Source organism: Hemicordylus capensis, chromosome 4 (genome assembly GCF_027244095.1).
Source record: "Hemicordylus capensis ecotype Gifberg chromosome 4, rHemCap1.1.pri, whole genome shotgun sequence".
Classification (NCBI taxonomy): domain Eukaryota; kingdom Metazoa; phylum Chordata; class Lepidosauria; order Squamata; family Cordylidae; genus Hemicordylus; species Hemicordylus capensis.
In genome coordinates, this window is record NC_069660.1 from 196,845,514 (window position 1) to 196,917,602 (window position 72,089).

Here is a 72,089-nt window from a genome sequence, read left to right on the forward strand (position 1 = left end):
CTCCATGCCCTATTGTTTGCATTGGTAGATACCCCATCTTACCTGCAAAGGTCACAGCTACATTCTCAGATTCTGTACCTATACCTTAAAATGTGCAGATCAGGCAGATATTGCTCATATCTATTTTGGAGAGTTAAGCAACCTGATTTTCTTCAGGGTGAAAGTTATTATAATCCAAGCACTACCAGAAAAACAGATGGTACAAGTACAGTGAGTAGTTTTGGAGTCCTGTGATGAAAACCCATTGGCCACAGACAGTGACCTTCATTCTGATTAACGCAGAGTGCGTGTAGCAAAGGAAGTGCACAGTGGCTGCATTCCAGACTAACGCAGTACTGTTGCTTGCATGTGGTGGTGGTGGGGAGTTTTTCACTGATCTCCCCTTCCCTCTGAAGTGCTCTGTGCTACCTAGAACTATATCCCTGAGGGTCATGAAACTCCCAGGGACATATTTTTGTGTTGGCACAGATCACTTCAGAGGGAAGAAGAGCTCAGCAAAAGAAAAAGAAAAGCCCCACCCATGCAAGCATTCACATTACTTTAATCTAGTATGCAGCAGCTGCATGCATGCTTCTTTTCCTGCATGCATGCTCTATTAATCAGGATGTCAGCAAGGTGCTTGAAGATTGCCATGAGTCTTCTGTGTTTAAAACCAGATCTCCATGCCTATCACCCCTATACCATTCCAAAGAATTTATTTTTATCTGTTCCACACAGTGTCTTTCCCATACCCTTGTTAGTAGGTATTTAATCTCTGCTACTGCTAAAGATTAGACTGAAACTCACTCTAGTCCATGGTTTGATTTTTCTGCCCCAGAACACTCTGTCTGCTGCATAAGACTGTGACTTAAGGTACACTGGCCTGCTACTCAGTTCCTCTGCTCTGACACATTTTGTCTACTGCTGCTAAAGATCAGCACCCATCTGCCTACTTGCTGTGCCACTTTGTAGTTCTATACCAAGTTCTATGCTAATTCTATTAGTCTGTGTTTCTGTGCTTTTTAAAATTCTCTATTAAATAGGCACCCTGTATACTATTTGTTTGTTTGTTTGTTTGTTTGTTTGTTTGTTTGTTTGTTTGTTTGATTTATATACCACCCCTCCAAAAATGGCTCATTCGTGTGAAATTTGGAAGATTTTATCATTTTGAAGTGTGTTAGAATGCCTGGAAATTTCATGCCAATGGGATAGAAAAAGGACAGAACAACTGCCAGATCTCCCACTAAAAGCAATGGGAAGCTTGCAGTGATTGGTTTTTATATATAGGGGGTCCTTTTCCCAATCTGTCTGAAATATGGCAAATCTGATGCTTCAAAGTGTAGCAGCATGTTGGGAAAGGTTGTGTCATATGCATGAAAGACACAGATATTATGAGCTGCTAAACGCTGGCTGGGTTTCCCATCGAAATCGATGGCAAATGAAAATAAAAGGTGGTTACAAAAATGAGTGAATTGTTTTTGAATCAGCAATAAAGTGATTAAATACACTAGTGAATGAGTAACAAAATTAATCACACTTTTAAAAATGAAAATGAATGAAAGTAATGAAACAAAAAGTATATCTCTATTGTCCTGCATTTATGCTTGTGCAGGTGGCCCTTGTTATTCATAGGGGTTCCGTTCTCATCTATGGGTGCAAATACGGAAAATATGAATAAATGAAACCTTAACTCTATGTGGACTCACTGTGGATAAAGAAACTGGGTCTGTAAGACCTTTCTGTGGATATGTGAAACTGTGTTTGCCGGAACTGCGGGTGATGAGGGCCACCTGTATTACCTGGCGTGCACTGTTTATTCTCATCTGCCATTGGGATCTACTGTATCTCAGACCTATAATTGTTAATTGATTTCTGCCCACTGCTCTATTCAAGATTCACAATGAGAAACAGTTACCAAGTGCCACCCATGCCATTGGGTGAAACCTACTTCTTTCCATCCTGTTGCTGAGATGAACCAATTTGAAAGCTGTACGTGTGCAGTATAGGTCATATAGCGTCAAATTGACTTTATACTTTTATATATACAAAGCACATATGGTGTATAATAACTTTGAATGTCAGGAAAAAATGTTGCCAGAGGTACATGGCCTTCAGATCTCTCTATTCCTCTGAGAAATGTCACTGGTCTTATTGAAACCCTTTGTTTCCTCTTGAATTTCCTCAGAGGTTTTGCCTGAGGACCCCGAATTCTCTATAAATGTTCCTTTCACTTAACAACTGGCCATACTTGGCTACATGGTTAGTCTGCAAGGTGTACATATTAATTAATTTGTGTTGGGAGATGCAGCTCCTGATTGCATCAACGTTTAGTACCAGCAACCCTAATTACCACCAGGGGCAGTAGAGGTAGAGATAGCCAGTAAGGGCATTCTACTTCCCTTTTGTTAGACTGATAGTCTCAGGTTTCACTTTCTCATCTGAGGGACAGACTTCCTTCTTCTCCCTTCCACCACTTCCTGTATGAAGCTAGCAACCAAGCATCTTGGTCTTATCTATCTCCCTGACGGATTTCCTAAATAACTACCTTATTTGGAACTATAACTCCATGACTCCCGACAATATTAATTAGCAGTGCTCCCTTACCTGTGCACATCCACTGAAGCTGGGGTAGATAAAGAAATCTCCTCCCCCCACCCAAGCTCTCCAACAGGGATGTGAACCCAGATAACTCAGGGAAAGCAGACAATAAGGCATAGTAAGTGAAATCTGGCTTGACTGGAAAGGACTTCCAGAGAAATGGCAGGGAACCTTTTTGCCATGGAGACTGCAGCACAGGAGCAGGCAGCGATCCTGAAGGTGGATGGATTTTATTTTGAGATGTGGTCATTCAGGATGGAGTCCTTTCTCATGGCTCAGGGACTGGAGAGTGTCCTGGAGGAAGACAACCCTGAAGCAGCTGGAGAACAAGCAGCATGGGATGCTAAAAACCAGAGAAGTCTACCTATTCATCTGCTTGCACATGAATGACTCAATTATAGCAGGATGCTTTCCAAATTACATGCTACAACAGTGGTAAAATGCTTTGGCTTGGCAGGATCATATTGAAAACAGCCCCCAGAATCTCAAACTCCTACAATGGGAATACAGCTACTTTTTTTGCGATGCACATGCAATGTTGCAGAACTATAACGCAATGATAACATCTGAAAGAAGGCATCGGAAATGTGAACAGCACCTTGACTGTGCAGGGACTGCGGTGTCACAACACAGGAAGTACGAAAGCACACATTGCAGATCTGTAGTGACACTGTTGTAGGGTTTAATCTGGAAAGTGCCCAGGAGAGCTAAGGGAGTTTGGGAGATTTTTAAATTCCTGTATGCTAGGAAGACAACGGATACTAGGGTTGATTTGATTGTGAGACTGTGCAATATGAGGCTGAAAGGAAGACAGAATTTAACTGAGCATGTTAATCAAATTCTAAATATTTCAATAAGGTGTGAAAGGGAAAATGTAATAATCCCACATCAAGTAATTATTGGATGGACTCTCCAAGTCACTACCAAAAGACCGGTTGATTCTTTGAGAGGAGATGGGAGTTGCAGATCGGTGCACGAGACAATGAGAAGAGGTTTTGGAGATGCAGATCCCGATGGCATCGTATCTTAGCACAAGTAATGGCAGTAGGAGTAGAGATAGCCAGTAAGGGCATTTCCTCTCTCACCATGTTTTCTCTAATCTGATTCCCCTTTGTTAGACTAAGAACATAGGAACATAGGAAGCTGCCATATAATGAGTCAGACCATTGGTCCATCTCGCTCAGTATTGTCTACCCAGACTGGCAACAGCTTCTCCAAGTTTGCAGGCAGAAATCTCTCTCAGCCCTATCTTGGAGAAGCCAGTCTTCAGAAATCTTCTGCTCTTCCCAGAGCGGCTCCATCCCCCCTGAGGGGAATATCTTACAGTGCTCACATGTGGTCTCCCATTTAAATGCAACCAGGGTGGACCCTGCTTAGCTAATGGGACAAATCATGCTTGCTACCAGAAGACCAGCTCTCCTCTCCTGATAGTCTCAGGTTTCATTCTCTCAACTGGAGAGAGAGACTTCCTTTTTCTCCCTTCCCCACTTCCCATATGAAGCTAGCCACCAAGCATATAGGTCTTATCTATCTTCATGATGGATTTCCCAAATAAACTCCATGTCTCCAGGCAATATTAATTAGCAGTTCTCTCCTTTTCCACTGTAGCTGGGGCAGAGAAAGAAATCTTGTTCACCCCACCCCGAACTCTCTAACAATTTCCAGTGCTTAGGAACAGGATTCTTACCCTTAAAAAGGGATCCACATTAAAAAAAAAAAACTGGGTGAGAGCCACTTAACAGGCTTGCATAGTAACAGAGGCTGCTTCTTCAGCTTTATTTTATTTTTCCTCCTGGTAATCCTGCTGTGCCAGTTGTTCTAAACTAATGTGCTCCTGCTGTAATAGCAGATCCAGCCTCCATGCGTGACTGGGCTACTTGAGTAATCATGGTGTTATATTGTTAAATCTTAATGAGCTGTGTAGGGCCCGTGAGGCCTTAAATCAGGGAACCAACTATTTGGTGGGGGAGAATGGGGGGGGGGTACCATTATTCTGACTGGCTATAATTCTACATCCCATCTGTTATTCTTTCAGCCATGTTGTTTACACTGTATTTACATACAAGGTATAGTGTTGCCTAGTGAGATACTGGCTGAAAAGGGATGCAAGTAGCCATGTTATGAAGAGCCCTATCTTAGGAGAATAATGAATGCCTCGGGGCTCTCATGGGATTTGTCAGCTGTTTCAAAATAGAATGGACATTTTAACACCAGAAATGGCCATTATTTTAGAAAATAATGTAATTATTTAGAAAAGTGCAATGGGAAACTTATCCATAATTTCTGCTCTCACTTAACCCTTTTTGTCACATTAACTGTACATTCCAACACAATCAAATTAAGTGAGAGGGTGTTCTTTCATTAGGAAATCCTCACAGGTGAATATTGAACTCTTTAATTTTGGTCCCTGCCTCAGTATGTTTGCAAAAGTCACTTTGTGGCTCGTGTGCGAGCCAGCTCAAAACTGAACTGGCTCATGGTCAAGTGGGACTGGCTTTTCAAAAAATAAGGCTTTGTTTGAACCAAACTGAGCCTGGTTCGAACTGAGCCGACTCAAAAGTGGCTCAAAGGCTTGAGCTGCCATTTTGTACAGGACAAGTGATTGTGGCCATTTTGTGACACTATGTTCAGCGATTGGCTGAGCTGCCACTGCCCTGATTGGACAGATATTTCTGGTGCTTTGGTTGGCTTGACAATTGTGCCACTCAGTGACAACTGTCACCTCATTGGCCAGGGGGATGGATGAGGGGAGTGCAGCAAAGGAGGGGATTCAAATTGTATTTAAAGGCCACCCTCTGGCCTTGCAAAGTCACTCTTTCTTGGATTGATTTATTGGATTGCTGCTGCTACCTTCCTACCTTATTGGATTAACTAATTATTATTATTATGGTGGGATTTTTTGTTCCCTGGGCTGCTGGGCTGTTTCTTGATTGTTTGCTTTTTAAGCAGTGTGCCTGCCTGGCTCCTGTGCCCAGCTCTACCAACCAGCCTTCAGCTAATTTTCTTTCTTTCTTTCTTTCTTTCTTTCTTTCTTTCTTTCTTTCTTTCTTTCTTTCTTTCTTTCTTTCTTTTTAAATTTAATTTGAAAATCAAAGCTGTGCCTTGGTCTGCTGCTGACTGCTGCCAGCCAGCCACCACATCAGACATCCAGGCTCTGAGTCTGTGCCCTGCTGGGCCCATTGCGGCTGCAGTTCTAGGTTGTTGTTTTTGTTTTTGTTTTTTTGAACTGCAGGGGCCTGAAAGTCTGAGAGAGGCGTTTTCCTCTCTCTGATTAAAATTTTCTTTGATCTCTCTCTCTCTCTCTCTCTCCACTTTGGCCTTAAAAAACAATACTTTGGTTTTCTGTTTGAGGCCTAATCCCCTCACAAACATCTGCCCACCTGTGAGCGAGTGGGTGCTGCTCCACTCTGCTGGGCCTGCAGCAGTCCCTGGCTGGCCTCCTGACTTATCCAGCTGAAGACTTCTGGACAATGGAGGGTAAGTAGAAATTTTCCTTTAAACCCTTTCACCCCATAAATTTGGGATTTAAACAGAGCCTTCCTGGTTGGGGCAGAGGGTGCTTTTGTTGTTGATGTTGCAGCTTTTGCCTTGCTTTTCTTTTTAACAGTTGCACAGTGCACTGTTTTGCTGTTGTGTAGTTGTGCTGTAGTTACTGTTGTGTGATATTCATTATTCATTCATTCATTCGATTTCTATACTGCCGTTCCAAAAATGATAGGTGGGCAATCAGTGTACTATGGGTGTGTGCTAGGTTTTTTAAAAAATCTAAAGCCCCAGTGGGAGGTCAGAGGGATGTCTGACACTCGCCATGTCCGAAGCAAGGCTCGGACCTGAGTGGTGGGCAGGGGCGCCCCTGCTGCTGGGAGTAGGGGTGGTGTGGGGCAAGAAGGCTGGAGGAGCAGCCACAGCTGCCCACTCCCCAATCTTTTGCTCCTGGTGAGGTTGTGCCCAGGCTCTCCTATCTGGAGGAGCCTGCTGGCCCTGCTTCACTGCCTGCTGCCTACAGTACCTCCTGGCAGTGCTGGCAGGAAAGCACCCTTCTGCCAGGAAAGCTGATGTTTCCATCGTGGTGGGAGAGGGCTTGGCGGCTGCTAGCTCAGCCAGACAGTCCCTCTCTCTCATTGCCCCTCCAACACTAATCTTACCCCTCAGTGAGAGCCCCACTGCCACTGTTGAGGAGTCTGGGACTAGGTCCTCCTCTGGGACTGAGTCTGAGGAGGAACCTGCTAAGTCACCTCAGCCTGGCTTTTCTCACCCCCATACGGAGGCTGGTGGGATGGGGCTTAGGGGATGGCATGCAGCTCCAGTAGGTCCACCATCACCAAAGCAGTTGAAGACCATCTTGACTGCTGCAAGGAACGTTTGGAAACACTTTGAGATCATTCAAAGTGCCCCAGCATGCACCTCTTGTGCCCACTGCAAGGCACAAATCAGCAGGGAGAAATATGTCAAGTATCTGGGGACATCCTTGATGTGGCAACACATCTTGTGGCATCACCCTGGCATCTGCACCACTGCTGACAATGCTAGTGTGCCTACTTCTGTGCCTTCAGGTATCACTTTCAAGGGGCATGCATCAGCATTGCTGGTGCAGGAGACGTTTCCTGTCAAGCAGTGGGCCAAGGCACTGGGCAGCAAGCACCATCCTGGTCAAACAGATTCACATCTCTTGAACTGAATCTTAGGCGAGGTGATGCTCTGGATGACCAGCCATTTCAGATGGTTGAGAATGCTGGCTTCTGTTGGCTACTCCAGGTGCTTGCTCTCAATTACAGGATCCCCTCAAGGACCACCTTCAGTCATATGGTGGTCCCCTCCTTATACAGGTGGTACAGGGAGCTCATGCCAGGCATGTTGGAGGCAGCAGAGTCCAGCACCATTTCATAACTGATCTATGGGACAGTGTCAGTGGAATGCACGCTGCTTTCCTGTCCCTCACTGCTCAGTGGTGGGGGACAGAGAGAGAGAGGACCTCCAGTGCTGCTGCCGCTGCATCCAGCCCCTCCTGAGCAATTTGGCACAGGTGGGCCATGCTGCATGTGAAGACAATAGGGAATCCCTATGAAGGTTATCTAACATCTGGGAATATAAACCCAGTGTAGATTCTCAGATGTTACATTACATCTTCATAGGGTATCACTACGAAGGAGAAATGTAACATCCAAGAATTTGCACTGTTTAGTTTCTTGCATATTACATAACTTTTTCATAGGGGTTTATTATGAGAAAAAGTTAGTTAACATCAGAGAATCTAAAATGCATTCAAATTCCTTAAAAATAAACAAAGTGCCCCACTGCCTTGTGGGTTGGGTGGTAGCTGACACCCATGGTGCCCTATCTCCCAAACCACTTTGGATCACCTGGGCATTACCTGCAGGGAATAATGGAGCCATTTTGAATCCCCATTATTCCCTATGGCAGAAAAACCCAAACTACTTCAAACTAAGAAATTCCTTTAAAATCACCTGAGTGCCTGATTGCTTTGAGAGTTGGCACCCATCACACCCTACCACCCAACCCATTTTGATGCCCCTATGTGATACCAATGGGGAATAATAGGTGGTTCACCTCCCCATTATTCCCTATGGTGAACCATTTAGAATTGGCTCAAGCACGGTTCAAGTTAAAGCCAAACCATGGGTTGGCATGGCTTAATTGGTGCCCTGGCTCAAGCCTGGTTTGAACCTGAACTGAACTACTCCAGCTGGTTTTGTGCACATCTCTATTCATCACAGCCTCATATGAGGAATATCCTTCTTTGTTTCTCCTCTTAGTGGTTCACATACTACACAGCAAGCCACCAATCTAGATTATGGATGTGCTCACTGCTTCAGAGCCTCTTTAACTCTTCCTGCAAGGCTTGCGAAGGTGGGGAGGCTCCATGGCTCCTAAAGAGTACATGATTGCACTTCTGCTGCTTCTTCCAGCAGCAGTATATTTTTGTGGCAAATACAAGCTACAGCCCACTTGCATATTAATCTGGGAGGAGAGACAGAACTCAGAACAAACACTTCAGCTTCAAGCACCTTTTAGAAAAATAATCAGAAGAATAGTGGTAAATAGAAGCAAAGATCCAGAGCTCTCTTGTACAACAGTTTTCTCCCTCTGATAGGCCAAAAAAGGAATCCTGTTAGTTCTCACCGTATTGTCTGGGTTGGTCAACAAGTTGATGATCCCATGAAGATATTGGTCAGTGTTGCAGGCTGCCAAATCAGCAGCTCCTCACTGCCATTCTGTCCCACAAAGTGTGAGTCCTCTCATCCTTTGTCTCCAGCCTGCCCACTCCTTTCCTCTAATGACAATACACTTGCCAAAGTCTCAATTCCTCAATGTGTTCATTTTCCTTCTCCCCTTTTCTCCCTCTCCCTCTTCAGCTGTCATCTCCTCTTTAACCACTACTCCTCAATGTCCCCGTCTTCCTAGCAATTGCTGCCAGGACCTCCCTCCAGTCTCTTGACCCCTCCCGTTCACTGCCTCCAGGAATATCTGCCATAGCACTTTTCAAGGAAATGGTAAAAGAGCAAGTATTTATGAGTTATGCTTCCTTTCTCCATGGGTCTAGGTTTGTTTTGAAGGGCTGAAAATGTTCACATTCCATACAGAAGATAGAATCCAGCAATAGAATGCATATTTTGCTGCTGTGGATATGCACATATCCCTCCTTCCCTTCTGTCGAGAGCTGGAAACATGGAAGCATAAGTAACTGATGTGCCCTCTATTCCTTGTAAAGTGGCTCTGAGGCCCCTACTTCTGCCTTTCATGTAGAAATTCTCACTCCTTTTTTATTTCTCCTTGACCACTTCAAAAACCTTTCCTTTCTAATTCCTGGCATTCTTGCCAGGGAGAAATTATCAACAAGTACCCTTTGCATGAAATTAAGAGACAAAGGGATTGTTTTTATTCTGTCACTGAAAGGTGTTTTGTTTGTCTTAGCACATAAATGTTCAAAATTCTTTGACTAACAGGCCAGATTCTAAAGTTCACACAAGTATGTACATTATCTAATTGCTGCATCATCATATGACAACTCACATGTGTGAATAAATCATGACAGATTAAAACACCCTGAATGGAGCTTTCATGTCACAACGTCACCTCAAAGGACCATAGTTTTCAACTGATTCATTTCATACATTTGGCTGTGAATAATCAAGTCTTGCGTAAGCCAGGGATATACTTGCAGGTGTACTCTATACTCACTCAGTTCATTTCATCTGATGTTTCAGAGAATAAGCATTTCACATTTAGAATAGGGGTGGACAACTCAAATGCCTCAGTGAGCTGGAACCAACCATGACTAGGTGTGGAGGGAGTGAAGTCCATTTTTGGCAGATTAATTATTATATTAAAATTAATTATTTTTAAAAAATTAATGAATATCAGGGGGCAGAAGTTTGGAGTCGGAGAAAGACAAGTGGGGAGAGAGATGGGGTCAGTTGGCTCCAGACTAGGAAAGAGGAGACTTGAGTTCAAATCCCTATTCAGCCATGAAACTAACTGGGTGACTCTGGGTCAGTCACTTCTCTCTCTGCCTAACCTACTTTACAGACATGTGACGATAAACATAACCATGTACACCCCTTTGGGCTCCTTGGAGGAAAAGCGAGATATACATGTGGGCGGAGCGGGGAGTGACCAACTGCATTGAGCCTCTGCTATTTGTCACGAGGACAGTCCAAGAGCTCTTCATGGCTCCTGCTGTTGCTGCAGGATATTCTGCAGGTCAGCAGAAAAGTCCTCACAGGCTGGATCTGACCCTGGGCTTTTTGTTGTGCAGGCCTGATCTAGAACCATCTGCTTCCAGAATTGCTTATTTCATCTGCCTTTGAAAAGGAAGACTGTGTTATATTTATGCATTGTGAAATTTAAACTCTGTCTTTAAGGAAGGCCAACATTCTGGTTTCACTATTTTCCCATCCCTCAACCTTGCTTCCTTGAGAATCTGGAATCATGCTTCCCCCTCCCTCATCTTTGATCCCTCAAGTCTATAATGCTTGTTAAAATAAAGAGTTAGAGGAAGAGCTCTGGGTTGTTGTTTTTAAATCCTATTTTTGTCTGAATTCTAAAATTATTCTAAAACAATTCTATTAATGTACGAGAACAAGACCTGTTGGGTTTTTTTGCCCTTGCAGCATTTAAAATGGCAGGGACTGTGTCATAATGGAGGGAGAGTGCTACTCCCTTCTCTGCATGGAGTTTATAATCTAGCCTTATAAACTGGGCTTGAGAGCTCTTGCATGATTATTATTTCCTGAGACAATCAAAAACTAAACAATGTTTGCATGTTTCTTGCAAGGCTGTTCTCTGGAATTCCAGTTCTGATCTCAATGCAAAGCCTCGTTTGTCACAAGCTTAATTTTTCTAATTTCCTAGTAATTCATACATTGGTGCTATCATTGCGGATTCTTTGCCTTTGAACTTCACCACACCTTGAAATATGAGTGAAACTCCCTGTGAAGGTCTTTGTTGGAAATACATCTGACCTTAAAAATCACTTTGTAAGTAGACATGTGCTTCTCTCCCTGTTTTCCTTTAAGAAAATAATGATTTCTCTCCTGGGCATGACCAAGGGAACCTGTAACTTTCAAATATTTAGAACAAGAGTGACAGCTGATATTACTGAGCGCTGAGCACTGAGCATATCTTCTACAGCTTTGATTTAATGAAAGATAAAATAGTATCTGTGATCAAAGGCTGTAGCAGAAGATGACACCAATGTCAAAATGAAGAGTTAGAGGAAGAGCTCTGGGTATTTTTTTAAACTACTTTTGTTGGAATTCTAAAAATTATTTTAAAACAATTCTGTCATTGCAGCAAACTTTTAATAGCAGCATTCTTCATTTACAGATTAAAAATAAGCTAATCAGCCTCTCTTGAGCACCCTCTCCCCATGAACTAGTTCCTGAATACACAAATAGAACTTTTTATTACTATTATTATTCTTTAAAATAATACAAGCGTTTGTCTTGGCAATGCAGTAAGTGCACTAATTAAAATAATCAAAACTGTGAGCCATTATTACAGGCCTGAAATGGACAATTTAATGGACTGGATTTTACACAGTTTCTAATGAAAGTTGACCTCTGGTTAATCAGAATTCAGGGTAATTCAGCACTGTCTGAGCACTGCATAAGACTGCAGTTAAGGTGGTGGCAGAGAGAGAGGAAAAGCAATTTTAAAAGTCCTGCATTCTTCAGTCTCATAAAACTCCATCATACACATTTATCCAGGTCAGTTAAGTGGCACAATTTGCAGTGTTAAAAAAAGAAAGCATTTTTTTCAAGAACAAAAAAGACTGCAAGCATTGTCTAGTATTATTGCTATTATATCACATAAGTGCTGCAACCCATTAGCTCCTGGCTTATTAGATCCATTATAGTCCTTCTGCTTAATCTTCAGCTAAACAGTTATCAATTAAGAAAGAGCTCATGAGCAGCAGTTCATGTCAGGAAAATTATTTTGTGCCTCAGGTGAAACTGGCAAGAGAGAAAGATGGAGAAAAGCAGTTAACTTCTTCACGTTTTAATTCTTGTTCTATTTTAGTACTTATTGACAATGGCAGAAGAGCGTTTTCTATTGCACAAAAGAGGGGCAGCAATTTTTATGATTCACCTTTCCTCTACAGCCTCTTGTGCTTCCCAAAAATATGTATATGAGCTGTAGGGTCTTCAGAGACATATTTTCAGGAGGCACAGGAAGCTGCAGGCAAAGGGTGGAAATGCCAAAAACAGTCCCTCCTCCGTATGCAATGGAAAATGCTCTTCCACCAGCACACCATTAGTCTGGTTGCAGCCACTTAAGTGCACTTTTCCAGTATACTGAGTGTTAAATAAGCTAAAGGAACTCCACCACTCATCACTATGTGTTTAAGAAGACATCGCTATGTGTTTAATGGGTCAGAATTAGAGGGGAAAGGACCAGAGTGCTAATTTCTGAAGTTGATCAGCCAACTTGTAATTGTATAGTTCTTTTTTAAATTATCAGCAGTGTGTGCATGGACCGGTTGTGGTAGTTCAGTCTGAATTCAGACCAAACTGTGGGTCCCTGACTGGTTTGGTTGAACCCACCAGCTGGGTTTGTTGGTTCAATAAACTGACTTCAAATGGTTTTATGCGGTTTGTGTTCGAACCACTCAAACCAGTCTGGTTAACAGCAAATTGGTTCGTGGTTGGACCAGTCTGTGCACATCCCTAATCATAAGTAATTTTTTAACAGGTAAAACCTCCACTACAGTTTCTTAATACTGCAGTTGTAGGACTTTCCTCACCTGGTACAGGATGGTCTCTGACATAATGAGGAAAATTACTCAGTGTGGTCAGTTACTCAACAGAACAGTAGGCATGTGTTCTACAAACCCAGTTTGCTCCCCATGGGATCCTTTAAACTGTGGAGCAGACTAGAGTTTCATGGTTTAAGGGGCAGGAACTGTGTTGGTCGATCCCAGTGCACATTCCACTGAAAGTAATACAGTACAGATAGACCATGCACAGGACGACATACATCTAGATGCACACACCTACACAAATTGAAATATTTTTCCACTGGTCTATACTTTATTAATATTGATGGCTGACAACCAGACTAACACTGCACACACCAAATAATTTTTGAAACAAGCAATGGAGGGGTATTTTTTTGCTGATTCTCCCTTTCCTCTGTAGTCCTCTGTGCTTACAAAAAAATGTCACTGAGGGCTTCACAGAACTGCCGAAATGTTATTTGGCACACACAACATTAGTCTGGATGTCAGCCATTGACTTCTATATCACTAACAGAATAACATAAGCAACAAAGTTAGCTCCCTACCTAAGGATCTTAACAACTTACGTTTTGATGGGAGGATGGTCATCTAATTGCTATATCATATTTCACATCTGCGAGAAAGCCTCTGTTTGTACATGCGAGGGAGAGAGTCTCTTATCTTTCATACCAACCATTTAAACCTTTCTTCTCTCACCTTCCTTAAATAATGAAACAGAAAACTTCTCTAACCTCTCCAGACCTCTGTGACTAAGGATTTAAATGTTGCATAATACTTTTTTTGTCACCAGGAATATGTGTTTTTTTAAATGGCTACCAGAAGGAGGTGGCTGCTTGGTGGAGCCCTGGCTGGGAGCTCCTTGTTATAAGTAAGAAATATTGTTTATTTTTATTTGGAAAAAAATTAAAAATGAAAACAAATGACAATGAATTGGAGTTCTGAAAATAGACGCTTCCCAATTTGTTTCATTCATTCCATAGGTCATTTCTTTCAGAACACAAGGAAATGAAGTCAGTCAGTCAGTCTTTATTACAGTCTTTGACCAATAACACAACATCTAAAACAATATAACATTTTAAACATAGCCATATTAATAACATAACTGTACATTGGATCTAACCATTAGCGAGCAGAGTGCTAAGAACCCGTATTGCAAAACAACAGAATTTTGCCACTGTGTGTGTGATAGATGAATTCACATCTATTGGCAGACATTTGGTGTAGAATTCATCTGATCAGCTTGGCAGATAATGTAAAAGAGGATAAATTAACCTTCACCTAAGGTCTACATAAAAGACTGATTCAATCTCATCAGAGTTACAGGGACAGTCTATCTTTTCAGTTGCGATTCTATTGTATCTACCAGCCAATAATTTTGAAGGGAGGGCATTCATACAGGCCCTCGAGCAGTGCCTATCCAATAGTAACAAAGGAAGGAGACCAGAGGGCAATATGTTGATTTTTGCCCAATTTATGAGTATTAAATACCAGGCTCTGGCTTCTATCGAGATAATGCCCGATTCCAATCTCAAAGTTGCATTAGAAATGCATTTGGGAGTCAGATATAATGTTCTTAAGAACCTGGCTTGGACCCGCTCCAGGAGGGAATAGTTAGCATAGGGTCCCAGCTGTGCCCCATATAACATTTGAGCCATTGACTTTGCCTTGAATAAGCTGATGGCATCTGGAATGAACATCCCTCCAATTCATAAGCCAATTCATAATCCATTTCAATTCATTTTTTTTAAAAATGCACATGCCCAAATTTGCCTATTCAAATTGCAGAATGTGGGTCATAAACACTGCTAAACATATTTGTGAATAGGGATGTATTTCATGCTGCCTTGAAGGAGTCCAGTCCCATTTTCAGTTCTTTATATGGGCAGCTTTGACTGATCACTGCAAAGTCCGTTTCCCAGAAAGAATTATTGGGGACATGTTGGGAAGCAGGAATGTGCATTCCCAGGGAGCATCTTGGTGAGCCTGTCAAAGTCCAGTTCCTGAGCCATGCTCCTGACAGTCTACTGACTTGCAATGCCCACTTGAAACAAATATTGAATGTTGGGTGGAGGAAGTCAGTAGAATGTCGGTCAGATGACTTTGGCTGGATTGCATGACATGCCCACCCAGACCATGTGCTCCCAGTCCTCGACATCTCCCCAACATTTTCCAGGGATCCAGACTTTGCCGTGTTCATGCAAAGCCATCATATATGTTCAATATTAAACCAATTAGAGATCACTAGATATAGCCCACAACTGTGGAGGGAGAACTTTGTGTTAAAGCAAACATTAAAGCAAATTCTGTTTATTGGCTCCAAAATTAATGAATCACATCATTGGGTATGTAGACTTCAGCTTGGCTAATCAGAAATAAAATCAGATTCCCAAAGTTACAAACTTAAAAGTTACAAACTTTAAGCTTAAAAAAATATCCAGGCAAGCGTACTGTTTGTATGCAATTACTCATCCAAGAAACGCGCAGAAACTAAAATACCTCAGAAGAGTCGTTGTCAATAGCTGCATTTTCTATTCATAATGATTGTGACCAAGGAGTTAATGCAATTTAATTCTTAAGAACTGGGAGGTAGAAAATAGCACCTAATATGATAATTTTTATCTTAGACTTCAGGTAGCATTCATTTTGTGTATGTCTGTCTAATCAAAGCAGAGAACCCTGCTCATTAATTTAAATTTGAAAATGAAGCCTTTAAAAGAAAGCAAAGGGGATTGAGCATGGATAGGTGGGTGGGCAGATTCTGCTCTCAGATCCAGTGCTAATATGACAGCCCAGAGCAGTGCTTACTTCACTATAACCAATCCATGCTCACTGTGGTGTAACAGGAGGGAAGGCTCTGACCTGCTTTTCCTCCAACTCCAAAGCCACAATAAGTTATGTAACAAAACTCTCTCTCTCTCTTTCTCTATCCAGTTGTGCTGTGACTGCAGAGCGCTTCAATACCTCCACGCAGCTCCTGGAGGCCTATAATTGTCAAGTGACTTACGGTAAATGCTTGTGCTCCCTCTTTTTTCCTTCCATTTCTTGCTTGCTTCCCAAAGAAACTCATAATAGGTGATGGTAAAAGACAAAGGCAAATGCACAGAAGTAGCAGGGGCTGCATTTCAGCTCTGCTATTTGATGTTGGTTTGCTTTAATTTACTCCTAGCAAGCAGACCTTTTAAAATGCTGGCTTTTAATTATTTTTAAGGAGCTTTGTTTGGCAGATGATGCACGATTTCAGGCCACAACTAACTGCTGGTACCCAGGAGGAGCTGAGAGTTCTTATAGTTGCTCTGCTGCCCTTTAGCATCTCCCTTTGGTGCAGTGAAGCCATTAATACTGGAAGCAGCACAAGGGGAGGCGAGAGGAAGAGAGGCTCATTGTAGTAAGCAAGTAATCCCTATAGAACTATCCTATTTCTTCTTATATGGATTGCAGGTGAGGGTGAGGCAGGCGGAGCCATATTAGTGGCCTAAAGAATTGTGTGAAATAACTCTTGTCAAATTTCTCAACTCAGTTCAGAATCTCATTTGGTATATCTACAGGTGAAACTCGGAAAATTAGAATATCGTGCAAAAGTCGATTAATTTCAGTAATGCAAATTAAAAGGTGAAACTGATATATGAGACAGACGCATTACATGCAAAGCGAGATAAGTCAAGCCTTAATTTGTTATAATTGTGATGATCATGGCGTACAGCTCATGAAAACCCCAAATCCACAATCCCAGAAAATTAGAATATTACATGGAACCAAGAAGACAAGGATTGTAGAATAGAACAATATCGGACCTCTGAAAAGTATAAGCATGCATATGTATTCAGTACTTGGTTTGGGCCCCTTTTGAAGCAATTACTGCCTCAATGCGGCGTGGCATGGATGCTATCAGCCTGTGGCACTGATGAGGTGTTATGGAAGACCAGGATGCTTCATTAGCGGCCTTCAGCTCTTCTGCATTGTTTGGTCTCATGTCTCTCATCCTTCTCTTGGCAATGCCCATAGATTCTCTATGGGGTCAGGTCAGGCAAATTTGCTGGCCAATCAAGCACAGTACATTGTATACTTTTCGGAGGTCCGATATTGTTCTATTCTACAATCCTTGTCTTCTTGGTTCCATGTAATATTCTAATTTTCTGGGATTGTGGATTTGGGGTTTCCATGAGCTGTACGCCATGATCATCACAATTATAACAAATTAAGGCTTGACTTATTTCGCTTTGCATGTAATGCGTCTGTCTCATATATCAGTTTCACCTTTTAATTTGCATTACTGAAATTAATCGACTTTTGCATGATATTCTAATTTTCCGAGTTTCACCTGTATATCTATAATCTGTGGGGGAAATATTCCTGCCTCCCACCCCCTTCATAAGCACTGGCTCCAGATGCAAGGAAAGACTCCATGGTTTTCAGGGGCCCTAAGCAAGAGACATGAACTGGGCCTCTTCCTAATGAGCTCCTTCAGTGAGAGAAAAGCTCGTGCTTGGATACAGTGGAGTACTGTGGCCAAGAAGCTGGCTCCTTTCCCTGCCATAGCAAGTCACCAACCCAAGCTTTTGACACACTGCCTGAACCATCTAATCACTGTTTTGGCCATGCAAGTAAGGTGGTGCACTGAATTCCTTCTGGAGGCATCAGTTTATGGGGGAGGTAATCCATAGGTCACCCCTTATTTTTAATAGCATACATATGTTCTAGTTGTAGTACACAGTATATGTATGCTATTAAAATTAGGGCAGACTGTCTCTCCCAACAACTAATGCTTCTGGAAGGAATTCTGGAACTGTCTACTAGAACATTTATATTTGAGTAGGCACTGGGTGTTTGTTTGTTTGTTTGTTTTTTTAAAAAAACATCCAATGCACCCCCTCTTAGTTAGGGAAACGTGCCTACAATTTAAGAGCTGGTAAAATTCTAGCCCTTCCAATGTGATTCTTAGGGTTCATACACTGGGTACAGCAGAATCCTATACACTGTAGAGGGGAGTTCGTCCTCACTTGAAATCTTTTCCTTCCTCTCTATAGGGTCTCGGATTTGAGAGAGAATGGAGTTGGGTCATCCTTGGTCCTTCTGTCCGCGATTCTCCTTCTCTTGCTCTCTCTCTGGCTTCCTAGATAGCTCAGAGGTATATCATCCCCAGCCTGTACATAGCTGGCCATTAAATAATAGCTGGCAAAACAGAGCTCTATAGGAAAAACGCTGGGGAGTATTAGATTTCCCAGCTTTCCTCATATGGCTTCCACTATATAACTGGGGCTTCCTGCAGCTTTGCTCCCTTTAACAGCCCTCTCCAGTGCTGTGCACAGACCCCTCTGCACAGAGGTAAGTGGGGGCAGAGTGGGGAACATATGATTCGGTGCGGGGCCAGGTGCAAATGATTCAGCTTCATTCTTTTGAAGCCAAATCTTTGCACTGGTCTAAAAGAAAGGCTTATCTTAGGGAGGAGGTTTAACAGAGAAGGGGTCATAATCCTTATTGGGTAATGAACTATCCTATAAGGAGACCCCAGAGAGCTTCTCCTGTCCCACTCTGCTGTCCTTCTCCTGTGCCATTCTGCTGTCTCCCCCCCACTCCCCCCCTTTTTTTAAGTGAAGGTGAAGAATGGCAGAGCGGTCAGAGGAGCAATGGAATCAGAATATAATCCCATTGCAAGTCAGGTCCAACTTGAAGGGAGCTTGACCTAACTTGAAATGGAACCAGCTCATTCAAATTGGGAGAATTTCATGTGCCTGCCATTTGAATGTTCCCCCCATCCTTACGTATCCCTAGTATTTGAATTCTAATAGTTCTCTGGAACTTATAGAAATTACTGAATGAACTGATGACTTTCAGTAGTCTTGCTTGTGTCATCAAAAACGTATTTGGTACCTCATGTAACTGTATGAAATATTTACTACATCAGGTTAAAAAGCATTCCAATATGAAATACCAGCTGCATTCAGACATAACACAAAACCACAGTTAAATGGAACAGAAATTGGAACTCCATTATGTCTGAATGAGTGCAACTGCGATTTCACAGCAAAAGTGACCTGCAGTTTGTCTCGCCAAAGTCCAGTTTCAACCTTTGGTTTATAGTGAGTTTTGCCGCTATAACCTGAGGTTTTTCAGCAGCCGTGTTACATCCAAATGCAGATGGTACCATAATGGTGGTTTTGTTCAATTTCTGGAATTATAATCATAGAGACAGCAGTACAGACCCTCCCAGGACTGCGCCTGCTCCATGCCTGCAGCACTTCTCATTGGCTGTCTCTCTGTGCACTTGCCCCACCCCTTGTCTCGGATCCAGCAAAGCAGTTGCCTAGCAAAAGGGACACCGCCATGTCCCATCCCAAGCTTCAAAGCCTGTCAAATGGCAAAGTGATCTTTGATCTTTTCCCACTCTGTCCCTTGCTTCTCCCTCCTGGCAATCAGGAGATAAAGGGGACTGGGATGGCAAGATGGGCATTATGTGTTTTGCTCTCTGAAAATGAAATTACAGAGATGTATGTTCATAAGCACATGCACCCAAGGTGGCAACATAAGCAGGGCAACCAAATTAGAGTTTTGGGACAGCAACATATGGCAGAGAGGGGATGCCCAGGGTTGGATAGCCCCAACCACGAATTCTTGAATTGCTAAGGTCTATTGTTTGTACAATGATGTTGAGGAAGGGGGAAAGGGGGCCCTTCCCCTTGGGGGAACATGTGCAGTCTGTAGGCTTACTCATGAGAAGGGCCAGGCAGCAGGATCAGCACTGAAAACACTGAGAGGGGAGATTCTTCCTCTGAGATGATGATGGATGCTATTCCTGAGTGGACCACTCACTCATGAGAGTATAAGGCCATGAGGATACCCCTTCACAACTCATGAGAAGAAACGTCTGTGGAGACAGGGGTATCAGGCAGAATCACTAATAATGTAGGAATACACCCCCCTTCTTCCACAGACTGTTATTTCACAAGAGTGTTAGGCCATGGAGACTCACATAGGAACTAGACAGCAAATGCCACCCAGCCAGGTTGCTCTATAAAAGCAAGCTGTGAGGATGGGTACCCCGGCAACAGCTCTCTCTGTCTTGGTGACTGTCATGAAGAAGCTGTAAAAGCATGCCCTCTGCCAGCCCATCAACCCATATGAACATGTCCATCTTTGTTTTTGCCCGGAATGATGGCCCCACTTCTCTTGGGATCACTGGAATTCAGGGCTCCCCTCTCCCACGATTCCCTGTGGTGGCAGATCTGCATACAGTGTAATGCCAGTCTAACCCCAGGAAATTTGGATGAGATGTAAAGATCCACCCCCAGTCCTGGTGTTTCCCCAGTCTGCCCACCCAGCTACACCCGAGCACATGGAGTGTCAAAATCTCCTTTGGGGGCATCACAGGCTTCACTGGAGCATGGTGAGGGAGGCTACTGTGCAAAATAAGGATGTGCCCGAAATGTTTCAGAGGCCATTATAGAGGTCTCCAAAACATTTTGGCCACTGGGGCTGTTTTGGCTTTTGGAGGTGGCGGGGGTGTTCCTTTAGGGGCAGGGGAGAGTGCACTTACCCCTCCTGCCACATTTACCCCACCAGCGCTCTGTTGTGTCAAAGCCCCTCGGGGCAGCAGCATACCTCCCTGACGCCCCATTGCCGTCCTCAGCTAGAAGTGGCTGGAAGTACCAGGAGTACGTGCAGCCATCACGTGCACGTGCATGCATGGCAGACAGGTGTGTGCACACACACAACAATCACCTGCGCCTAGTACTTCCAGCCACTTCTGGCCGAGGACAGCAACTGGGCTGCAGGGAGGTACACTTCCACCCCGAGGGGCTTTGATACAATTGAGTGCCAGTGGGGGAAATGCAGTGGGAGGGGTAAGTGCACCCTCCCCCACCCTTAAGAGAACACACCCGCCACCTCCGGAATAGTTCCGGGCACATCCCTAGTGCAAAAGTTCTGTGATTAACCAGAGATAGCAAACGGGTGGCCCTTTGGGGGGTTAGTTCAACTTATTTGTGTGCAGTCTGATTGAAGACTGAAGGTTTTTGAGCCCAAGGTCCTCCCCAGTAGTCTGGCCCTCTCATGATAGTGCTAGTCCTCTAGCAGCAAGCTGCCACAGGGGCAGGAGTGTGGTTTGGTCTCCATAGACTTTGCCACGGTGAGCCATTGCAAGAGCATCCTTGGCCACAGTGGGCCAGATCCCAGGATATACATATCCTCTCCTAGGAAGTCATCATGTCCCCTTCCCTTTCTAACAGGAAAATATCCCTTCTGCCAGAAATTGTGGTTGTGCAAGGTAGTTTTGTTTCAGGGCTCTTACGAGGACCATGGTGCAATTGCTGTTAGAAGAAGGGCTTGAATCATGTGGCATATAAAGGGATTTAATGTTCTTTCCCTACCGAGGGTGGGTGGACCATTCTGAAAAGGCACGATTGCACTCAGCATGCCCCTTTGAAGATCATAGCCAATGGCTGCCGCCCTGGAGTCATGCTAATGCCTTGCTCACAGTCAGACGATGCGAGCACTTTGGAGCTTGCTGGGATACGGCCTTTGGGGACTAGGAAGAGGGAAGGACTCCCCTGCCCTGAAATTGCTGCATGAACATCTGCAAAGCAATTCATGGTTTGAAAAATTAACTGCGGGTTCAGCATCCTCCACTTTCATGTTACGTGCAAATGTGGCCACCAGGTCTTTTTTCATACGCTTTTTTCAGATATATGGTAATTTTAATTTACTTCATGTTCTGGAAGTAGAGTTGCCAGAACCTAAGGGGTATACTCGTGGGTCAAATGGGCCGTAAGCCAGAATTTGGCTTTTTTAAAGCCAAATCTGGCCACCTAGTCTGGAGGCACGTATTTTGCTTAGATTATTCTTGAGAGTCCTCAAGTCCTAGGGAATGTGATCTCCCTGAACTGGTACTACATAATTAGAGTTATCCCAAATAAATAGGGACAGTTGAAGCAACTGCGAGTTCACTGGCAAAACGGCAGCAACCATTTGGCGCATGTTTGAACAATATTATTATTATTATTACATGTATATCCTGCTCTTCCTCCAAGGAGCCTAGAGCGGTGTACTACATTCTTGAGTTTCTCTTTCACAACAACCCTGTGAAGTAGGTTAGGCTGAGAGAGAAGTGACTGGCCCAGAGTCACCCAGCTAGTTTCATGGCTAAATGGGGATTTGAACTCAGGTCTCCCTGGTCCTAGTCCAGCACTCTAACCACTACACCACGCTGGCTCACCTGGCTCACCACTTCATGTTGGGTAATTTTCAAAACCCATTCCCATCAAGAGAAGAGGCAGAGGACCAAGATGGGTAGAGATGGATATTCCCATCAAAATGGGTAGAGAAATAGTACCAGTTCTCTGCTTCTTTAGATTTCTCCTGGTTTAAATGAATTTAGAAAATGGACAGTTTATTATTAGTGTTTTATGCCTTTCCCTTCATTATTTTCACACTGTGCTTGCTGACAAAATTATTATCCATCCCATTTTTGTTCTTGCTCCAAATTCTCTTTGCTTGTTTAACTTCAGATTCTTAGTGATTTTTCCATAGAAGACACTTGTTAAGAACTTTATAAAATGTCTTCATTCTCTGACATTCATCTACTTTTTGACGGTTTCAACTATGTAACAAAATAATTACTTATATCAAATACATGAGCAAAGCACACAATAATACATCCTGTAGTAATAAAATATATCCTTCCAGCAGATTGTAACAAGAAAATATGTTGTATTTTGTGTGTGCGTGCACACATGTGGCAACATCTATTTATTTAAGAAAATCTCATTGTACAGAATATAATGATATCTAAATTTATTAAGCAAGCACAAAGAATAATGCTGCCATTGTGTGAGTGTGTGGGGAATACAATTTTATTAAATATTACTCAATAGTCCATATATTATTCAGAGCAACAAATAAAGCATGTGTCCACCTGCATATTGAAGGAAAATAATTAGTGGATTTGGCAGAGCTGTGTAACAACTGGATCATGCCTTACTGCTTTTGGACCATTGAGTTGGTGGCATTAGATTTTGAAAGAAAGAAAATATCCTGGTTAGTTGGGTTACAAAATCCAGATTGGAAGTTCCCAAAGATAATCCAAACTGACCCACTGCTGAAGACCAGACCACCTTTCTGCTAGCATCCCTACAGAGTGGCCTACACAATCCAAACCAGTGTTGCCTCAGTCAAAAATTAAGACATGGCAGAGATGTGTTTAGAGAGCTGGTGTAGTATAGTTGTTAAGAATGGATGCTCTGTCCAAGGAAGTCTCTGTTCAAATCTCACCTTAAGCAAGCCACTATCTTAGCACCATCTTTGCAGTCAAAAAGTATTCTTCCACCATCATCATCAGTAGCCATATGTCACTCCCTCTGTGTGAAGGACACAGGCTAGAAGGCCAAAAGCTACTCTTGGTAAAGATGAAGATCTTATTCTGCTGCAACTTGGAGAGCATATAAAGCAGTACCTTTAAATAAATTATATATCATTATGGATGAGAAGGCTGTACTTTGAAGAAGCAAGGTAGAAAAAGTAATGACACTTTTGAACTTTGGTGCTGAAGAAGACTTTTGAGGATACCATGGACAGCCAGGAAAACAAACAAATGGATCATAGAACAAATCAATCCAGATTTTTCATTCGAGGCACAAATTACCAGGCTCAAACTATCATACTTTGGACACATTCATGCAATTGTAGCATGGCACAAGATGTGAGTCACTATTTCCATTGCAGATGGTTGGGGGGACAGAGAGTTTTAGTGTATTCTGTACATAAACTGCCCACCACCTGAAGTGACTATATTCCATAATAACATTGCTAATGTCTAGCATTAGGGTCATTCCAGTTGTGGAGCCCATATGCTGAAATAAAGCCTTCATATATATTTATGTATATTCATATTACATGCTATGTAAAGTAAAGGTAAAGTGTGCCATTGAGTCAGTTTTGACTTTGGCTACCACAGAGCCCTGTGGTTGTCTTTGGTAGAATACAGGAGGGGTTTATCATTGCCTCTTCCCTCATAGTATGAGATGAGGCCTTTCAGCATCTTCCTATATCGCTGCTATAGTCTGGGAAACCTACCAGCAGGGATTTGAACTGGCAACCTCTGGCTTGATAATCAGGTCATTTCCCCGCTGCGCCATTAGGTACAAAATCCAAAAAAGAGAGGTAAAATCAAAGTGTGGATTTTCTCTCATACAACTTCAAAATGCACCCATGTTCCCTATTGATGAAATGGTGGGCAAACTTTTGGCATATTTTGCTTAAATTTTATTAGGGGCACTAGGGGCCAGGCAGAATTGTTTGAAGAGGCCACCATGGGCCACCAGTTGATTTTCTCTGTGTTAGAAGATCATTTACCACTTTGGCAGTTGAAATATGTCGAGTTTGGAGAAGCTGTACAACCCACGTGCATTAAAAAAGCTAGACTAACTTCAAATTCCTCGCCACCAGCTTCACATTTCGAGGTGCTCAGGAGGCCAGGCACCTGAGGTTTTTCGAGCCCTCCAAGTCAATCATATGATAAATAGGTAGAAGGAGCCTCATATCTGTCACACTGAATGAAATTGTTCTATTTAATTTGGCAGTTGTTGGGCCTCAGGTGGTGAAAATGCATCTGCGTTTTCAGTTCCACACATGGAGTAATACTAGAGAGGATTCATGAAAGAGTAACAGAGCAGCAAAAGGATTTGGGCTGTGATGAGAAATTGCATAAGAAAATGGTTGAGCATAGAAAAGAGTAGGCAAATATAGGATACAGTTTCAAATATGTAAAGCGTTGTGGAAAGCAACAGGGATCAATTGTCCATTATGGCCACAGCGAGCGAGAAAAACGGTAATGGTCTTTAATTAAGAAGTGGGAAAAATACAGATTGAATATGGGGAAGGCTTTAATAACCATAAAAATAGTCAGGTAATGGAAGAAATTACCAAGGGAGGTTTTATGAAAGTATTAAAATAGGTTATGAAGGCTACAATCTGCAGGCCACTTACTTGCAGTTAAACCACCTGAGCCAATTAGGAGCAAGCACGCTTGCTTAAGTGGTCTGTAGAAGGGAGCCATAAACATCTGTCAGGAGTGAATTATGAATAATTGGGCCTGCTTAAAGGAATGTGGATGGCCTTTAAAGGATGACTTCAAAAAAGTGCCTCCTTACTCCTAGCATTTTTATGATCCTATGAGATGCTCTGAGATGATTGCTGAATATAGGCAGCCATGCAGAAATATGGACAAGGGCTACTTGATTTTGGACCTTTTCCATAATATTACTATATCTCTGGAACTGCCCACCTAGAGAAGCTCAACTGCCAAATTTCTTCCTGACCTTCAGCAGATGAGTCAGCCTCTATTCTGGCTGCAATAAATGTTGGACTGCTTGTCAATCTGGATAGCTAAACTCACAACCAGCCCAACAGGATCATCAGGTAATGGTGAACGATCTTCAGTTTTTATTGAAAACTCACTTAAAGAACAAACAGCTTATAAATAGAGAAGGCTGACTGCTTAGCTGTACAAGGGTGGTAATAAAGGATTCACAAGTCTGTCCAACTGAATAGGTTAAGATTAGATGAGCTTGGATGAGATGGATGAGATTAGGTGAGGCGAAAAGACAAATGAAAGACCAGTCCTTTCCAGGTTGAAGTTCCATCTGCACTCTGGTCTGAAGGAGAGCTGGCCATGCAGGGCCCCACTGCGCATGTGTGGCTGCCTCCAAAATGGCCACTGCGCCAAGGAATAGGCCTGGAAAGGGCCAAAGGCCACCTGAACTGGGTGATTTTTACATAAAGGAAGGCTGGCCGGGGAAGGGGGAACCTCCAGGGACACCCCCACCACCTCGGAGAAGGCCCCCAGAGGGGGAAAGTTGAAAAAAGATTTTTGGGATGAAAAAAAAAAAAAGGCTCGACAAACCCCCTAACTGGGATGTCTGTGTTTGGTCTGGGGTCGAGCCAAACTGGGGGTGATTTGGCTTGACCCCAAACCTTCAAACTGAACCATTTCAATATCAAACCAGTTCAGATTCTAACCTCTTTGCACACCCCTGTCAGTCTCTCTTAAAGGGCCATCCCCCAGCACTGAGAAAAGCACATTACTGTATGGCGGTCAGCACAGTGGGAAATGGCTCTCACGTAAAGGTTTTTTGCCCAAGTGTTCTCCACTTGACAAATAGTGAAGATCAGTGCCACAGCACATACAAGTTCATCTGAAGAGAAATTAACCTCTCTTTGGCTTGAACCCTTTTTTGTCACGGAGTTGTCCAACCTCTATTCCAATTTCAGTTCAGCTTTAATGAAAAAATCATCCAAGAATCAAATGCCTGAAAGCTGCTGAACAAGTGCAATCAAAGGAATTCTCTGGAGAGGCTTTAATGTATCTACTTCTTAGACACCGTATTTCAGCTCCTTGGAATGAACACTGAATTGCCAGCCTGAGACAACAGAGAAACCTTTAAAACAAACAAATCTCCCTTTTCCTCATTCTGCCAGCAGTGAAGGGAAATGCCTCAGTGAATTTTTGGTCTGTCCCATTAAATATACACGATCATTCTTTGAACGAGTACCAAGCCAGGCCTAGAATTAAAATGTGCAACCTTCTCTGAAGTGTGTATTTTTGATTTCTTATGAGCGCTTTTCTCCTTAGGTAATTAAATCTGTGAATGCTAGCTAGGTCTAAGTACAGCAGCTTTCCAGTGAAGATCTAGAATTCTCCTCTGAAATATATATGAGTGTTAACTAAGTATTCCTCCTGCCTCATTCTCTTCTGTCTCTCACCCAACTCTTTGGAAAAAAGAGTTTAATAAAAGTGGCTATATGGGTCAAGGAGGTATTCCTGATTTATTCGAGGAGGGGGCAAAGCTGGGGAAAGGCAACACTCACATCTTGTCACTTCCCTCCCCCCCCCTTCTCTCTACATTTAGATTGGAAGTGCCTCAGGGCAAAGAGCTGCCACTGTAAAGCACTGAGTACATTGAAGAGCTACAGAAATAAAAACAATAAATATAGTAACAATGTGGATCAAAGGTTCGCTCTTTGATATGTACACGATTACATTGCATTGATGACAGTGTATTTTAAGAGCATTTGTTGCAGTTGGGTTTTTTAAAAAAATAGTATAAGCTTTTACAATACAAACACAATGCATACCTGCCAACATCCCTACTTAAACAGGGACATATTGGCAAGTATTACAATACATTTCCCCCCCTCTCTTCAAAACATCTTTATTATAGTCCTCATCTAGCGCATTTGTGCTACAGTCATTCTAGCAATTTAGACCCAGCTGGCCCAAATTTAACTGGTGCCAAATAATAGATCACAGCACCACAAGAAAAGAAAGAGGGTAAAGCAAATGTTGGTTCCATTACCAGTGCCTTTCTCATCTTTGTTTATCAAAAGCCCGATTACACATCGAGCCCTTTCTCACGATCAGTGAGAAGGGCTACTGGGTGAGTGGGGGGGAAAGCTGCTAAACTTACCTCCCCCACAAACTATTGTTGGGTCTGTGCTGGGTAGGCAGATCACACACACACACAGACGGACACCAGCTTTCTCCAGTAGCGCAGAGGGTCGAAGGCCAGGATGCATTGTCCAGCCCCTGGAAAACCCATAATGCACCATATGAGTGCAAAGTACATTTTGGGGATCCTCTCAGCACTGGCCAGGAGTCTGTGCCTGTGTTGGTGCCGGTTGGTGCTGCGCAGTGCCAACACACAATCATTTAGCCGGGGTTATGGGTGCGCTTGCTCCCTTAACTTCAGTTACTAGTTGGGCCTCTCTGACAGGTTTGCTGCTGAGGCGCCATGCGGCTGCCAGTGGTTCTCACACACAGCCAAGCCTGGTCTTGGTTTTGCATGAGAACAGCTTCATTACGTTCAGCATTCATACAATTTGTGTGCAGTGTACACAGGTACAGTTATTCACATATCTGGGATAGGGGGCATGACTGAGGCTTATAAATTATGCTTGGGGTGACAGGAGATTCAGGACAGAAAAAACAAAGTTCTTCTTCACAGAGCACAGAATTAATATATGTACTTTGCTGCCACAAGTACATATATGTGATGATGGCCACTAGCTTTGATGCTACCTGCAGGATCAGAATCAGGATACTCCCGTATACGAATTGCAATGGTGTGATGGTGGCAGTGGAACATGTCTTCAGCTCCTGCTTGTAGGCATCCTAGTGGCAGCCGGTATGGTACGGTATGGTATGCCAGTGGGAAACAGAATGCTGCACTAGATAGGGCATTGATCTGATCCAGCAGGGTGTTATGTTATAACAGGGGTTCCCAACCTCAGGTCCCCAGCCATTGTGGCTGGGGATGATGGGAGCTGTAGTCCAACATCTGGGGATCCTAATTTGGAAATCCCTGTGTTATAGCAAGAGAGACAAATAGGTGTGGCTGGAGATATATATATATATATATATATATATATATATATATATATATATATATATATATATATATATATGAAGGGTATCTGTGACTTCCTAGAGTCAGAGAACTAAATAGATGTCTAAGGAAAGAAGTAATTGAGCAGCAATAACCCTCTTTCCTGCAGCGGGAGTCAAAGGAGCTTGATTTTTACTTTTTCTCTATGCAAAATGTAGACAATACCTTTCCAGATGTCACACATTAAATAAGTGCCAGAATGCACTTGGAAACAGTCAGGAAACAGTCTGAGGTCAGGAAACAGTCTGAGGGCACATGATCAGCCACCTTACTGAAGCTGAGCAGACAGAGGTTTGATCAGTGACTAGATGGTGGACCCACATGCACCTTGACTTCCAGGATGGAAGAAAGGCAGGATATAAATGTGATAAATACATTTGTCTCAAGATGGAAATGAGAGATACAGGGAGAATTATTTCTCTGGAGACTTTTGGTTGATCTGTTTTACCAATTAAAAATAGATTGCATTCGGATGATCCTCCAACCTATGGTTTGGAAGACTGGGAGTGAGCATCAGTGAGGCAATAATAGAGAGAGCAAGTCATGTTTTCAGATTATCCTGTGATATAGCTTTGCTTGAGAGCTTGTTACTGTGCTCATCCTGAATGCAGGACAAGTGTTCAAATGATCTGTAAGCAGAAGGATAGGCGAGGTAGCTGATCTCTGGGAATTTGGTAAAATTGGTATACTTGGTATAGGTATACACTTTGGTGCACTGGAAATTTGGTACACTTTGAGTTAGGCGTTTTAGAAAAGGGCTAAGTGGCAATAAGAATAGAGAAAAGATATGCAAGGACGGCAGGGCAGAAAAGCTTCAGAACTCATACAGTCTCCCACCTGTAGTCTGTAGTGGTGCAGTCCAGTGACAGATTTTTCATGTGATGAGCTGTCTGAATGAAACTAGATTCAATCTGGTTTGACTTGGATCTTCCCTAGACAAATGGCTCATCATAATGTAAAATCGTTGCTGGATTTATATCTGCTGCAAACAGCAGTAGGGGATTGAATGTTATTATTATTATTATTATTTCTTGTTTACACAGTCAGACAGGTGTTATTGACTGGTTTGTTCTATCCAGACATCGAGTCCTTCCCAAGGACCTGGGATGGCTGAATTTTATTATCAGTTGTTATAGATATTGTCGCAGAATATAGGCTGTTCCCAGTAAAGCTGCATTTTGTAATTGGCTGATGGTGATTTCTGTGGCCCCTATGGTGTTGAGGTGCTCTTCAAGGTGTTTTGGAACTGCACCCAGGGCGCCAATGACCACTGGGATGATTTTGGTCTTTTTCTGCCACAGCCTTTCAATTTCAATTTGTAGATCTTTGTATTTGGTGATTTTTTCTATTTCTTTTTCTTCTATTCTGCTATCCCCTGGTATTGCTATGTCGATTATTTTGACTTGTTTTTCTTTCTTCTTGACTACAGTTATATCTGGTGTATTGTGTGGCAGATGTTTGTCTGTTTGTAGTCGGAAGTCCCATAATATTTTTACATCTTCATTTTCTACCACTTTTTCAATTTTATGCTCCCACCAATGTTTGGCTACAGGTAGCTTGTATTTTTTCCAGATGTTCCAGTGTATCATCCCTGCTACCTTGTCATGCCTTTGTTTGTAGTCAGTCTGTGCGATCTTTTGACAACAGCTGATTAGGTGGTCCACTGTTTCATCTGCTTCTTTACAAAGGCGGCACTTGCTGTTTGTTGTTGACTTTTCTACTTTTGCTCTTATTGCATTTGTTCTTATAGCCTGTTCTTGCACAGCCAGTATTAAACCCTCTGTTTCTTTCTTCAAGTTGCCATTCTTAAGCCATTGCCAGGTCTTGGTGATGTCTGATTTCCCACTTATATTGTGCAAATATTGACCATGCAGGGGCTTATTTCTCCATTTTTCTGCTTGGTTCTTGACTTGTTCTTTCTTGTAGGCCTGCTTTCTTTCATTGGTGTTGAACAGTTTCTCTTTATTGACCATTTGAAGTGCATCTTCTTCACTGTCCTTGATATATTCTTCAAGGCCTCTTTTCTCTTCCTCTGCTGTTTGATGGACTTGCAGCATTCCTCTTCCACCTGAGCTACGAGGGAGGTATAGCCTATCTACATCACTGCGGGGGTGCAGAGCATGATTGATGGTCATGATTTTCCTGGTCTTACGATCCAGCGTCTCTAGCTCAGCCTGGGTCCAGTTTATTATTCCTGCAGTGTGTCTGATAACAGGTATAGCCCAGGTGTTTATGGCTTGTATGGTGTTCCCGCCATTGAGTTTGGACTTGAGGATTTTTTTAACTCTCCTGATCTATTCACTTCCAATTTTTCTTTTAACTTCAGTGTGTGCGATGTTATCAGCCTGGAGAATGCCCAAGTATTTGTAATGTTTTTTCTCTTCCAGGTTCTTGATCTTGCTTCCATTGGGCAGTTCTATTCCTTCTGTTTTTCTTATTTCCCCTCTGTTCATTATTAATGCAGCACACTTGTCTAGTCCAAACTCCATTGCTATATCGCTACTGAATATACGGACAGTGTTTAGCAGTGATTCGATTTCTGACTGGGACTTTCCATAAAACTTCAGATCGTCCATGTACAGCAGATGGTTGATTTTACTTGATGTTTTAGATGTTTGGTATCCAAGGCCTGTTTTGTTTAGTATTTGTGAAAGTGGGGTCATGGCGATTACAAACAACAGAGGGGATAGTGAGTCCCCTTGGAAAATGCCTCTTTTAATGCTGACCTGTCCAAGTGTCTCGCCATTGATTGTTAACTGTGTACTCCACATGCTCATTGCTTTTTTTATAAATATCTGAATGTTTTTGCTGACACCGGTTGTTTCTAAACATTTTAGTATCCATGTGTGAGGCAATGAATCAAAGGCTTTCTTGTAGTCAATCCATGCAACACTTAGATTTGTTTTTCTTCTCTTGCAATTTTCTAAAATCATTTTGTCAATCAGCAGCTGGTCTTTTATGCCTCTGGTGTTCGGGCAATTTCCTTTCTGTTCAACTGGAAGCTGTTTGTTAGTTAATAAGTGTCGCATCACTTCATCTGCTATTATTCCAGTTAATAATTTGGACATGGTTGGCAGGCAGGTTATCGGTCTATAGTTACTTGGAACTGCACCTTTTGCTGGGTCTTTCATGATGAGATGAGTTTCCCCAGTTGTTAGCCATTGTTCAATATCACCTCCTTGCAAAATGTGATTGAACTGTTTTGATAGTTGTTTATGAAGGCTTGTTAGGTGTTTAAACCAAAAGCCATGCAGTTATTATTATTATTTTTACATTTATATCCCGCTCTTCCTCCAAGGAGCCCAGAGCGGTGTACTACATACTTGAGTTTCTCTTTCACAACAACCTTGTGAAGTAGGTTAGGCTGAGAGTTTGAAGATATGTTTGAAGAAAGGTGTAGAAATATGATAGAAATAGAAGAAGTCTATGTTGAAAACTTATGGCTCAAAACTGAAGGGGGGAGTTCCCCCTAAATAATCTATCACTTCACCATTTTTTGTTGGAGATGGAGTTCCAACCTTTTGCACCAACTATCCTAATGACCACTAGGGGCATTGGGAGCAGAGGTAGCTAGTGTGAGAATCTCCTTACCTGTCCCTACTTGCCTCTGCTCTATGACCCCTGCTCTGACTCCTCAGGTACTTCCTGTAGTGAGTCAGTCCTCTTCCTTTCCTCCTAGAGAAGAGATGGAAACATCTCTATCTCTCTCCCTACCTATTCATTATGTAGCTGCTAGATCTTTCCTATCTCAAATGTACTTCACCAATAAATCATTTTAGTTTAGACTCTACAGTGATCTCCATGCATGTTATTTAAATAGCTGCAACAACTAAACTCTGCACTCTATAACTGGAGTGGTAGCTTCCTTGGTGCTTTGCAAAATAGTCACAAACCCCAACATTTTTCACTACCATGAATTTTTAAGCAGCTTCTCCTCTGAGTGGTTCCTGGACATCATTCTCCCCATAATGTCCATAAGAACAAGACTACATGATCAGGTAGCATCCCAAGGCATGTATGGGAATATGAAAATCATCAGATACTCAGAGTGCTGCTGCTGATAAGCCCCCCCTTCCTTTGCCTTTGTCCCCTTCTACAATCCTCGGAAATCACCAAAACACCGCCCTTTCATAATATGGCAAAGAAATGGGTAGGGGAAAACTGTTCAGCCCTAATTAGAAATGTTGTTCCTGATACCTGGCTTTCTAGTGCAGGGAGCTTGTTTTCTAGACATATGGGAAACAATGCAGCATGTAATCTTTTCCCTGCAATCTGAAGTGGTACAGTCCTGGGAAAGTTTTACTATGTTATTAGAAAAGCTCTTTCAAGCTCACCTTGGTTTAACACAGAATTGATCTGAGCTCTTTCAAAAATAAAACATCCCCCCCCCACACACACACACACTTGCAGCCCTTATAATAGGGGTGTGCACGGAACTGCAGAGCTGTGGTCCGGCACTGTGGGGTGGGTTCCTTTAAGGGTGGGGAAGGGTTTACTTACCCCTCCCACCACTTTCCCCCCTCCAGCACGCGTATTCTTTGTAGTAATTGGGGCGGCAGGATACCTCCCTGCCACCCTTCTCCCACTTAAGTGCAAAAGGCGCGCACATTGAGGAGACGTGAAGCTCGCGCATGACGTGCGTGTGCACAAAAGGCTCCAGCAAGCCTTTTGCACTTAAGTGGGAGAAGGGGCGGCAGGGAGGTATCCTTCTGCCCCAATTACTACAAAGAATATGCGCGCTGGAGGGGGGAAAGCAGCGGAAGGGGTAAGTAAACCCTCCCCCGCCCTTAAAGGAACCCACCCGAACCGAACCAGCCAGGTCCGAACCGGTCCGGACAGTCTGGAGGCCTTTAGAATGGCCTCCGGACCGGTCCGGACCCATCCCTACATTATAATCCTCAGAAACATTCTTCTCTTTAATTATCTGTTAAGTGACAGAGGTGGGAGCTGCTGCAGCAGCATCACACAGAGCGAGGAGAGGAGGTTTGTCCCCTCTTAACTTCTGTCACCCTGTCATTTTGGGTAGCAGTGTGCCAGGGCACAAAGCCTAAGAAATCATGGGAGAAGCAGTTCTCCCAAGGGTGACAGCAGTAGTACTGCCCTCACCTTTCTTTTGGCATTATGCCAGCACAGCTACCTTTCCTCCTGCCTCAGAGTATTACTAGCATATAATGAGACTGTTCTCATGAGCAGCCAAGATGGGGATAAAGAAGACTAGCCTGGACTTGGCTGCTCATAAGCACTGCCAGGAGGCACGTGGCTCCTGGAGGCAACCCGGCAGCAAACCCACCTAGGGAGCATGCCTCATAAATGAGGTTAAGGGAGCGAGCATTCCCTTAACCACATTTCCCTGATTGTGTGCCAGGGCTGGCTGCTTGCAGGAGGCACTGAAGCACTGATGGGTGTCTACCTATCACTGGGGGGGGGTGTGTTCCCCACAATGCACTGCACACTTACATAGTGCATTGTAGGATTTCTGGGGGCCGGGATGATGCATCCCAGCCCCTACGCCTCCCTTATCCCTGGGGCAGAGGCGGACCATCTGGGCATGCGATCCATGCGCCCAGACAGTCCTCGGAGATCATATGTGGGGAAGGCAGGCTTCTGCAGCCTTCCCTGCCACCTGCCCACCACCCCACTGTGAGAATGACCTCAATGTTTCTTAAATTCTTATGTGAGCTAGCTTCAATTTGTTCAGAGCTGAGCTGAATGGTAATAAAGAACATTCAGAACTGACAGAATAAGTGAGGACTGGAAAATCAGCATCCAAGCAAATAGTCCAGGTTTTATGTGAGAATAGTTTTGCGAGGTATCTATTTGAGATAGAATAACCTCATTAGAAATTAACACTTTCTGAAACTGAACTGAACTGAGAAAAACTGAACTGAGAAAAAAAATTCTCACATTCCATTTTAATGCAACTGCAAGGGAAAGTTAAGCAACTGAACTCTGCACTTGGATTTTTTATTCCAATTAGTTCTCAAAGAACAGGCTGAATCTAGACAAATGTGGTGGGCCAGGGTGGAGGGATCCAGCAGTCTATCTGAAATTGAAGTAAAGAATAATGTAATGTCTAATGACAAAACCAAACAATAGAAAGAACCAAGGAAGTATTGTAAAAATATATATATTTCTTGTCTAGAGGTTATCGCTAGGTGACCATCTGCCGTAGTGACCATCTGCCATAGTGACCATCTGCCAGTTTCACTCTGTTTGAAATCCCCCTTCTATCAACCTCATTCAGAGATTTTGTACCCGCTTCCGGTTGAGGTTGGGGGTTCATTTTGTCAAATAAGATGGTCAACTCAATTGGAACAAGCCCTTAAAGATCTGCTAGTTTCTGACGATATGTGAAATACGCGTGCATCTATTCTTAATCATGATTCACCATATATACCTTTAGTACTTTATAATTCTTTAATTTTCAAATGTCAACACTTAGTAACAGCTGTATGCCTTCTTTACATCGCCAGACGGGTTCTCAATCCTGGTTTGATAGAGAATGTATTGGTGCTTTTAAAAAGGCCTTAATATTAGCTATCTGGCATATAAAAGAAGTTCTAGGTTGCAGGATGCACAGAATTTGCTCCGGCAAAAAGGGCATTATAAGTCTTGGCTGGTCCATAAACATAGAGAGGCCTTGAAGGAGAATTGGAAGAGATTTATTCAAGCTGTAAGAACTAAAGATACATCATTATTTTGGCACCTAATTAAATATTCTCCTAGTCACAGTCTTTACCCATCAAGGTGTCATATTCATCCTGAAATGTGGGAGAAATACTTCCATGATCTATACAGAGACCCTAATGCTCATTCTGGATAATCTTCTTATGAGATTTATACCACTCCTTTGTGGCCGCCGGTGTCAGTCTCTGAAATTCATTGTCTAATTGCGCAATGAAGATCTGGCAAGGCTCCAGGGGGAGATTTTATTCCTCTGGAGGCAAGTAAAAACAATCCAGATTGGTGGGCACCAAATTTGGCCTCACTTTTTACTTATATAGGCAGGACTGACCAAATTCCTAATACATAGAGGGTTGTGATTATCGTCCCTATTTTTAAAAAGGGTACGCAAGACAATCCGACCAATTATAGGCCTATTAGCTTACTTAACATAATTGGTAAGCTTTATGCAAGGCATTTATGTGACAAGCTAAGAGATTGGCTGGACCAAGAAAACCCTCAGGTGGGTGGGCAGGGCTTCCAGGGAGGCCTCTGTGCATGCCTCCCTGAAGCCTGAACTCGAGTGCCGGCAGGCAGGGAGGGAGGGAGGGAGGATGGCCAGCGCTGGCAACCCTTGCCCACCACAGCTCTGCCCAGCTTTTGGCTCCTCAGGATTAGTAATGGAGGTAGGATGTGATTTCCTTTTTGTGGTTATTCCCCCACTTGGATATTTAGAGATTGCTTGCTATGAAGCTTTAATATAAGGTGGGGCAGGGGGTGTAGGGCAGATTGAAATGACTCTGAATATTTAATTCAGAGATTGAGGAATTTGCTGGTTTTAAATTTTTTCAATTAAAAAAGTATTTTTTAAGAAGTAGTTCCACCCTGATATTGAAGAATCTGCCCTTTGCCTTCAAAAAAACAACAACCCCATTTCAGCCCCAGCTTGGAATGACTGGGCATAAGGCTTTGATTTGGAGAAGAGAGATGTGGGAGGAATATGTATATTTAAATTGAAGTAGATTGGACAAAGTGTGGGTTTTTAATATTTTTTTTTAAATTTAAATTTAAAAAACCATCAGAAAAGTCCTATAAGTGGCTTGTTTCGCGACAAAAAATTACAAAGTCCTTTAGGTTTCAGTGAAATGTACTTCCAGTTAGATTTGCTGCCTGAAGCTGCAATTCTCTACACACTTACCTGGAAGTAAACTGTACTAAATTTGTTAGGATTTATGAGAAAAACATACATAGGATCACATTGCATGGCTGAAAGTCTCCTTTGTTAATCAGCAGTGAGTGGCCCATTTTAAAATCTCGTCTCCAGGCCCAGTCCAACCTTGCTACACCCCTGCTCTCAACCCTATCTTGGAGATGCCAGGGATGGAACTTGGAACCTGGGACATGGTAGTAATAGTAGTAGTAGTAGTAGTAGTAGTAGTAGTAATTGGACCTAGCTGTGTACAAGATACCTTTGATCAGGATCACTTATTTTAATGGAATATAAGATGCTGAAGTGTTGGAAAGCTTCTGCCTTTTAGGATAGACCATCAACAAGAGAGGTCCATCTCCAGTTACCACCAGTATGTCTGGTGGTGACTCGGAACTGGGACTTTTATGTAGCTGCTCCTGGCCTATGGAATGTACTCCCAGCAGATATCTGCAGTTTAGTCTCGCTGTTTGCCTTTAAGAGAGCCCTAAAAAACGCAATTTATTTATTTATTTATTTAAAACATTTATATACCACCCAAAATGCAAGTCTCTGGGCAGTTTACAATAAAACAATAAAAACATTACAACAATTAAAATTTAAAATGTTAAAACTATTAAAAACACAATTAAAACATATCTAATTAAAAGCCTGAGTGAACAAATGTGTCTTGACTACCTTTTAAAAAGTTGTAAAGGCTCTTATTTCAGCAAGAAGTGTGTTCCAAAGCCTCAGGGCAGCAACAGAGAAGATCCGTAATTGTTTGGCCTGGCCTTCCAAGGTTTTAAAATTGTTTTTTAAAATATTTTTATTGGTTTTAAATGGTTCTGAATTGCTTTTATATTGTTTTGAGCACTGTGTTTTAATGTGTGTTTTGTGTCTTGTACACCACCCAGCGCCTTTGGATAGGGCAGTTTATAAATGTAATAAATAAATAAATAATAAATAACAGTCAAGGATCCAGCAGTTAAAAAACACACCGCGGACTAGCACTTGGTAGTGTTGAAATGAAGGCCTTGGAAAGGATAATTAGATGCTTTGACATGTCTATACCTACAAAGATTAGAATCTCTCAGACAATGGTTTTTCCCATGATACTCTATGGATGCCAAAGCTGGATTCTGAAGAAGCAAAATAGAAAAAGTATTGATGCTTTTGAACTTTGGTGCTGGAGAAGACTTTTGAGGATACCAGGGACAGCCAGGAAAACAAACAAATGGATCATAGAACAAATCAATCCAGAATTTTCACTCAAGGCACAAATGACCAGGCTCAGACTATCATACTTCAGACACATTATGTGAAAACCCAGCTTCTTTGAGAAGTCCATAATGCTGGGGCAAGTTGAAGGAAAGAAAAGAGGACGACCAGCAGCAAAATGGATGGATCTGATTATGACAGCCATGAATGCACCACTGAGAGACTTTAAAGGCCAATTTGAAGACTGATCACCCTGGAGAGAATCTATCTATGTGGTCGCTGTGAGTCAACACCAACTTGACACTGACTTAATCAAGTCAACACCGACTCAATCAGTCAGTCAATCAATCACCTTTCAATGCAGTGGAATTAGCTTATTAAGTATGGTGGTTGAGTTGGCTTGTGGATTGTGTCAAATGTCTTGTTAGACTTATGCTTCTAACAATCTTTTTAGTTTTCTCTTCAACTTTGGTATCAATCAATCAGCTCACCCCTATGCATTTTTACTCAGAAACCCCAAGGGTTCAATAACACTTACTGCCAATATAAGTATACATAAGATGTCATCCTTGGCTTGTGATCCCAAAAATAAAGTAATAAGTCCCACTGGTTTCAATGTGTGCTTCATATTGTAGCCTCAGGAATGTATTTTTTCTGATAACTGTTGTTTATTATTATGACAAGAGTTCACCTCATGAAACATTTTACAAAGAAACAGCCCATAAATATAATCCTCCCCACTCCCCAAACAAAAATTGAATCAGAAAAATGATGATAAGAACAGCAGCAGGCCTGGACTGGTAGCATGTCCTGAGGCAGGCTCTGAAGGGCAATAGTTATTGAGTGATAAAATTAATTAAGTGAAATATGTGAAAAGTAAACACAGCAAGCAAAGAATCCAGGAAACTCGACAGGTGATCGACATGCTTCAGGCATTAAAAGATATACTACACAAAGGACTACATTCTGGCTAACTCTAATTGATGTCACCCTCATGCATATTTTATGATTGTGTCTCTGTTTCTATACTGTAAAAAAAAACCCAAAATGATGCTAAAGAGGAAAAGCATAAACATCCAGTACTTACAAAATAAAATACTTCATAAGATTACGATCCAAGCAAAGGGTTCCAGTGTCGTGCCATAATTACTGGCTCATGTTTTGAAATTTACTTGGCTTTCTTTCTTTGAAAACCTGTGTTACAATTCATTGTAGCATTAATGCTGGGTTAGAGTTGCCAACTCCTAACTCAGGAAGTATTGGCAGTCATGGTGTCTCTCGGGGCCTATTTTGATATTGTCTTAAGAGACATTAAAGCTGCTTCAGCATGACTCCTCCTGTACCACTGAAGTAATTTAGAAGCCCTTGGACCATGTCAGAGCAATCCATGATGGGGCTTCTTACTATGCCAGCATTACCCCACATGAAAAACTGCAATATTAAAATCATAACAGTGGGCCGATTGGGACGATACCATCCGCACCCATGCTATTAGGAAGGGGACATGCTAAGAGCACTCTCATCTGCAGATGTCCTGACACTCTCCCAGTATATCAACACCAATATATTAAGGAATCATGCGGGAGGGGGTGTTCACCTGAATGACTCCTCAATATGCACTTAAAATAACAAATGCATTTGTAAAGGGGCTATTTGGATGAACAACCCACTCAATAAAGGGACATGTTGGGAGTGCATCAGATTTTTTTCACCCCTGCTTTTTAACTTGACTGTGGTTTCAAATGGTTTTAAGGCTTTCATTTTTAATTTGTTTCATCTTGTAAACTGCCCAGTGATGGAAGTTTGGGGAGGTCTACAAATTTGAGACATCAATAAGTCAATCAATCAGGATGTCCATGGAGGAAATCCTGTAGAGTGTGCCCAAGTTCATAGTCAGGGATGTTGCCAAAAGTATCCCAGTGTCATGAACCCAATGTAGCATAAATTAGATATTAAAACAGTAGTAGTAGAATCATCCAAAACTTGCCTGAAATTCATTTATAAATGGAATTTATTTCTTCTAAAAGTATATTCTAAATATCTTCCTTCTTCTTAAACCAGGAGAATTTGGCCCTCTAAGGAGAGGATACCCAAGAGTGTTATAACCGAGAAGGCCCTTCTCCTCATATCAACCTGGTATTCCTAGAATGGGAACTTGAGCAGATTCAGAACACCTGAGTATTCAGAGAGATATATGGCATTATGTGTTTAGGCATTTATTATTTATTTTATTAATCAAATTTGTACACCGCCCCAAACTTTTGTATCTGGGTGGTTTAAAGGATCACCCTCCCCCTATTTACTGGTGAACAATAGATTGTTCTCGGTGGCATTCGATACCATTGGACATGGTATCCTTCTGGATCACCTGGGGGAGTTGGGGATAGGGGGCACTGCTTTTCAGTGGTTCTGCTCCTATCACTCAGGTAGATACCAGATGGTGGAGCTTGGTGACAGTTCCTCCTCAAAACAGGAGCTGTTATATGGAGTCACTATCAGGGCTCCATTCTGTCACGAATGCTTTTTAATATCTACATGAAACTGCTGGGTGAGGTCATCAGAAGACTTGATGCTGAGTGTTATCAGTATGCTGATGACACCCAACTCTACTTCTCATTTTCATCATCAGGAAATGGCATTCATTCCCTAAATGCCTGCCTACAGGCAGTAATGGGATGGATAACAAATTGAAACTGAATCCAAGCAAGACGGAGGTGCTCATTGTAGGGGTCAGAATCTGAGCTAGTGCTTCCTGTGCTGGATGGGGTTGCAGTCCCCTGGAGGAAGCAGGTACACAGTTTGGGAGTACTCCTGGACCCAGGCCTGGTGTCTCAGGTGGAGGCCATAGCCTGGAGTGCTTTCTATCAGCTTGGGCTGATTTGACAGTGTGCCCATTCCTTCAAGAGGATGACCTCAAAACAGTGGTGCATCAGCTGGTAACCTCCAGGCTAGACTATTGTAATGTGCTCTTTGTGGGGTTGCCTTTGTACGCAGTTTGGAAACTTCAGTTAGTTCAAAATGCGGCAGCCAAATTGGTCTCTGGGGAAACTCAGAGAGACAACATTATGCTTGTTTTGAAGCACTTACACTGGCTGCTGATACACTTCCCAGCAAAATACAAGTGCTAGTTATTACCTTTAAAGTCCTCAATGGCTTAGGTCCGAGTTATCTTAGAGAGCACCTTCTTCTGCATGATCCCCACCACACATTATGGTCATCTCAGCAGGGATGTGCATGGAACTGGCTGGTCCAGTCCGAGTCCAAACTGGACCCAAACTGGACTGGGCCAGTTCAGTCCAGCACCCCTTTGGAAAACCCCCCCCCCCACCATTTGGTCCAGTCTGGGTGTTCAAGGCAGTGAGGGGGTCTGTGGAGGTCCCTTCTCCCCCCGCCACCCCGCCGGCTTCCCTCATGTGCCTAATCAGCTTTTCGCCGGCCTCCCTCATGTGCCTAATTGTCTTCCCTGGCCATGCAGAGGCCCATTGTGAAGGTGCAACAGCCTCAAAAATGGCCACCGCGCCAAGGGGGAAGTCCGAAGAGCAGCCAAAGAGTGGACAAATGCATGAGGGAGGCCAGTGGGGGGAGGGGGAATCTACACTGACCCCCACCCACTGCCTCAAACAACTCCCCCAGAGGGGGTAAGTGCTTAATATATATAAGTTTGGTGTGAAGTCGGACCAAACGGGGTGGTTTGGTTTGACCCTGAATGGTCAAATCAAACCAGTTCAACGTTGAACACATTCAGCGTTGAACCTGTTTGCACACCCCTACATCTGAGGAGGTCTATCTTAAGTTACCACCAGCATGTCGGGTGGTGACTCAGAGGTGGGCCTTCTCTGTAGCCTTCTCCTGGGCTGTGGTATGCACTTCTGGCAGGAATCTTTAATCTGAGTTCATTATTGGCCTTCAGGAGAGCCCTGAAAACCTATCTGTTTGGCTTTGCCTTCCATGGTTTTTAAACTGTAAATGTTTGGCCTGGTTTTCCAGGTGTTTTTTTTTTAAAAAACTGTGTTACATTTTTTAATTGTTAATGGTTTTATTAGGTTTTTACAGTTTCTGATTTTAACTGTTAATTGATTTTAGTTGTTTTTATTTTAATGTAAACCATCCTGGGCCACTTTTGGAAGGGTGGTATAGAAATCAAACAAACAAACTTCTTTTGTAATGTTTTGTCTGCTTTTTGTGCTTTGAGAGTATCCAGATCTTATCCTGTCAAAAAGGATGGCATGAAACAATAAGATTCTATCTTTCTTTTGGTAGCAGGAGTCATAAATACGACAGTATGGAGCTGAGAAGAATGGTAAAATGCCCCACAGTGGGAGCCCATCGATATCTATTACATTACCAGCATGTGTGCCTGATATGGATAGTATATCCTGATTCGCATCTATTTCCTCTGTTGTCTTCTCTTCAGGACCAATGTCAGTTTGGCTCAGTGAGAGAAAAGAATAGACTCAGCCTGACTTGAATCTTTTGCTACAAGGCCATGGAGAATATTCTCTGAATTACGACATAGTGGTTGGCAGCCAGTTATTAATTTAGCAAGTAGTCTGTAGCCACAAGAGAACAGGCAATGCCTCTGTGGTTTTCACATTCCGTTAAAGAAAATGTGGTGATCAAACTGTTATATATAGATCTGAACAAATTAAATTCCTCCAATTACTAAATTACTCCAACAGTGGACTCACTTTTGCACAGTTTGTTGTGTATCCCACTCACACCAAGAGAAAGGTTGATTCATTCTTTAATGTTGCTATGTGAGATATTCAATATGGCTTGGTCATGTGTTTATTTTAATTTGTTTTATTTCAGTTGTAGCTCACCTTACTGCCATGATGGAACCCAAGGCAGCTGCATACATGTGTTCTCCATCCAGGCACTGTCCAAACCCAGAACTGGTTAGCTTCAGCAAACTTGCTACAGCATCAAGCCACAGATCATTTTGCTCTAGTACCATCTGTCAAGAGGAAAGAACCCATCTGGGCTGGATGAATGGTAAAGATACTGTACTTCCCTTGCCAGCATCACTACCCCTCCCTGGGGGTTGGTGTGGCCTGGTCTCCATTTCATGCAGCGTGAAATCTTACAGTGCAAAATGAGGTGGTAAAATACTGAGTGGTACAAATTAAATTCCACCAATTACTAAATTACACCGACACTGGGCTCACTTTTGCACAGTTTGTTATGTATCCTAATCACAATAGACCAGTTGAATCTGCAAGTGGGAATAACTTTGTGTGTTTGTGTTTGTTTAGAGCTCTCTGCAAACAGAAAACCAGCACAGTAGGCTAGCCTTTTCCCTGATGTGATATTTTTCTGTTTGCAGGGAGTTTCTGCTGCTAACTGATGATTCTTTTTATTTAGTGTTGGAGCTAGGACCCTGGCTGTATCAGCTCTCATCTGCAGCGTCTCATAGTGACCACTGGAGGATTTTAGGGTCATGGATAAAAGTGCTGGGTGCCTCCCCAATTTGTTCTTCCAGTGTTAGTCTTCATTTTGTCTCTCCAGAGATGGCTGTTTGTTTTACTCTTTCTTTTCAGCCGTGAGGTACAACTGAAATTAAGCTGCAGGCTTTTTCACATTCGTTTGTAACCTTTTCATTAAATATATCACTGTAGTTCTTCAATAATAAAGAACTGTCTCAAGACCTCTTGCTTTCCTGCTTTCTCATCAAACTGGTTTTGCTTTGCTGTTTGGGGACTAGGGATGTGGAAAACCAGTCTAGTGGTCCACGGTCTGACGGTTCGGTTTGGAGGTTTGGGGGTTCGGGATCAAATCGAACTGAAACACACACACCCCAGGTTCCGTCTGGACCGGAACTGAACCACCAGACAGGTCTGCAATTTTTTAAAAATTTTTAAAATGAATAATAAATACCTGTACCCCCTTTGGGGGGGCTTGCTGTAGGCCGTGTGTGTGTCCACGAGGGTTCCTCCTCCCTGACCGGCCTCCCTCATCACTGCCATGGCCAGGTAAATGTAGTATTTTTGGCCCTTTCAGGCCTCCGTAAAGGTGAGCGGCAGCCATTTTGCCTGCCGCTGTGCATGCGCAAATACCCTCTGCAAGGCCATAGGATGGGTTGGAGGGGCCCCATGATGGTACTTAATTTAATCAGAACTTTTGAATCAGGCCTGAACCTTGGTGGGGTATGAGCACCATTCAGAAAAGGCTTCTGGATAACGCTTGAATGCACCATTCCTTCTCATTACCCTTCTCAATTCCAAAATTTAGACCCCTGCTAACTTGGCAAAGAGGCACCTTTTAATGTGGTGATTCTCTTTATTTGGCAGGGGAGAGTAACGGGCCCTATCCACCCCCAGCACAGTATTCCCAGTGACTGTTGCTGGTGTCTGTCTTACGTTTCTTTTTAGATTGTGAGCCCTTTGGGGACAGGGATCCATTTTGTTTATCTTATTTATTTGTTATTTCTCTGTGTGAACCGCCCTGTGCCATTTCTGGAAGGGCGGTATAGAAATTGAATAAATAAATAAATAAATAATAAAATTTGACACCAGCTCTAAAGCGCATGGCAACAGTAATGCCAGCCGAAGCATAAATGTTATTTTAAGTGGATTCTCTCCTTATCCTCCACTTCAGATGGGCATTTCAGTGACATCTATGTAGAATACTTGGAGAAAGCCATGGGTCCTGTTTTGCTTCTGGAATGGCACAGAGAAAAATAATGAGCTGGTTTGCTCATGCTAGGGATGTGCACAAAACCAGCTTGGCCTGTTTGGTTCAAATTCGAACCAGCTTTGAACCAGGGTGGGTAGGTTTGGTTTTGGTTTTGCTCGACCCACCCACCCACCCCAGTTCGGTTCAAATTCAAACCCAATTCAAACCAGTTCTAAAAGGTTCTACATAGGATATAATGGGGGCTCGAACCAGCCCATTACTCCCTATGTAAAGCACCTAGGGGCACAAAGCCAGGGTGGCTAGTAAGGCAAGCAGGGGTACCAACCACCCACTGAACCCAAAGCTAGGGATGTGCACAAAACCAGCTTAGCCTTTTTGGTTTGAATTCAAACCAGGATGGGTGGGTTTAGTTTTGGTTTTGCTCGAATCCCCACCCCTGGTTTGGTTCAAATTCGAACCAGTTCTAAAAGATTCTACATACAATATAATGGGGGCTTGAACCAGCCCATTACCCCCTATGTAGAGCACCTAGGGGCACAAAGCTGGTGTAACTGGTAGGCACCTAGGGGTACCAACCACCCACTGAACCCCAAAGCAATCAGACACTCTTACTGTTTTTAATGATTTTTAAAAAGATGTTTCCAATTATTGAGTTTCTACCATAGGGAATAATGGGGATTTGAGGCAGCCCCATTCCCCCCTTTGGGGGGTGCCAGGGCACCCCGAAGTGGGTCTGGGGGCATGGTGGGTTGTACCACAACTCTCCCCCCAAAGCAGCCCCAAGCCTTTCGGGTTCATGCCCCCCCCCCGAATATTTTCAGTTACTGTCCTTTTAAAAAGTCTATCTCTATCAGAGTAGCTTCTGTGGTCTCTGTCTCTGTCTCTGTCTCTCTCTCTCTCTCTATATATATATATATATTTATGGGAGATCTTGATAGGGATTCGTTGAGAGAACCCATACACAGCAAGTCCAAACATAAATTGGATTCTTGATTTCTGTATGAGTTCTCTTAATGGATCCCTATCAAGATCTTTCCATACACACACACACATATATATACAGACCAGAGAAGCTACTCTGATAGAGATAGACTTGTTAAAAGGACAGTAACTGAAACAATTCCTTGGGGGGGGGACCATAAACCCCACCAGCTTGGGACTGCCTGGGGGGAGTTGTGGCAAAACCCATTGTGCCCCCAGATCCACTATGGGGTGCCCTGGCACCCCCAAAGGGGAGAATGGGCCAGCAGGGCTGCCTCAAATCCCCATTATTCCCTATGGGAGAAATTCAAAAATTTGAAAAATCTAAACTCAAAGAAGTTTCTGATTGCTTTGGGGTTCGGTGGGTGCTTGGCACGCCTGGGTGCCCACCACCCACCCTAGTTTTGTGCCCCTAGCAGGCCACCATACCAACACACAGTGACACAACTAAGAAGACAACCAACTGGAAACAAAAAAACAACAACAACAAGAACACAGAAACAGACCTGCTGCTGTGCCCGCACAATTGCAAAGCTAAGGGGACCAAACCAAACAACAGCACAGACTACACAACAACAGCCACAAACCAACAAGACATAACTAGATGGTGCAAGGCAGTAAAACCAACCTGGCACACAAACTTCAAAGAAAGAGGGGCAAGGCAAAAACATTCCAACACACTGAAGGAGAACTTAAAGCAACACACACCGGGTTCTTCTGCTCTTCTCTTCATTTGCAATGCATGAGTTTTGCCTGTGGGGATGGAAATGCCTCAGAGTGTCTGGTCCACCACATCTTTGCTGGAGGCCACACAGGGCCCCAGGCATGTGGTAGCACCAGCAAAGTGCATGCATGTTTGTGTTTGGTGTGTGCATGTGTGTGCTGCTAGCTAGAAGAGGGGAAAGAGAAGGGGGCTCTGAAAAAATTAAAGGGATAGGAAAGTCTGGCTCAGAGCCAGGTCAGTCAAGGCCACACATGACGTGGTGTGGTGTGAGACCACTTACTCATCATGGCCGGTGCATGCGTGACTGGTGCCGACACCATTTAGGACATGAGCTTCCACTCCGCATTGGATAGATTGCACACGCCCAAGGACTTGTTCCTTGCCAGGTCATCGAGGGACACCTTCTGCTCCAGCAGACGCTGGAATACAAGGAATGTGGAGTTCCACTGGGTATCTACATCTGTGAGGATGAGATGTTGTGGAAGCCCATGGAGACACTGCCACTGGCAAAGCAGGCGCCTAGACTTCTCACTTCAGTGGAAGTGGGCTGCAATCTTGTTGAACTTCTCCACAAGCGCAGCCGTGACAGCAACAGCACCTACCATGAGTTGGCCATGTTCCCTGGATGCCTTCCCCTCCTTGAGGCCAAGGGCATCCCTGATAGTCAGGTGGCACATGTGTGCCATGCAGCAGATGCACACACACTCCAACACTGACTCTACCGCTGCTGTTATGTTGGAGCCATTGTCTGTCACAATGAAGCCCCGGGAAAGGTGTGGCAACCCACCTATCCACTCCTCAATTTGACAGCTGAGTATGGCTGCCACTGCCTCCTTGGTGTGCTTGACATCCAAAGTCTCCACATGCAAGACGGCCCACCTGTGCCAAAATGCAGTGTGGGATGCGCTGGAGCCAGAGGCAGCACCAGAGGCCCCCTCTCTCTGGAGGCCCCGCCAGTAGGCCGTCAGAGCCAGGAAAGTAGCATGCATCCCACTCACACTGTTCCACAGATCAGTGGTGAAATATATGCTGGTGCCAGCCGGTGCTGCAAGCTGCTCTGGCTGCACTGCCAGCCGTCGGGCCCCTGCCCTCCATCTCTGCCACAGAAGAAGCTTCCCTGGCAGGAGAGCCCTCCACACCACCAGGCTCTGCACTGGGCCCCAGCCCCAGTGGTGCACCACCCAATGGACCTGCCACTGGTCCAGGACCTGGCTTGGTGGCAGCAGACTCCTTTGGATAGAAGTGCCTTCGCGCCACTGCCTCACCTGGGCCAAATAATTTGCTGATTGGGACCTGTGGGACCTCAGGATGGCATCTTCTCTGCCCCCCACCCTGACTTCCTGCACTAGCTAGGGGACTCCTCCCACTTCTGCCTGCCACCATGCTGCAAGCTTTCCTTGCCACATGGCACTCAGACATTTCCGAAGACCCTAGGGGCTTTTTTTTAAAAAGGAAAAATGTTAAAAACGGGTGTTGTTGTTGTTGTTTTAAAAAACAACCCTATTGTGGCAAACCTTTTCTTAAAAAAAAAAAAAAAGCCGGGGGGGGGGGAACCTTTAATAATACTTATGGAGGGAACCTTTAAAAAAAAAGAAACCCCCTTTTAAAAGAAAACCCTTTTAAAAACAAGCCTACTTACTCACTCCACCCGCAAAAATACAATACAATAAAAAACAATGCAAAGTACACAATGGGGGTACCTGTGAAAACAAGAAACAGCCTGTAAAGAAAAAAAATTATAGGAAATATACCTCCCCACACCCAAACATGAAAGGAGGCCCTATTTAAGGAACACTAAAGGGGGACAACAAAAAGTAATCACTTACCCCCTCATTGTCCTGGAGATCTTCTGCCCCACATACTGGTCAGGAGAAAAAAGAAGGAATTCCAGAAGGAATTCTGCAGGCTGGCACAGCACAGGCGGGCAGGTACAGCTGGGACGGGGGTAGGGCAGAATGAAAAGCTTTCCAGCTATTTCACCCACCCACCCCAAAAAATTAAAAGTAAAAACACTGAGAAAATGAATAAAAAGGCTGGTGGGGGAAAAGGCTGTGGTGATGGAGGTGGGGAAAGGGAAGAGGAAAGGAAAGAGGAGGACAGAGGTGCTGGACTCGAGCAGGTGGTGTTCTAAGCATGGCAAGAAAAAGATTAACAAAGAAAAGCATCTGCTCCAGAGGAAATAAAGGGGGGGGGGGGCGCCAAAGAACCCAGAATAAAACCAAATCTACTGACAGTGGCTGCTGAGCTGAGGAGGACTCTCTATCTCTATCTCAACTCAGCCTACAGATTTAAAAGCAGCAGCCACCAAAAGCAAAAAAGGTGGGGGAAAGAGGGGACTGGGTTAGGGAAATGGGCCAGAGACAGGCCTCAGGTCAAATGGCCTGGGCCTCCCTGGCCCAGAGGAGAAGCAGGGGGAGAGAGAGAGACTCACTCACGCTGGGGAAAAAAAAAATAAAAACAGCAGAACAAACACACACACAGTCACACCAGGGGAAAAAATTGTTTAAAGCAGGGGAGGGGGCCAGAAAAACAGTCAGAAGCGAGGATTGGGAACAAAAACACTGCAGTCTGCCAAGCAGATTCTCATCACACCAGCATTAGCTGCAGCAGACCAAATGGAAGCCAAGGGTTACTGCAGCCAGAGTGTTTTTGCTAGGCCAGAGGCTTGGCTTCAGGTATTGACCGAAGCAAGAAAAGATAAAGAAATACTTTTTCGGCGGCTGCAGGACGGGTGAAAAAAATACTGAGAGAGAGCTGATGAAAGGGGCTGGGGGCGCGTTGCTTGCATTCTCCTTTAGGAGGATGGTCTCTCTCCACCCCCCTTACCGTTTCCCTCCCTTGCGCTAAGTTGTTCTCTCTTTTATAAATCTTTTTTCTCGCCCGCGTGAACGGGAGGGAGGAGGATGGGTGGTAGTGGGAATCCCTCCCTCCTCCAGGGACCGCCGCCCGCCCACCTGCCAGCCCCCTCCCAGTCCGCTCCTCATCCTATTGCCCGAAATGGGCCGGGTGGACACAACAAGAAAGCTTAGCGCAACACCAAAGTGCAAACAGAACAGATGAGACCGCCAGCGAGTTTAACTTTGGTTGCCATTCCACTACCACACTTTCTGTTGTTTTGGCATTTGCTAACTAATATATGTGCAAAACAGCCGGGCCCCACAGCCGCACGGCCCAACAATGCATGCACAGGAGGACCACCCAGGCACCGTCCCCCTGCCCCGGCGACCCGTCCCCTACCTGTCCCGGACTCCCTGCTGCTGCAGCAGCCTGCTGCTGCTTGGGGGCTGGCGACTGGCATCGGCGAGTGGCAACTCGTGGCACTGGCTGGCTGGCACCACTGGCAGTCGCTGTTGCACAAGAAGAGAATGAAGGAGAGAGAGCGCCGCGCAACTCGCAGCGCGAATCAGACTCAAGAGACAGTAGTACTAGTAGTCAGTCACTCTCTTACGAGAGCGTCACTCACGAGTGAGCAAGCAGTATGCACATGCACGAGAGATGTCAGGAAACTCGAGAGAGAGACTGTGACTGACTAGTGTCACTGAGAGACACGCGGGCTCTCTCCTTTTAAGCAGTGGCACCGCCGCTCAGGCGGCCCGCGCAGGCGCAGCAGCACGTGCACTCGTGTCTGGGGATGAATGGACAGGAGAGACGTGTTTGCTGCTGGCTGGCTAGCCAGCCTGGCTAGCTGGCTGATTATTGGTTGGGGTGATTTTGGGGTTGTCTCGAGCCTCGAGGGAGATGGCATGTGCACGACACGTGCTAACTGCTTTTGCTTTTGTTACTTTGTGTGTACCTCACGTGTGCGAGGGAGACGTGCACGACACGTGCTTTTGCTTTTGTTACTTTGTGTGTGTGCCTCACGTGTGCGCAGTCAGCTCACTCACTCACTCATTCAATTTCATCATCACTCATTCAGTTTCAGTAAGTAATGTATCACTCATGCACTGACTGTCAGCCATTCACTAGTCTCTCTCTCAGTCTGTGATGCACGTGACTAAAAAAATCGGTTTGGCTTATTTGGCTTTTTCATGGCTAGTGGAAAAAACCCAGAAATAAGCCCAATAGATAAACCAATTTTTTTAAGCCAAGCGAGTTAAAAATAAGCCAGTTTGGCTTAAAATAAGCCAATCTGAAAAACTCCCTCCTTTGGGAGCCCCTACTTTTGCCCTCCCCCCTGGCCAATAAGATGCCAGTTCTCAAGGACTGGCAGAGTGCAGAGCCTACCAGAGAGCCAGACGCATCTGGCCAATCAGGGAAGCAAGAGCTCAGCCAATGAAATCAAGCATCACACAAAATGGAGGACAACATCTAAAATGGTCTCTAGAACTTTTGAACCAACTCAAACCAGCTTGAACTGAACCTGGCTCAATCGATTCCTACCCAGACCGGCTCTGCCAATGCAATGCCCTGTTTGGTCCGGGTTCAAATCTTCGAACCGAGTCGGTTTGAATTTGAACTGGTTTGCACATCCCTAGCTCATGCATGATATTTATATGGCTGATGAATAGCCAGCACAGTATGTGATATTGCCTGTAAAAGGCACCCATATGGATGCATCAAAATTAAACTGAGCTTCTGTCTCAGCATAACAATTCTGGCTGAAAGGTTTATCATGCGCCACTTCATATATCACTAGTTCCCTAAAATAGCAAAGTAAGAGATAATTGACTGGCAGCTTATAGCAAACCCAAGAGGTCAGGTCATAAAAGCTTTTATCCTATTGTCCTGATGCACTCAATTAGTCATGCAAAAAAGTGAGTTTGTGATAGTAACTATGTGGGCAGGAAGGGGGGAACTTCAGCGAAGCTTCATTAGATTGTGATTATTGCCATTCAAGTATGAAAAGCAATGTTTATTTGATCCTCCTTTTAAAAAACGCTTGAAGACACTTCTAGCATCATGGATTTGTATTTCTTTCAAAGCACATTACATTCCAATAGCATCTTCTTATAAACATTTCACCCTCTGAAATCAAAACTTTATCTTCTTCGCTAATTTGGTCAAGGTTACATTCAAATTTGGCTCCTTTGGCACAAATGGTGAATAAATGAAGTAAGAAAGCTGAAAAGTGTTGCACTTCCTCAAAGAATCTTTGAAGGAGGTGCGGGGGGAGATATCATTTTGCTTTAAGTGGGCTTAATCATAGTTAAATAATGCTGGATGACCAGAATATTTGTTAAATTGAATAGAGACATAAGATGTAACAGAGGTAATTTGTCAGGCCAAGGAAATTCATATGTGATTTAATTTTCCTCACACACAAATTCCACCCTCCTGCCTCTGCAAAGAATGCTAAGCATATTATTTATCCTTTGGGCATCTGTATTAGCTAGATTTCCATGAGAGCAAAATCAGTAATCTGTGGTGGTTTCATCACAAGTATGCTATGCTGCACAACCATTGTGATTCCTCTGAGACCCAAAGCAGACACTTAGGGCTGAAGATCCTGTTCCTAAGGCAGAAGAGAATGGCTGTATCCTTTACATACAACCCTATGTTCATTTCATAACTTTAAATTCAGATGTGTAAAGACTTGAATGGTGTGATTCTTCTCCTTCACACCAAAGATGCTTGATTTCCACTCCTTGCCCACCTACAGGTATTCACACGTTATGTCCATATCACTTATGTCATAAGGATGATGGAAGGGATGTTCATGCCAATGCCTCCACTATAAGAATAGGATCCTCAGCCTGGATTAACGTCTAAACTGAGTCCCTGTTGTTGATTCCTATGTAAGAATCACACTCTCTGAAGATTAAGTTTTTTGTCACATTTTGGAATTCCATTGAATAAGTGAAAAGAAGGCATATGCCTAGAAAATAGCAATTTTCCATCACTTTGATTAAGCACATATTTGAGAATAGGCCAAATAAGCTCATGACCAGTTTTATGCCATAATATTCTGTATAAATACCACCCCAGGATTTAAAATTCACAGAGGGCCAGTTGACAATAACATGTCTTTCAACATGTGATTAGATTCATCTTGCTGAGTACAAATGATCATCCATATAGAAAACCATACATTCTCTACCCAAGATTTAAATACTAGATGTAATATAGAATTTAGAATGTGGAGTAGTCATTATCATGTGATTAGATCAGGCCTGCTCAACTTTGGCCCGCCAGTTATTTTTGGACTACAAATCCTCAGCCACAGTGGCCAATAGACAGGGATTATGGGAACTGTAGGTCAACATCTGCAGGATGGTTGAAGTTGAGCAGGATTAGATAACCATCTGTATTGCAATGTGGTGCCCCACCCCCCATTAACCATAGAGTTTGAACTGTATACAGGATAGAGCCCAGGATTGCATCATCCAGTTATGCAAGTAGGACTTACCTTTGTCACAATTTTTTTCTCCCTTCCTGGGGTGGAGAGTTGTGAGTTTTTTTAAAGCTCTGCCACTCCAACTGAAACTGGGGGGAAACATGCAGTTTACAAGTTTTGGTTATAAAATAAGTGGGGGAAATTTTTGTGTGTGCCTGTGTTTGAGTTTCAAACATGAGTGTTTATGTTTAATTTATTTATTTATTTATTTATTTATTTATTTATTTATTGCTGTGACAGGAAACATTGAGCAGGCTTACTCACCAAGGAAAAGCCTTAAGGGTCACCCCTGGCCCTTTGTCTTCCCCCATCTTCTAGGGCCCCATTTACAGCCTCTTCAATCACCCCCCCCCACACACACCCCACATTTCTCCCTGCTAGGATGTGACAGAGCATTTTGCCCAGGAGGATCCCAGTCAGGTTGAGGGTGAAGGATTGATGGAGAGGTAGCAAGAGGAGAGAGCATGAGATGTGTGTGGTGGGGTATGTGTGTTGTCAGATCACCAGGCAGGTTATTTAAGGCACAGAGGTCACCCCCGGCCCCTTTCCTTCTCTTCCAGCACCCCACTTACAGCTGCAAAACTGTGTCTTTTTGTTCTCTAGCAGAAATCTGGGATTGTGGGCATGGAAACGGTCAGGATCCTTTCCTATAAAAGGGTTTTCCCCCAGTTTGGAGCTCACTATACTGTTCACGATTATCTATCTATAATAGGGTTGCCAACTAGGGACATTTATAGCAGACATGCAGCTATTTGGGGGACCAAACTACTTTTCTTTTTCATTCATTGTGTTGTCCGAAGCTCTGGGGTGCAGCTGGGACATTTTGTTCACTCAGAACAATTTGCTCCCAAGAGCAGCTTCTCCTTCTTGCTCTCTTTCTCCTTCCTACTGACCATCCATCCAGTGGAGAAGCCAGAGGGGAGGTTCTGCTTCAGTGGTAGGGTGCAGAGCCACGTGATGCAGGAAGAGAGATAGATGGGCCCGGCAGGTGCAGCTTGCTTGCTTCCTTCATATGGTGGCAGTTAGATAACTAACTTTACTCAATTAGCATTTGCTAACTGAGCAAAAAGGCACCTTGTAAAGTGATGAATCTCTTCTGTTTATCATGGGGTGAGCAATTGGCCCTAGCCAACCCCAGCACAACATACTTTAAATAGCTGATGCTGGTGACCTTGCATTTCACCATCTGGACCTGGCAACCCTACCTACCTACCTACCTACCTAAATTGTGCATTTAGAAGTATCATTTGAACTGGCCTAGAGTGATACAGGGTACGTGGATCAAACCACTCTGCTGACACTAACTTCTGTATTACCAATCTTTTTTTAAAAATCAAATTCTTAACAGCCTTAAAGGAATGGCTTGGATTTTTAAAAAACATGTCAATAGATCTATGCAACCAAGGACTTCCATAGGAACATAGGAAGCTGCCATATACTGAGTCAGACCTTAGGTCCATGTAGCTCAGTATTTTCTACACAGACTGGCAGTGGCTTCTCCAAGGTTCCAGGCAGGAATCTCTCTCAGCCCTATCTTGGAGATGCCAGGGAGGGAATTTGGAACCTAGATGCTCTCCCCAGAACGGTTTCATCTTCTAAGGGGAATATCTTACAGTGCTCACACATCTAGTCTCCCATTCATATGCAACCAGGGCAGACCCTGCTTAGCTAAGGGGACAAGTCATGTTTGCTACCACAAGATCACCTCTCCTGAATTCAGGAACTTTAGTTTCCTGAACTGCATATGGCAACAACCCACTGCTCCTTGGGACATGCCAAATTCTAATACTGATGGCACTTTCTAATACAAAAAGTAAACTAAATGTAAACTACCTTTCCTACACATATACATGTGCACACAGCCCACACAGAGAATACTAAGCTACCAGTATTTTTGTAAGATGCAGCTTTCATATTTTAACATAAGAACAGCCCTGCTGGATCAGGCCCAGGGCCTATCCAGTCCAGCAACCCGTTCAGCTCAGAGAACTTCCCATCTTACACATTTAGCTGTTACATTAGACCAACTAAAAACAAGACCCAACTTCCTTGGGATATACAGCAGGTCCCAGCTCGCCCTCAGCACAATGGACTGGGGACATTTGAACCCATAGGCCTTTGGGCACATTGTAACTGACTGCATTATTCACAATGCAGTAGCCACAATTTGGGGGCATGGCTCATTATTTGATCATGTAGAACATGATAAACCAAAATCATTTACAACGTTCTGAATAATATGATAGAAATAGCAAAGCCTTGTTACTCTCCTACTGAACACAATGTTTCTCTTTCATTTTCTGTTGCTTGCTTTCATTTTCCACTAATAGGGGCCTGAGCAAATGGAAAAGGTGTTTATTATTAGTCTGCAAATGTATAGGCTTGTATTGCATAATGTTGTATCTTTCATTAGGAACTCGAGCCTTTCCTCCCACCATTTCTAATTTTGTTCACACTGTGAGCCTGAATGCTGCTGATTGCACAGGCGTACTGTAATTTAGCCTCTAAAAATGTCACAGCAAGCACATTTTTTGGTGATGTCGGCTCCCCACCCCACCCCCCTTTTAAAAGATTCAACCCTACCTCAGTCAACCTTTGAAACCCTCGGATATTTATCTCCAAATCCCATTCAGATGTCCTGAGTTTACAAAATCAAACTGGAAACTGCATGAGATAATATATTATTGTTGTTCTGGACAGATATATTGCATGAAGAGACTCCAAAAGAAACCAAAAGGCCATCTTATGCAATCCGAGGTTCTGTGAGTTCTCTACCAGCACCACACAGGCCAAGCCACACAATCCAGACCACACAATGAGTAGATGCTTTTGGAAAGAAAATATCTCTACAAATTTCTCCCAGTATTTCAACAGGACTTGATTCTTTTTAAAAAAAAATCTGTATGTTGGTTTAAAAACCAAGAAGTTTACAAAAGTAATCAAAGGGTTGGTATGCAGTTATATTATTTATCATTTTAATTTATCATATTTTTATACCGCCTGATATGTAAATCTCTAGGCAGTGTACAGATACCAACATTAAAATCACAGGTTAAAATACATAAAACAATAAAAACAATATTTAAAAATTATTAAAATTCTAATTTAAAGCTTGAGAGAACAGGAAAGTCTTGAAGGTCTTCCTGAAAACAAACAGAGAAGAAGATGCTCTTATTTCAGCAGGGAGCAAAGCCCTGTGGCAGCCACAGAGAAAGCCCAGTCCCAAGTAGCCACCAGACAAACTGGTGGCAACTGTGACCAGACCTCTCCAGAAGATCATAAAAGGTGGGAGGGCTCACCTTTTAATAGTAAATTAAATATTTATTTATTTTTATATATTTATTTTGTAATTTGATCTGGTGTTCAAATTTAGACAGAGCCAAATGTTATGATATACACATGCCTGCCAAACAGAGCAGGCAAATATCTAGTTTCTCCCTCCCCTCTGTAACATCACAACTTAACCTATGCTCCAACATCAAGATGCGCAACAGTAGGAAAATGCACAATGTTATGACAACAGGAAACAGATGCGTCTCATACATTTAAAGTCTTCCATGGCCCTGCCCCTCCTGCTTCTTGGCTTGCATAACCTATTATGCACTGGACCATAACCTCCAGATTCCAGCTTCATCTGCCATAAAGGTAAGTCCTGGGTGTTTGCCTCTGCTGGCATATCTGCCTGGGCAGATTCCCCCTTTTCCCTTTTTTTAGGGACATCTTGCTTTCTGCTGGAGCCTTCCTTGCAGGGTTGGTGTGATATTCCTTGCCAGACCTCAACAACACACAGTGGCCCCTTTTCCCTGTCTACTTCCTAGCTATTTCACAGATCCTAAAAGCTACAAATTAAAATAAGGGTGTGTGCTTGCAATTCCTTTTGCTCTCAGCCAACAGTTAGGCTCCCTGGTCAAAAAAACAAAAATCAAAAGAAAAAGAAAATCCTTGTTTGTTTTCAGCCAAAGCACTTAGGCTTCCTGTTCAAAACAAACAAACAAAAATCAAAAATCAAAAGAAAAATCCCTGTTTGGAATCAAAACCTCCCAGACAGAAGCCTCTCCTGCTTTGTATCAATAAAGAGGCAAGCAGAGCATATTTTTATTTATTTGATTGATTGACTGATTGATTGATTAATATACTGCCCTTCCAAAATGGGTCAGGGCGTTTTACAACAGAATAAAACCAATTAAAATCAGTTAACAATTAAAATCAAAATTGTAAAAAAAGAATACAAACATTCAAACAGCTAAAAAAACAACAACCTGGAAAACCAGGGCAACCATTTAAAACAATTTAAAACAGTTTGCAGCAGTTTAAAAACCCTGGAAGGCCAGGCCTAACAGATAGGTTTTAAGGGCTCTCCTGAAAGACAACAATAAACTCCAATTACGGATTTCTGCTGGGAGTGTCATTCCATAGCCCAGGAGCAACTACAGAGACGGTCTCCCTCTGAGTCGCCACCAGACAAACTAGTGGTAACTGGAGACGGACCGCCTCAGATGACCTTGACGTGCAGTGAGGATCATGCAGAAGAAGGCACTCTCTAAGATAATTTGGACCTAAGGCATTCAGGGCTTTAAAGGTAATAACCATCACTTTGTATTTTGCCCGGAAACATATCAGCAGCTAGTTTAACTGTTTCAAGACAGGCATAATGTGGTCTCTCCAGGTTGCCCCAGAGACCAATCTGACTGCCGCATTTTGAACTAACTGAAGTTTTCAAACTATGTACAAAGGCAGCCCCATGTAGAGCATATTGCAATAGTCAAGCCTGGAGGTTACCAGCTGATGCACCACTGTTTTGAAGCCATCCTCTTCAAGGAATGGGCTCAGCTATCAAATCAGCCAGAGCTGATAGAAAGTACTCCTGGCCATGACCTCCACCTGAGATACCAGGGTGAGGACTGGGGTCCAGGAGAATCCCCATGCAGAACACCTGCTCCTTCTGGGGGAGTGTAACCCCATCCAGCACAGGAAGATCTAACTCACCCCTCAGATTCTGAGCCTCTACAATGAGAACCTCCATCTTGCTTGGATTCAGCTTCAATTTGTTCTCCTTCTTCCAGCCCATTACTGCCTGTAGGTAGGCATTTAAATAATGAATGCCATTTCCTGATGATGAAAAGGAGATGTAGATTTGGGTGTCATCAGCATACTGATAACATCCAGCACTAAACCTCCTAATGACTCCACCCAGTGGTTTCATGTAGATATTTAAAAGCATTGGTGACAGAATGGAGCCCTGAGGGACTCCACATAACAGCTCCTGTTTTGAGGAGGAACTGTCACCAAGCTCCACCATCTGGAATCTACCTGGAAGATAGGAGTGGAACCACTACAAAGCAGTGCCCCCTATCCCCAACTCCCCCAGGTGATCCAGAAGGATACCATGGTTGATGGTTTTGAACGCCGCTGAGAGATCCAGAAGAACCAGCAGAGTCACACTCCCTCTGTCAGTACTCTGGTAAAGGTCATCCATCAGGCCGAGCAAGGATGTCTCAACCCCATAGCCAGCTCTAAAGGCAGTTTGAAATGGGTCTTTATAAACAGTTTCCTCCAATACTGCCTGGAGCTGATCGGCCACCACCCTCTCAATCACCTTGCCCAACCAAGGGAGATTGGAGACTGGCTGGTAACTATCTATTGCTAAGGGGTTCAGGGAAGGCTTCTTAAGGAGCAGGCTAAACACTGCCTTCTTCAGACAAGGAGGCACCCTACCCTCCTTCAGTGATGCATTTATGATATTATCTAGGCCACCTCCAACAACCTCCCTCCTAGATAGAAGCAGCCAACTCGGGGAAGGATCCAGAGAACAGGTGGTAGACCACACTGCCCCAAGCAGCTTGTCCACATCCTCAGGATTCACAGACTTAAATTAATCCAACCTAATACTGCAAGAAGGATTGCTGGATACTTCCTCCATAGACCTTGGAGAAATAGTGGAGTCCAAGTCGGCCTGAATACAGGAGATCATGTTCGCAAAGAACCCATTAAAAGTGTCTCAGCAGAACGTCCCCAGGGACTGATTTGAAGTAGAATGAGCAGAAACTATACTCCTCACAACCTGGGATAGCTCTGCTGAGTGCGAACCTGCAGTCCCAATGCGTGCAGACCAAAATCTCTTTTTCACTGCACGCACCGCCATTGCATAAGTCTTCAAATGGGTCACATACTGCATCCTGTCAGATTCAAACTGAGTTCTCCGCCACTTGCGCAATAGTCGCCTACCCAACTTCTTCAGCCCCCACAACTCCTCAGTATACCAGGGGGCCTTTTTTGAATCAGGTCGGAAGGGACACTTAGGAGCAATCATGACTACTGCCCTGGTGACTTCCCAGTTCCAGGTTCCCACGAGGGCATCAACAGAATCACTGGCCACACCAACATCAAAGTCCTTCAAGGCCTTTTGACATCCTACTGAGTCCAGCAGCCTTTTTGGATGGACCATCCTAATAGGTCCACTAACCCTGCAGGGGTGGGTTGTGGCTGTGAAACCAACCTTAACCAGGTAGTGGTCTGTCCATGACAATGGGGAAACCACTGGATACCCCACCCACAAAACACCCCCCTGATCTAAACAAAAGAACAAATCGAGTGCGTTGCTGGCAACATGAGTTCGGAAACTAATTGGGATAGGCCCATAGATGTCATGGCCGCTATGAACTCCTGAGCTGCACCAGACAAGCCATCCCCAAAGTGAATGTTGAATTCTCCCAGCACCACTAATCTAGAAGACTCCAACACCAACTCTGCAACGAGCTCTGTCAGCTCAGTTAGGGAGTCAGTTGGGCAGTGGGGGTGGACCAACAGAATCCCCAATCTATCCCTAGTTCCCAGCCTCAAAAATATGCACTCAATATAAGTCAACTTTCTCACAGGGGCCCTGGCAAGGGAAATGGTATTCTTATGGACCACAACCACTCCACACACATGCTGCCCACTTCCCCTGGCCTGCTCCATGGCAGAGTAACCTGGAGGGAGAAGTTGAGCCCATACTGGACCACTTGCCTCCCCCAACCTGGTCTCTTATACATGCCAGGTCAGCTCCCTCATCCATGGTCAAATCGTAGACAATTTCGGTCTTATTCTGAACTGAACTGACATTGCAGAGGAGCAAGGCCAGACTCTGTGGGTTGTTGGAGCTGCTCCCCGAGGCCTGAGAGTTGACAAAGCAGTTGGAAGTGGAAACAGTTACTAAATTACTGATTTCCCTTCCCCTGTAACAGCCAGCTGCTCTGCCAGCACCAGTTCTATTCTCCACCACTACAGTAATAGCTTCCCCAGCACTGCTGGGCACGTCCCCAGCACCATCCCACTCAAGAGAGCCCAAAAAATATCTGCAGAAAGGCCTGGCACAACCCAGTCCTCATTCCCACCCTCGATGGCCCGGCCCAAAAGCCAGCCCCCTTTGGCAAGCCTCCTTGTTTTTAATCCCCCAAAACACTCCTCCCACAAGCTGCTCCCAGGACAAGCGACAGGTGCTTCAGTTCAATCTGGGAGGCTGGCAGCCAGCCAGCTGGTACTTGGCAACAGATGAGCAAACAGGTAGGCTGCTCCCTGTCTGAGCTGGAGCTTCCAAAGAAGGGAAAGGGGCCAGTTGGTGAGTCCTGGCAAGGCAGGTGGAATGGCCTTGCACCCCCTGTTACCTTACCATATAACTGGTCTCTGGAGCCCTCTGGTGGCTGTTTGTCCCACCACTTGCCAACATGTAGCGAATAGCAGATTTAAGCCCAGCCTTTGTCTCAAGGCAAGTCCACATGGGGGAAAGAAAAAATGCTGATTCATTCCCTCCATGTTTGCTCAACAAAGGCTATTCCTTTAAAATGTAAACGTTCCTTGGTAAACACTGCCACCACGTCCACTTTTAACAGAGCTTAATCCCTCCCTGGTGTGGGCAAAATTCTAGGGAAACTCTCCTTTCATTTACCAATTGAAAATTATAGAAAACCTTCCACATGCAGTCTACACATGAAGAGCAAACTTGGTAGGTTGCTGAACAATTAACATTGAGGCATGTTTGCACCGAAGTAAAACCCCTTTTTCCTGAGATAAAAATCCACTCAGAAGCAGGTGAAATATAAAGAACAAAAAGAGAAAAATATATATTCAAAATACTACAGACCGTTTCAGTCTGAGGCTCTGTCAGCTTTGATGTACAAGTAAAAAGAAATACTCAGTACTTTACAAGATTACTTCCAAAGAACACCCCAGCTGGTATTTGGAGTGGCACGCTTTAAAAATTGTCATTTCCAAGTTGCAAGGATAATTCAAAAAGCACCCCCAGTTGCAAGGAACCTTTAAAAGCCCCTTTACATGGTACAGGGACTTCTACAGAGTCCTGGTTGGATAGAAAGGACTCAGGCTAGAATTTCTTAGAAGGTTATGCTACAAAATAAAACACAATAGACCAGGCGTAAGGATTTACATAGCACCAAAATAAAGTAATCTAACACAGGCTAACTAACAAACGGTTGCCTGGCTAAGCCTTTCTGAAGCCCAAAAGCCCTGGCTTCCTTCCCTTTTGAACTCACGCCAAACTCCAGGAGAGAATTCAAGGTTCCTGCAATCCTGTCGCCCAAGGATCTGCAGATGTCCTTCCATGAGAGGATTCTTCAGGCTGGCTGTTGGCCATGAGGCAGCAAGATTTCATTGCTGGTGCTCACAAAGCCTGGTCCACATCTTCTCTCATCACCCTCCTGGCTCCTTCTGAGAACAAAGACCCCTTTTCACTTCCTGCTGCCAGGCCCTCTAGGTCCCGGTCACCATGTGCTGAGTGGCTGATCCCTAAGTGAAACCTGTCCTGCCTGACAGACAGGACAGGGTTCACTTCTGGTTCACTCTTTAGGATAAGGGAGGGGCCGATTGCTACAAGTATTGGCAAGAAAAGGGAAATTAGGAACAGCCCAAATGATCAACCAGCCAAGGCAGGGAAGCAGATGAGGATTGACTCCTTCCTTCCCACCATCAGAGCTGTGAGTACAACCTTTGCATTCCCTACCAAGAACACATTTACAGCCCTGGGCACAGAGAACCCTCCCTCATCCCCCAATGAGTATGCTACCAGGGAGACTATATTACAACAGTCATTTCCTTTGCTATCTAAGAATTCCAGCCAGGGAAACCTCCTGAGGAGAGAGATAGCAAAACTAAGAGGGCTTTAAGAGGGTGGCCTCCTCGCCACCCCCATGAATTGCTACCAGAATACCTAGATAATGCCTGCCTCGTAACCACAGAAACCATAATTCAAATTTTGGAATGGCTAAACACAAAACAGGCATGCCTTTGATGCGTATGTAACACGAGATAATTGTGGGGAGAAAAGTCCAGTTAAAACCCAGAAAGCAGCACTTGGCAATGTCCAGACAACTCTCTCCACAGCTCCAGACATGTAGGGTCACAAAAAACAACTGACTCATATCATATGTACTTCAAACTTCCCAGGTGCTGCTTTAAATTGTAATGGATTACACCAATTTAGGGAGATGGTCATTTTGCAAAGCCATAATAAATTATTGGTGTCTGCTTTTAAGCTGTCACCCAAGATTTATAGACCTGGACTTGATTCAATTTTTACCCAGTTATGCCCTGATTAAGAAAAAAATTATTACCTTTAATCACTCCACCCTCCACTTAAGTTCATTCGGATAGGGGGGCATCTCTCTTAAAATTATAACATAAGAACGATCAGAGTGCTCAAGGACTGCACAATACAACCTCTACTGGCAGGGAAATTTAGAAGCAAAAAGGTTCCTTCCGCGAATTGATGATAACATCTCCAGAGGAACCACCTTAGACTTCAGTAAACAACCTGGAAATGACTCTGCTCTACTCAACCAGACTCAGCAGATTAACCAGAATCCTTCCTGCTGGGAATAACGCAAGGAGAGTTTTCCAGAAGAAACTTAACATTTTTAATGTGCACAACCACAGCGGCCAGAATAGTATATGTGCAGAAATTGAAGGATAATGAAATGCCCTCAAAAGAAGATTGGTTGATAAAAATTTTGGAATATGCTGAGATGGCAAAACTTACAGTATTGATAAGGGATGAAAACTTGGAATCTTTTAAAGAAGATTGGAAACCATTCTTACTATACTTAAAGAACTATTTTTCTAATATGGACCTTTCAGCAAGATTTGAAATTTAGTAATAATAGCAGGTTGGGTAGAGCAAAATCGAGTTTGCAATGTCTAGGATATATGTTTTGAATTACTATAGCAATGGTTGACTTGTATAGTTAATGAATCGCGCAGATTGATGAGCAGGAAGTCTATATTTACTTAATTAGATGTAACGGGATTGTTAAGATATTGTAAAAACCAATAAAAATTTTAAAAAGCAAATAAAATAAAATAAAATCAGGGGGAGAGTAACTGGCCCTATCCACCCCCAGCACAGTACCTCGCAACAGTCACTGGAGGTACTTCTAAAGGCAGGTAAAGATGTTGAATCACGATCAGCAATAGGGAGTGCATTCCAGAGCCCAGGAGCAACTACAGAGATGGCCCACTCCTGGGTTGCCACCAGATGAGCTGGCAGCATCCAGAGACATGCATGGGGAACATGCAGAAGAAGGTGCTCTCCCAGGTAACCCAGTCCTAAGCCGGCTTTAAAGGTAATTATTAGCACTTTATATTTTGCCCGGAAGCCTATTGGTAATCAGTGCAATTGCTTTAAAACAGGCATAATGTGGTCTCTCCAAGAAACCCCAGAGATCAATCTAGCCACTGTATTTTGGACTAACTGACGTTTCTGAACCACATACAAAGGCAGCCCCACATAGAGCGCATTTCAGAAGTCAAACCTAGAGGTTCCAGAGAGTGCACCACAGTTCTGAGATCCTTGTCTATAAGGAACAGACGCAGCTGTTGTATCAACCGAAGTTGATAGCAAGCACTCCTGGTCACCTGAGAAACCAGAGTGAGGCCTGGGTCAAGAAGTACTCCCAAGCTACGTACCTTTGTGGGGAGTGCAATCCCATCCAGAACAGGAAGATCTATCAGGTCCCTTGACCCTTTACCATGGCTACTTCCGTCTTATTCAGTTTCAATTTATTACCCCTCATCCACTCTATTACTGCCTGTAGGCAGGCATTTGGAGGAGTTATACCATTTCCTGATGATGATGTCATGGAGAAGTAGATTTGGGTGTCATCATCTGGTCAAAGACTGAAATAAAGACATTATACTGGTCAAAGACTGAAATAAAGATGGATGGGTGGATGGATGGATGATTGTTTGTAAGGTACAATATACATGGATGACACTCTGTAAATAAATGAAAAAATTCAGCTAGAGATTACAAAGTGGAAGGTGGGAATTGGACATATGGCTTCTAGCTTGGAATGCAACCTCTTGTATTTCCCCACATCTAGAGAGGTATTCCATCTAGGGGGTATTCTAGCAGTTCTGGCAATAACAACAGAAGGAATAAAGAATATTATAGTACTCCTTTCCTTTCATTCTTCTCATTCATTCAGTAAATCCCTAGCAAGTTCATGGCTGAGGTAAGATTGAAACTGAAGACTTCCCATCTCACATTTTTAACTGGTATAGTGTAATAGCTTTATTTTTTTTAACCAGACCTTTGGGATATTGGTCCCAGCTCACCCACAACTTGATGGACAGAGGACTTTTGGAACCACAGGCCTTTAGGCTTATTGCAACTGAAAGCATTATGCACAATGCAGTGAGACATGCTTTTCTGAGAATGGCTCATTACTTGAATCAGGGGAACTGATGGATCATGTCATTTCTCCCCTTGGCTCTGCAGTACTTATGAAACATGATTGGTGCCTATTACATGGGAGAGTCTAGACAAAATCATTTGTGGGTCAGATACGGCTCTCAGTTGGTTATCATTCCTAAAATAAAGCTTCTTGCTTCAACTTACTTTCTCTGTAGTTTTAAAAGGCAACTTCTTCAAAGCCAGCTTTCTTGTAGAGCAGTATAATTGATGCCAGCATAGCTGCAACCTGTGAACATGATTTGAAATCAGAGTAATCGCTAAAGTAAGCAGATCCTCAAAATATTTCAGCTCCAGACTTTGTCTCTTCATAGCTCTTTTCTCGGTTTCTTCAACAGGAAATCTGAGGAGGTAAATCTATTACATTTGTAACAATAGGATGTAAATTCCCAAATCAATCTGCTTCACACATACAGTTCTTAGAGCACACATTTGGATAAAGATCCTTTAAATGGTGCATGGCTTGCTCAGCCATGCAATTAATGAAGGGTAGTGGGCCTCAATTTGTTTTCAGACAGATTTTCTTCTAAACATGAATGGCCTTATGTCATCCTACAGCAAACAGCATGGATGAAGGTTGCAGAGTGGGTCCCCCTTAGCCTGCAAAACAAATAGAGCTTGTAAAAAGAAAAAATGGGCTCTTTTGAAGCTTTCTTGAGAGAAATTATTTTGGTAATGACAATACGATATGTCACAATTGCACTCTCTTATACATGTCTCTTAAATATTTTCAAATATGAAATAGAACATTTAATGGAAGAATTATTGCTTATCTAAAGATGATGACTTTTATTATTCTGCTTGACACAATTGCTCATAAAATAACATAACAACAACAGCAGCAGCAGCAAGTGAACTTCTCCATTTATAGCTTTCTCTTGGTTGTTATATATATATATATATATATATAAAAATAATGGATATAGTATAACAGAAAGACAACTAAACTGTAGCTTCCATTTCCCCCCAGAAACTGACTGATTAATATACTGTTGAAATGTTTTGGTACATCTGCAGGGACATATGAACACCTCTCCCTAATGCATTGCAATGGGCCTCGAAGTTACAGAGCAATAGAACAGTGTTTCCAGGCAAAATAGCTAGGTTGGATTTTGGATTTGAGTTACAACAACTTCTAAAACGGTGAGTGAAAACGCCCTTCATGGGTCCATATTAGACTACTTTGGGTGCATTTGCATGGTGGGTGCCATGAACTCTGGCATCTTCACCCACTCCGATCTCTCATCTCTCTGATCTGATGCACACCTTCATCTCTAGTTACTTGGTTGAGCAAATTGAGATGTGTGTGTGTGTGTGTGTCTATAAAAAGAGCGGGTTTGTGGCAAGGAGAAGACAGGGCAGGCAGTATCACAGAGACATTGAATACGGACCAAAGAGAGAGCAGGGAGAACCAGACTTTGCGCCCAGGCAAGTTCAGGTTCTCAGAGAAGATATGGGTCAGTAAAAGGATCAGAGAGAAGAACAAAACATGTACAGTGCAACACTAGGTGGAGGAAGACAATGGAGTCAGGCTAGATGACCACTTGAGGTCCTGGACCAGCTGGCAATGCGTTCCTGAACAAATCTGGGGAGCAAGAGTAAGCTAAGCTCTTCTGAACTTCCTGGGGCCAACAGGGTGTACTTAAGGAAGGGACCTGACTAGTTCTGGGGTCTCAGTCCAAGAAGGTCCAGATAGGGGAAGAGGAGAAGGGAGGCCAAGGGGAAGACAGGGCAAACAGCATCTAATCTGAATCAGGTTGAGAGGGAGAGAGAGAGAGGAAAGAGTCAGTACAGGAATCCGTAAGGGTCCTAAGGGAAGCACAGAGTAAAGTACTTTGAACTCAAACAAGTTCAGGTACAGGGAAGAGGTAAGTCCAGGGACTAGAGCAAGGGAGGATGACAAACATGGGGACAACATTAGGGAGACAAGGCAGTGTGGGTCAGACTAGAGAACCACATGAAGGATGGACCAGTAGACAGAACTACCCTGCACAGAGCTGCGGAACCGGATGGGCTGAGCCCATCTGGACATCCACAGGGTCAGCAGAGCAGTTGGAGGAGAGGAGTGAGGCACTGACAGGAACAAATCACAAATAACAGAGGGTCAAGGGAAACAGCAAAAGACAGAGCAGACTAACCATCATTGGGAAGACACAACAGCCCAGACCCTTGGGGAAGAGGTTGAGGGAGAAGGAAGCAGGGAGTCAGACACTAAGACACCAAAAAGACTGAAGCACAAGACCCAGACTGGTCCCACTGGACTTCTGGGGAAGAGAGTAGGGCCAATCTGAGAGAGAAACCCAAACAGACTCAGGAAAACTAGACAGAAAAGGTTGAGGAGAAATGGCTATTTCTGTGGCTAGGCTGTGGCTTGGCTTTGGGGGGATGTAAATGGAGTTGAAGCAGTGGTCTCAGGGCTGCGGTAGCCCAGAAAGAGGTGCCCCTGGGCTTGCCAGGTTTGTGCCATGAATGGAATAGAGGACCATGTTCAGTTTAAAGGGAGTTTAACATGCAGGGAAGGTGCTTGGCAGAGAAAGCAGGGGTACACCGTGATTTAAAGAGATGTTGCCCAAAGGCTGCTGGCAGGCAAAATTTGATTACTGAGGGAAATTCCTGATGTAGCTAACAGTACTTTAAAACTCTCACACAAATATCCATTCATACTCAGGAGTGGAAGAGTGTCTGGGGGAAAGAAAATAGAAAGCTCCCAGAGGTGTGGAAGGAAGGGGCAAAGGGACTTCTAAATTACCTGTCTGAAGGGAAGCACAAGCAAGCCAGGGTTCCAGGGGAAGGGCACTGGAGAGTGATGGCAAGTCCAGAAGGGCAACAATCTTGAGAATGAATCCCAAAGATTGTGTATTTTGGAGGGGAAATGGGGCATACTTTACAGGATGAATTCCTGGGTCTCTGGAAAATACCATGTTACCTGAGAGAGCTTCCCATGTGACACAAAATGAAAAGAGTCACCAAGTTGAAAATTGGAAACCAAAAGGTGTTAGCCAGTGAATCCACTTATATGGGGTCCAAAATTGGTTTCAGGAGAGACGGACAAAAGAGATTGATTGGTCCTGATAGGCAAGACTGGAATCTGGAAGGCATCCTATTTGCCTTTGGGCTCAGACAGATCCAGAGGAGACAACTCAAAGGAATTGCTGCTTGTAGGAAGATTGTGAAGCAATGAAGGAATGTATTGGAAGTTTACAGGCAATGGAGAATTGGGCTTCGTGAGTCTCAGGAAATGGCTAAGAGTGGCTATTTAGGGGTATCTGGTTTGGATGTTGGGGGACCTTTGGCAGACCCTCAAGTGAATGGAAAGCCACGCCTGTGCTTTCTACTGTGTTTCACTCCATAGGCTACTATTTTGCCATAGCAAACATGCAGTTTTCTCCTGAACCATAATACAGATGTGCACCAACCACTCCATGCCAGACACCTCAAAAATGAACCTTGTCAAAAACAGACATTGCCAGCCTCAATTTGGAGACCCGCTAGCATAGCTAGCATGAAGGGGAGGCTGTGTTCGCCCCTAGGCACAGTTCTTCACTGGTAAAATGCACATAGTAGATGGCCCCTACTCACCCTCAGTGGGGCCCACTCACATTCTGCCACCTCTGCTTCCTGCCTGCCTCCACATCAGCCCACTGCTTCCTCTCCTTGCCCTGTCTGCCTCCTCCTCTTTCACTCTCTGCCTGTGTGATGCTTGGCAGAGCTTCAAAGCATTGGGTGAGCAGAGGAAGACGAGAAGGAAAGAGGACGAGATGGACAGGCCTGGGTGGGGTTGAGGGAGGAGGGAGTGGATGGGCCCCTGGGGCAGATGGTGCCATGTTTAAGGGACACCCTTGAACACTGGTGGTTCCATCCCTGTGGAAACCCCAAGACATGCTTAGGAAAGCCGAGGGATGCTTCCAGTGCTGATAGGCCTCAATATGAAAGTCCCAAGGCCTCTGTTACACGAAGGGGAAGTGAGTTATTAATTTATATGCTGTCTGTACCAAAGCCCAGCATTGATCATTGATCCACTTTAGACACTATAGTTCACCTTGGAGGTTTGGGTAGAGCAGAAGTTGTCTGTTCTGAGATCCAAACATTTTGTCATAGTGGAACCCCACAGCTCTGTCTATTCCCCTGACCTGTTCTGCCTCATATTTCAAATTAGTTGAGAACTTGGGAAATTCTAATGCCCCATTGACACAACATTTTTGATGTGGTTTGGACCATTTTTTCATGTGCAAAGTGACAATCTGAGCATGTGATGTCAGGCAACATCTTCAGTGTTTCTTCAAAAGTCACCATGTATCTTGTCAGGCACATTCTACCCTGTAAAAAGGTAGTTTAATTAACTGTGTGTGCTGGTTTCCATTCTGTTAAAGACATGATCATTCTCCCCATTGGCTTTGTTTCTTTGTGAGTACTTGTAATACCTGTTGCAGTGGGCTTTAAGCTACAGAGCAATAAAAAAAGAGTAAAAAGCTTATTCAAGGTGAAAAGTAGCTGATAGTGCCTCAATATAGAAAAGCAATTTTTTATATGAAAAAGAGATTAAGGACCATTATTTTCACTGGTTGTGTGTGTATGTGTGTGTGTATTCTCTTCAAATATTATACAGGATTTTAAATTCACTTACTAATGGTAATACAAGTACCGCTAAAATGTGTTCACTTCTTAAGGATGTGAATATAAAAACATTCTAAGTGTCTTAACTCTTCTTTTCATCTTAGTTTCTTTGATGTCTGCGCATGAACTAAATGCAAAGCCCAGATCTATAAGGCAACTTCAGTCTGCTTAATGTTGTATCCATCTACATGATGCCTTTCCACAGGCATCATGTAGACAACTTTGAAGAATTTAATTATTTCTTGACACTAGGTTCCTGGGAACCTGTTCAGTTAGCAATGTCTATTCTGCATTCAAATGCATTGTGTGTCAAATATAATTTGATGGGATGTACATTCAAATCTCGATCTAAAAGTAGATAGCTTATTACTACTACTACCACCACCACCACTACTACTGATGGAAAACAGAGGTGGCTAGCAGTTTGTTTCCTCAAAATCACACATGGCTCAAGTTGGACATGAGCCTGAGGGTCTACACCTGCCCACATAGCTGACCCCTATGAGGTGGCTGCAGTAGTTCAAGTCTGTCAGCAGACACCTTCAATACTCTCACCTTCACCCTAGGCACCCCTTGATCAGCCAATGGAAGCATTTTCTGGGACTCCACACAATGCTCCTATTGGTCAATGGGGAGGGTGAGAATGTCACTCACATCTTTTGGCCAGTGGGAGGGGAAGTAGTTGCCACCAGAGGACTTGACAGTAAGAGCAGTATCTCCTTTTCTTCTCAGTCTCTGATGTGGGGAGGAGCAACTGATGCCCACCCATCTGCTGCCACCCAGTAAGATGGGAGAGGGGACCGTGGTCCCAGTGTGAGAAGGGTTCAAGAAGGGGTGTGGCAGCCCCAGGATACAGCACAAACTGTCACTGGCCATGTGCTCCCTCAGTTCATAGTGCTTGCCCCATTTGCCATCCTGCACCAGTTTCCAGGGTGGACCTACCATTGAGTGGAACTAACACTGAAAGAACCTGGGCCACCAATGGGAAGGGCCATGTGGGTGACATCATGCACACATGGGTGTGGCCCAATCTCCAAAGGGCTCAGCCCAGCCCAGACCTTTCGAATGCATTCCCAGCCAGCGTTTACTGGCTGGGTGCATTTATTTTGCTTCTTCTCCCTCGCTGGAGAGAGAGGAAGAGAAATAAATGCTGCCTGCCAGCAAACACTGGCAAGAAATTATCTCTGGAGAGCTCACTCTGGTCTCTCTGGACCCCGGGCATGCCGACGTGCACATGATGTCACATGCACTGGGTGTCACTGGTGGAGCTGCCAGCAGGGCAGGACATGGGCCACCGTTCGGCTGACTATACCAGTGACTGATTTCTACTCTTTTCTGTAGCAGGGTTTACTGTGGGTACATGCTTAACAATTTTTCCACTTAGAGAAATCCCTGATCACACCCACACAAGCTGAATCAAATTGCTTGATTTCTTGACTGAAGGACAGCCTGCACAGCCAATCAGGGAGGGAGGGAGGGAGGAGCTTCCCCTCTCAACTTCTGACTACCTGAATGCAGCCTCCAGTGCTGCATTCAGATGGAATAGAGGCTCCACAGACCCTTGGTTTGGAGCAATAATACTCAATAGAAACTGAGGGTTCAAATTGGAGTCTGTAGCACAACCTTGGGTCACACTACAAATTGGACCATAGCTGCACACATTCAGATGTAATGCGTGGAAAGCGCTGGTCTCCGATTACATGTGAATGGGGTGAAGGACTTCATTGCATGAATCTTACGATGTTTTTCAGGATTTAACTTGTAGTGTGAGGGAGAGCTAATATATGGTTTTGCTGAGAACATGACTGAGCAGCTGTGTGCCAGATTAAGGACATAGTATGGCTTCAGTGATTGTTTCTTAAGCTGCCCAGCCTACTTTTACTATGGAAGGTGTGTGGCCACATTCCTAAGTGGGTGGGATTTTGGAGCCTGGCATGTGATGGTGATCACAACAGTTTTATGTTATGGCATTTATAGCTGGCCTTTTCTCCATCATGGAGCTTAAGGCAGCTGGCATAGAGTTTGCAGGCAGTCATCTATCCAAATACTGACCCTACCAAGAGCTGCTTAGCTTCAGCAAGGTACCTGTATCATGTGCCTCCAAATTATGCCCTGGAAGTGGAACCTAATGCACATTTTGCAGTGTTTTGAAGTCCATAGATGTCCACTGCTTCCACATGCTCTATATTTCACTTTTATTTCGTGATACTGCATATATGCTCAGGCATAATGGAACAAGTGTACCAGGTTCTCACACTTGCAGTACCAGGTTCTCACTCTTCCCAGCTGTGCAGTGTGACAGGGACAGAGCTAGTGGTATTCCACTGTGTTCCATGAACACTGGACCCCAGGGGTGCTAGGGCCCATGTTTCACTCTGCCCTGTGCTGAGCTACTCCTCATCACCACACCCACTGCATTCCTCCGGCTCAGCGGCACTGCGTGCCTGTTGCCCCCTTCTTGCTCATGGCATTGCAGGCAATTTCCTACCCTGGCAGCTGCCATTGCCACTACCACCTCCTCCTCTGACACCTCCTCCACCACATCTCCTGATAGAGATGTGCACAAACCTGCCTCCGAATAGGTTTGAACACTGGCCAGTTTGAAGAGTTTGACGGTGGGCGTGGGATAGCTTTAAGGGTGGGGGAGGGCACATTTACCCCTCCCTCCCCTTTCCCCCATTCGGCACTTGCTGGAAAACTGGTCCCTGCTGCCCCGTCAGCTCTTCAGACCAGAAGTAGGCAGAAGTAGCTTGCGTGCATGCACACATGGGGTAAATAAAATTAAATGTAAATAAAATAGAGCAGGGGTGTTAATTTATTGAGAACAGGTCTCCTCTGACCTCACTATGCCAATGCAATGTGGAGTAGGCACAACATCCCCCCAAAACAATCTCTGACCCTCGTCCATTTTAGGTTCAATGGGAGGGATCCTACTCAGCCCCCAGAAGCAGCCAGTTGAACCCTCCTACTTTGGTGGACAATGAAAAAGTCATTTTGCCACCATCACACTAAGTCAATGGGCCTAGAGGTGGTCACAGGGATTAGTGATGGATATTTCTCAGGGCTCTGAGCTCTTGTCAATTGTCCAAGAGCCAACCCTGATGCTGACCCAGATGAAAGTGTCTTGGTCCTTTTCTCTTTCCCCTTCACTGTAAATAAAGCCACCACTCCCTCAAATCACTCATATTTGGAAGGAGGGGAAAGGGTTAGCAACTTGGACTGGAGCTATTCCTGGAGCTCCACCCTACTTCAATATCTTTCACAATATCAAGCCATTAACATATCCAGGAATGCTTTCAATAGGCACCAGGAGATTGATGCTGATTCCTGGAGGTCTGCCAACCAAAGGGGAAAGGAAACAGGAATGGCTGCTTGTGCACATAGCACTAAATTGGAGGTAAATTGTACGTCCAAATGTGGGCAACTGCAGTTTTGTCAAATAACAGACCCTCAGTTTCCCTCCAAGGATTGTGATTTGTACCTTCGGTTTGTAATGAGATCCACCGCCTGGACTCCGGTTCCATGATGCCAGCATTATGCCCAAATGCTGGCACCCCAATCTGGTTGCTTCGAAACCGGAGTTGCGGGAGGAAGCTCCTCCCTCTCTGGCTGCTATTGGCTGCTGGGGCTGTCCTTCAGTAAAGAAGGAAGCCCAGACAGCCAGTTCCCCCTCCTCTTTGCAGCCAGCGAGACTGCATAGAAGGAGCTCTCCTGG

General features: G+C 43.9%; 1 long non-coding RNA gene across 2 annotated transcripts; it reads left to right on the top strand.

The window, feature by feature from the left end:
- Nucleotides 1–5,258: 5,258 nt before the first annotated feature.
- LOC128322007 (uncharacterized) lies at nucleotides 5,259–42,989 on the top strand. Of its 2 annotated transcripts, XR_008305471.1 has the most exons (5): nucleotides 5,259–6,054; nucleotides 10,951–11,075; nucleotides 15,770–15,843; nucleotides 42,155–42,337; nucleotides 42,707–42,989. It is a non-coding gene; the product is annotated as an uncharacterized LOC128322007 (long non-coding RNA). The 2 variants fall into 2 exon arrangements; XR_008305470.1 differs by lacking the exon at nucleotides 10,951–11,075 and having other exon boundaries at nucleotides 5,268–6,054.
- Nucleotides 42,990–72,089: the final 29,100 nt, after the last annotated feature.